This window comes from Pipistrellus hanaki (assembly GCF_964339955.1).
Source record: "Pipistrellus hanaki genome assembly, chromosome: 14".
In the NCBI taxonomy this organism is placed as follows: Eukaryota; Metazoa; Chordata; class Mammalia; order Chiroptera; family Vespertilionidae; genus Pipistrellus; species Pipistrellus hanaki.
Window position 1 is genome coordinate 30,984,932 of NC_140516.1, and position 72,089 is coordinate 31,057,020.

The 72,089-nt window shown below is 41.7% G+C and overlaps 1 protein-coding gene across 1 annotated transcript; it reads left to right on the forward strand.

The window, feature by feature from the left end:
• Positions 1–7,205: 7,205 nt before the first annotated feature.
• Positions 7,206–35,705, forward strand: FAS (Fas cell surface death receptor). The gene is made up of 9 exons (XM_084904352.1): positions 7,206–7,652; positions 23,021–23,180; positions 28,464–28,601; positions 30,084–30,192; positions 31,013–31,071; positions 31,221–31,286; positions 32,971–33,026; positions 34,010–34,037; positions 34,787–35,705. Exons 1-9 carry the CDS (start codon positions 7,623–7,625, stop codon positions 35,122–35,124), a joined length of 984 nt encoding a protein of 327 aa, XP_084760478.1. The 5' UTR covers positions 7,206–7,622; the 3' UTR covers positions 35,125–35,705.
• The last annotated feature ends 36,384 nt before the right edge of the window (positions 35,706–72,089 follow it).

Sequence of the window (72,089 nt, forward strand, 5' to 3'; positions counted from 1 at the left end):
TAATGGGCATAAGATCTACCTCACAGGATTTGTATGAGCATTAAATAAAACCATATTTGTAAAGCCCATAGAATAATACCCAGCTTATATTAAGGGTTCTAAATGTGTTCGGAATTATTATTAAAAGTTCATCTAAAGCTGCATGTATCTTAAGTTAATAGCTTTTAACATTAAAAAAAACAAAACAAACCCAATAGATTTTTTAGATGAGAGATCCCACCGAGTTTAATTTTTTTTTTTTTTTTTTTTTTCAAGGAGAGGAAAGTTAGACATAAAAGGCAGAGTATGTGGCACAGAACTGGAAGCTGCATGGTCCCACGACAGGAATAAAGAAGCAGAGATTCACGGAGGGGGGAATACATGGACATTTATGGTCACATTGTTCTGATTGGCTGAGGGAATCAGCAGGCTTCTGGCCAGTTCTCCTTCAGTTTCACAGAAATAAAATCTCAGTGTGTTTGAAAATGAACAAAGTTGTTTCTTTCTCTCTCTCTCTCTCTCTCTCTCTCTCTCTCTCTCTCTCTCTTTTTTTTTTTTTTCTTGACAGGAAGAATTTATTTATGTAGTCAAGGCAGACTTGTTTCTGCTAAGTGAAAATTAGGCCTAAGTAGTATTGTCAAAAGCTAAATGTGCACTGGATAAAAATGTGTTTATTATTAGTTGATTTAGTGTGTTGATTTTCCTCCATTTCCTACCTACTACTGCAGAAGAGACCTATGAATAAGAATAGAACTGGCCACGATGTTAAAAGTAGAGACGGCTGGTCTATCTGTATGCGATCAAACGGCACTGGTTGGTGGTTTCCCTGAGCTGGTTAAACCTTTGCCAACACAGTGATCTTTCCAGATGTTGACATCTTGTGGGGATTTGTGGGAAATACAGGATTGCATGCTCTTCTTCGGACCTACTGAATCAGAATATACATGCTCATAATATCACCCAGAGATTTATCTGCATATTAAAGTTTGGAAAGCACCGAGTTAGAGTAGAGTAATGGTCACACAATGTTAATGATGGCAATCTTTATCTCAATCCAATTCGCATAGACAAGACTGTTAGAAGGAAGACTGAATATAAACAACCAAGTTTCTTGCTCAGTGCAGCACAGAGCTTCTTTAGCTCACAAAATTGCCATCTTAGTAAATAAGTATGATATTTATCCATCCTAGTAAACAATGTGTTCAACGGAACAACAAAACAATGAGGTTTTGTACTTCCTTAAGGCGCTGATGATTTGATCATACTTGATCATGCAAGTTTTTTTTGAAGGGGAAGCGGATTCAGCCCAGATTTCAGAAATTCATTTCTGTCACCTAACAACTATGTGACTGTGGGTAAGTCACTCCACAAGTCTCATATGTCCAATGAAATGGGAACAGGACCTACTTCATGAGGCAGTTAAGAGGCTTAGGTGAGTTAATAGGTATGAAAGAACTCACAAAGTTCCCCAGCACTATGTAGCATTAGATATTATTATTAACTAGAGGCCCGGGTATCCCTCAGTCCAACCTGCACCCTCTCCAATCTGGGACCCCTCGAGGGATGTCCAACTGCCCATTTAGGCCCGATCCCAATAGGACATCCCTTTCACAATCCAGGACTGCTGGCTCCCAACTGCTCCCTTGCCTGCCTTCCTGATTGCCCTTAACTGCTTCTGCCTGCCAGCTGATCACCCCCTAACCACTCCCCTGTCAGCCTGTGTACCTCTAACTGCCCTCCCCTACAGGCCTGGTCACCCCTACTGCCCTCCCCTGCAGGCCTGTCTCCCCCCACAACTGCTTTCCCCTACAGGCCTGGTCACCCCCAATTGCCCTCCCCTGCAAGTCCAGTTGCCCCAACTTCCTTCCTCTGCTGGCCTGGTCACCCCTAACTGCCCACTCCTGCAGGCTTAGTCACCCCCAACTGCCCTCCCTTGCAGGCCTGTTCCCCCCAACTGCCCTTCTCTGCAGGCCCAGTCGCCCCCAACTTCCCTCCTCTTCCAGCCTGGTCACCCCTAATTGCCCTCTCCTGCAGGCTTGATTGCCCCAACTGCCCTCCTTTGCAGGTCTGGTCCCTCCAACTACCCTCTCCTGCTGTTCATCTTGTGGCAGCCATCTTGTGTCCACATGGGGCCAGCCATTTTTGACCACATGGGGGCAGCTATCTTGTGTGTTGGAGTGATGGTCAACTTGAATATTACTCTTTTATTAGATAGGATGATACTTTTTTTTAAAATATATTTTATTGATTTTCCATAGAAAGGAAGGGAGAGAGATAGAGAGCTAGAAAGTCGATGAGAGAGAAACATCGACCAGCTGCCTGTTGCACACCCCCTACCGGGGATGTGCCCGCAACCAATGTACATGCCCTTGACCGGAATCGAACCTGGGACCTTTCAGTCCGCAGACTGACGCTCTATCCATTGAGCCAAACCGGTTTCGGCTGATACTTTATTTTTGTTTGACCTGACAATTGTAGCTCCTTAAATGATTCCTCACAACATATTTTCATAGTTTAAGTAAAAATAAATTTGAAGATAATTTTATAAAATAGTTTTGATAAACACCATAGATACTTTGGAAATTCCAAGGGGATTTCAAAGCCAGAGCAGGGGAGGGGATTCCTTCATGCCTTTCCTGGGTGTGAAGATTTAAAAAGTTTCAATTCCCCCTAGCTTACTATGATTAGTCAGGCTGAATCATTGTCCTTGCTGCCTAGCTTGAAAATAAGTCAAGACACATGCTTGTGAAGGGCTATGGGGAGCTTTCCGATGGCAAAAATGCTTTTTCCAACCTTGGGTTGAGGGGAGATGGACTACTATTATCTGTTTTCCCCGGGGCTCTTCCAGGACTGTTTATAAGTAGTGTACTTTCATAGTGGATGTTGAACAAACACTTGTCAAACTACAGGAAGTTATGCTATCTGGAGAACATCTAACCACTGGAAAGTGTTCTGAGATGGAATGATCCTCCTTGAAAGGCTGTGGGAGCCAGTGCTGGAAGATTCAAGCAAAGGCTGGTGCCTGGCTGGTGAGGCTGGTAGAACAGAGTCTGGTTTAAAGAGGGAGGTGTTGCCGAAACCGGTTTCCCTCAGTGGATAGAGCCTTGGCCTGCAGACTGAAGGGTCCCGGGTTCGATTCCGGTCAGGGGCATTTGACTTGGTTGCGGGCACATCCCCAGTGGGGGGTGTGCAAGAGGCAGCTGATCGGTGATTCTCTCTCATCGATGTTTCTCGCTCCCTATCCCTCTCTCTTCCTCTCTGTAAAAAAAAAAAATCAATAAAATATATCTTAAAAAATAAAAATAAATAAAAATAAAAAAATAAAGAGGGAGGTGTTGAGCTGGTGGCCCCAAAGGTGATTCCCACCCCAGGAGTGGGTCAGAATGACTTGGATCTCACATCCCTGAAGGGCCTTAAATATAGATCCTTGCCCTGGCTGGTTTAGCTCAGTGTATAGAGTGTTGGCCTATGGACTGAAGGGTCCTAAGTTCGATTCTGGTTGAGGGAACATGCCTGGGTTGCGGACTTGATCCCCAGTCCATCTCCTTTCCTCTCTGAAATCGATATATATATCTATATGCCAGAGGCCTGGTGTGTGTGTCGGGCGGGGGGATGGGGGGAGGGGGAGAAGGGGGTTCTCTCAGCTCAGCCTGCACCCTCTCCAATCTGGGCTATTTCTCTCACGATCCAGGACTCCTGGCTCCCAACTGCTCGCCTGCCTGCCTTTCTTCTTGATTGCCCCTAACTGCTTCTGCCTGTCATCTCATCATCCCCTAACCATTCCCCTGCCAGTCTAATCAATGCCTAACTGCTCCCCTGGCAGCCTGATTGCCCTCAACTGTCCTCCCCTGCTGGCCTGGTCACCCCCAACTGCCCTCCCCTGCAGGCCTGATCATCCCCACTGCCCTTCCCTGCAGGCCAGGGTCCCCCTCTGACTGCCCTCTGCAGGCCTGGTCCCCCAAAACTGCCCTTCCCTGCTGGCCTGATTGCCCACAACTGCCATCCCCTGTGGGCCATCTTGTGGCGACCATTTTGTGCCCACATGGTGGCAGCCATCTTTGACCACATGACATCTTGTTTTGGAGTGATGGTCAGTTCGCATATTATCTCTTTATTATATAGGATTAATTGATAGGCATTAAATTATTCAATTTCTTCCTTACTTGGCTGAGATGGTATCTGGCACCCTCTAGTGATAGAATTTTTTATTTTTTTTTTTGGTCGAAAGAATGTCCCCAGTTATTTTGCTATTTCCTCAGGCCTGGGTAGACAATTATCTTTAATTAACACTGCAATTGTAATAGTTAACTTGTAACAACTACTTTTGGTAACAGGATTTCTATTAGTTGTAAGAATCGGGGTTAAGCAAAAGTTGAGACTGTATGGAGCTGGGTAACAGTGGGAGTCTGGGATTTTATTTCAAGATGACAGCAGGACTCAAGTGGCACTATCTTGCCTCTCAGCACAGTTTCTTCTCAGCCTGGGTCGACTCTGTCCTCAGCACTGGCAGGCCCTCATCACCACCACCTCAGTTCCACACTTCACACAGTCCCACTTCAAATCCAATGGAGCAGGGACCAGGTCCTCCTGTTTCTAGCAAAAGTCATAAAGTTTACTCCCATTGAATGTGGGGTGCTAGTTGCCTTAACCAAGTGGAGTTTTCTGTCCTCCTCCTCCTCCTCCTCCTCCTCCTCCTCCTCCTCCTCCTCCTCCCACTTACATACCACAAAAGCCCTGGGATTGGTGTCAATGCTCCTGTGATGGTTGATCTGACTAGGCCACAAGACCCAAATACTTGGTTCTACTTTGGATGTTTTGGATGTTTTATTTTCCTTTTGGATGGAATTAATAATTAAATAAGAGCTCCCCTGAGAGAGAGAGGGAATTCAGCCAGCAGACTGACTTAAACTCAAACTGCAACTCTTTCCTGGGTCTTCAGCCGGCTAGCCTGCCTTGCAGTTTGGGATTTGCCAGGTTCCACACTCACATAAGCCAGTTTTTGAAAATACATCTGTCTATCTAAGCATAATAGATTCTTCTCTAGCTCTATCTATTCTAAGGCCCTGTTTTTCTGAAACTAACTACTACAAAGAGTTAAAAAGAGGGAAGAGGGCCAATTTTCCCAAAGGCAACTTGGCAGTGCTGTTACCAGGAAGAAGGGGAGAAGATGTAGAAAAAACAGTCACAGATGCTCATCACAGTTGGGAATTAACAGTCAACTTACTGCTGTGGGTGGCAATTTGGTTGACAAACATTTTTTGGACATTAGGTTCATGGAGAGAAGGAATAAACTCGGTGGTGAAAAGATAGTGAAGGTTTTCTCCCCTTAGCTTTTTACATATTTAGGTATGTGTTTCAGTGCTATTCAGAATGACATGTTCAATGGCCAGCATATCTTTACAATAGAAGTGAGCTTTAGCTTATGTGGCATGTTTTGAGTACAATCAGGATGGTTGGGTCCAAAATATCTCGCACATCTGGATTTAAAAATTGTTGGGTTTTTCTTTTTGTTTTTGGCCCTTCAAAGATTGGAGGACTTAGGAATGTATTATTAAAGTAAAAATGACCTTTGCCCTGGCTAGGTGGCTCTGTTGGTTGGAATGTCATCCTGTACACACACACACACACACACACACACACACACACACACATACACACAAAGTGGTGGGTTTTATTCCCAGCCAGGGCACATACCAATTGCATACATTGGTATTTCTCCCCGTCTCCCTTCCTCTCTGAAAAAAAAAATAATAATAATAATAAATAAATAAGTAAAAATGGCCTTTAATGATGTCCAAACTTTTCCCCCCAGAACACCAGCCTCCATGAAGTGATCATTCAATAGGTCCTCTTCAAAGAACTCCAGAAAGAAGACAAGGAAGTTTGGGGGGCGGGGGGGAATTCATATCATAGCCCCCTCTTAGGTATTCCTGATGCATATTAGCATTTTAAGAGCTCTGAGAATTTTTGTTAAGTTAACCCTAAATTTTCTAAAATCATTTCATCATGAAACATTTCCCCCCACAAAGCACTGTTTGAACTTGGGGGAATTAGGTGTGGAAGAGGGGGTGGTTAGAAAGGGGAGGGCCTCAGGAGCAAGAATATCCAAGTTTAATTCCCAGCTCTACTGTTTATCAACTATGCAACTTTGCCAATGTTGATTCAACTCTTCTGGCTACAATTCTTTATTTGTACAGTAAGTTTACTCACCTCACTGGGCTAAAATGATAAATATTAAGTACGAAAGAACCACTTTTGAAAGTTGCTGGTTCATAATTCAGTCTAAAGAGATGTTGATTTTGTCAATTGTCTTCTCTCTTTTCTCTCTTCCCTTCCTTCCTTCTTATACATTTTTTCATTCCAATGAACTTTTTATTTTATAAAAGCTTTGGATTTACAGGAAGGTTGCAGCGATAACACACCACCAGCCCTAGCCCCCTTCCCTTCCTTTTGTGTGTACGGTATTCTGTGCTGGGAACTGTAGGAGCAGGACTGGCACCTCCAGGGTCTCCCTGCAGCTCTCACCAGCCTCCCTGGAAGGCCGGGCAGAGACGAGCACACCAACACCTACAAGACTGGTCATAAGTGCAGCTCAAAACACAAGTCATGTCCTGGCTGGTGTGGCTCAGTGGATAGATTGTGGCCTGCAGACTGAAGGGTCCTGGGTTCCATTTCAGGCAAGGGCACATGCCTGGGTTGTGGGCTCCATCTCCAGTAGGGGGCGTGCAGGAGGCAGCCGATCAATGATTCTCTCTCATCATGGATGTTTCTATCTCTCTCTCTCACCCTTTTTCTCTGAAATCAATCAAAATGTATTTAAAAAAAAAACACACACACACAAACCACAAGTCAGCATACAAATTTCCCCTCCTGTAAAATTCGTGCAAACTACTCAGACAGATCTACTTTTCCAAAATAACTTTGAGAGGTGTTAACTAGAGCATCAAAGAATCACGGTCCCCGCCCCCCCCCCCCTTTTTTTTTTTTTTTTTTTTTTTTTTTTAGAAAATCGACCAGGAAATGAGTAATAAAGGAGGAGAGGGGAAGTTATTGTGAACCTTAAATACAGCCTGAGCTGGGGGATTTGTCAGGGGTAGTAAGCAAGCATTGTTCTCTGCTTGAGAAATAAAAGCTAAGGAGTCCTTCGCCCTTGGCACAATCCCCACAGCACAACGCCTGGATCTTCTCCGCGGATCCCTGTGACTGCACACACGATTCCTACACACACACACACACACACACACACACACACACACACCCGCACAGCTGATCGAGAGCCTGGTGTTCTAATGGGGAATGCCCGTTTGTGCAATCAACTTCGCTCTTGCTCCACGCCCCGCTCGGCGTTCCTCCTCCCCCCGCACCCCCTCCTGGGCAGGGCGCTCTCCCCAGCCAGGAGTTCCCCCGCAGGGCTTCCTCCCCTCCCCTCTCCACCCCCTGGCCCGGGAGGGAGGAGGTGCATTTCCTTTGGTCGCTTCGGGGAGCAGCGCGCACAGGTGCTCCGAGACACACTCAGGAGAGAGAAGCGGGGAGCTGCGAGTCCCGGGAGAGGCCGGGCGGGGCTGTCATCTCTCCCTCCCGGAGCTGAGCCGCGCTGCCGGGGCTCGAGAGGCTCTTAAACTTCGCCGGATCGCTCCCCAGCGATGCCCCGGATCGGGGTCCTCCTGCTCCTGGTGAGTCCTCTCCGCCGGGGTGGGGCGGGCGCTGCAGCGCCCGGGGTGACGGCCGGCCGCGCCCCGGGGCGGCGATCCACAGCGGGCCCCGGGGCTAGGACTTTGGCATCGGATGATCGGGGGACCTCCGGGACCTGGGAGGTCTGGGGACGCTGGAGGGGCAGCTGGGCGGGACAGATGGGGGGAGGGGGGTGTCTTCCGAACAGGTCCTTGCGGATCCCGCCGCAGGACCGCTCCGGGCCGTGGGGTGCGCGCCCGGCCGTGGCGGGACGGGACGCGGGGCTGGACGTGGCATCGCCGTTTCCCGCAAAGTTAGGGACTGAGCCCGGGGCGGCGGCGGCGGCGCCGGAGGCTTTCGGCCGCCCCGCTCCTCTCTCCACCGTGAACTTGGCGCTGCTCGCGTCTAGTTTGCTCTCCTGTCACCGACGCAGAAAAAGAAACTGTTTTTGTTTGCTCCCGGAAATGCCTCTCCTTAATATTGCAAGTCACTGTCTCTGGGTTTTGTGGTTTTTTTTTTTTGTTTGTTTTTTCCCCTTCCTGCTTTTCATTTTCTCCTTGGAAACTTTCTCAGCGGCACTCACTCCCACGCGAGTTTGAACCGGGGCCGGAGGGAGTGTCGGCCCCAGCGCTGCGGTGGCTGCTCCCGCAGCTCCCGCCCTGGCGCCTGCACTCGGCCTAAGAAGCCGCCTCTTTTTGGAGTCCTTTTCTCAGAAATGCCAGCTCCAAAGTGGCAAATAGAAGAATCGTGGCCTCTGAAAGCCACTGGATTCTTATTTTATTCGGCCCCACCCAAGTTCCAGCACTGTTAGGCTTGTTAATAAACACGATCTTATCAGTTCTCTCAGCAGCTATGTAGCCAGGAGGGTGGCCTCCTGTCCATTTTACAGATGCAAAATGGAGTTTGGAAAGTTTTTCACCGGAGCTCACACAGGTGACAAGGCCTGGATTTCATTTCATTCCAAAGCCCAGGGAGTTTGTTGATTGCACCCATTTAAAAAACAACAACAACAGAAGTTGAAAGAAAATCAAACATAATAATGTCTGGACATGGTTATGATTGGGAAGAAAATTCTCCCTGATTGGAAAAATTAATTCTCCTTGGTCCCTTCAGAAATAAGATGCAATATTTGGGGCCTTTAGAAACTTCCTTAGAGAAAATTTAAGAATCAAAATTGAGAAACCATTTATACAATCTCAAATCACATCCTTCTTGCCTGGAGGGTAGTTCAGGAGCATTATTCTGATATGTGTAGGGTGTGTGTGTTGATTCCCTGAAAAGGCATATAAAAATAATCAACCAAGGAATGCATGAATAAGTGGAACAGTGTTTTTCTCTCTCTTTAAAATCTAGTAATAAGTTAAAAAAACAAACAAACAAAAAAAAACCACATCCGCGGAAGCCAGTTTGGCTCAGTGGTGGAGCTGTCAGTCTGCGGAATGAAAGGTCCCAGGTTCGATTCCTCCAGTCAAGGGCATGACATTGGTTGCGGGCACATCCCCGGTAGGAGTGTGCAAGGGGCAGCTGATGTTTCTCTCTCATCGACCTTTCTAGCTCTCTTTCTCCCTTCCTCTCGGTAAGAAATCAATAAAATATTAAAAAACAAACAAACATCCTTTCTCTTCCTTATGATTAAGGACTACATTATTGCAATGTTTGCTTTGGAAATCCCTCCTAGTTCTAGGGACAGCAATACTAGTACATGTAGCAACATTATCAAAGCCGGGAGCTATACTTAACTTTATGCTATGGCATCTTTACAAGAGGTACATATTCAAAGCACAAAGGAAACCTTGCTTCTCTGAAAGAATGCATGCACACACATTCATCTATATGCATACCTTTATTTATATATTCATATTATTATATTATGTATAATATCATAAATTAAATACAGTTTGTTTATTATACTGGGTGCTCCAAAAAATGTATACACACGTTAACAGCTGATAGTTCAATTTTGAAAATGAAATGTATTTTAATAAACATGGCCTTTATAATTATTATAATTATAATTATACACTGCAATTATAATTATTCAAAGTGTAGGTATACATTTTTGGGACACCCTTTATTTATATGATATGTGGCCTAGAAAATTAAGACTTATTAAATATGGTTTATAAATGCAGATGAGTAAAAAGGGAAAAAAATGGCATAACCCTGTCACCTAGGTAACCCTTGTTTACATTCTATAGTCTGTCCTCCATTTCTCCCTTCTAAATTTAGTTACTCAGAGGCCTGCCTTGTACTTACCACTTGCCTAATATCACACCTCCATTCTGAAGTTTCTTTCTTTTTTAATTGAATTTATTGGAGTGACATTGGTTAATAAAATTATGTAGGTTTTACATGTATAATTCTATAATACCTCATCTGTATATTGTATTATGTGTTTACCACTCCAAATTACCATTTATCCACTCTTTACATTCTTCTATATCTCTCTACCCCCTTTTCCCTCTGATAATCATCATACTATTGTCTGTGTCTTTGAGTTTGGTTTTTTTTTTTGGTTTTTTTTTGGTTCTCTTTTGCTTAACATTTTACATTTTTCACCCAAACCCCCAAACCCTTCCCTTCTGACAGCTGTCAATCTGTTCTCTGTCAATCTCTTTCTATTTTGTATGTTAGTTTATTTTGTTCATTAGAATCCACATATGAGTGAAATCCTGTGGTACTTGTCTTCCTCTGGCTAGTTTCTTTCTCCAGGTCTATAAATATTGTCACAACAAATAAGATTTCTTTAAAAAATGTTTTTATTGATTTTAGGGAGAGGAAGGAAGAGGGATAGAGAGATAGAAACATCAATGAGAGAGAGTCTTCAATTGGCTGCTTCCTGCATGCCCCTACTGGGGATTGAGCCCACAACCCTGGCATGTGCCCTAACCTGGAATCAAATTGGTGACCCCTTATTTCATGGATCATCTCTCAATCACTGAGCCACACAGGCCAGACAAGATATCTTTTTTTTTTTTTTTTAAGGTTGAGTAGTTTTTCCATTGTGTAAATACTACAATTTTGTTGTTTTTTCTAATCCACTCATTTACTGATGGGTACTTAGGCTGTTTCCAAATCTTGGCTATTGTATAATAAATAACACTGCAATGAACATAGTAGTGTGCATATACTCTTTTGAATTATTGTTTTAATTTTCTTCAGATATATTCCAGAAGTGGAATCGCTGAGTCATAGGTAGCTCCATTTTTAATTTTTTGCAGTAACTCCATACTGCTTTCCACAGCGGCTGCAGCAGTCTGCATTCCCACCAACATTGTACAAGGGTTCCCTTTTCTCCATATCCTCACCAACATTGTTGTTTGTTGATTTATTGATAGCCATTCTGACAGGTGTGAGGTGATATCTCATTGTGGTTTTAATTTTAATTTCTCTGATGATTAGTGATGTTGAACATTTTTCCCTATGTCTATTTGGGCATCTTTATATGTTCTTTGGAGAAGTGTGTATTTAGATCTTTTGTCCATTTCTTAATTAGGTTGTTTGTTTGTGGGTGTTTTTTTTTTTGTATTGAATTATATAAGTTCTTTATAAATTTTGCATATAACACCTTATTGCATGTATCACTGTTGAATGTCCTCTCAATTAGAGGGTTGTGTTTTCATTTTGTGGATGGTTTCCTTTGCTGTGCAAAATATTTTAGTTTGATATAGTCCCATTTGTTCATTTTTATGCTTTATTGCATATATTGTGTTCTTTATTTCTTACTGTTTTTTTTATGCTTTCTGTGTCATTTTTCATGCTGTTGAATTTCTCACTAGGTTCCTTGAATGTCCTTATAACCACTTTTTTGAACTCTATTTCTGGTAATTGCTTACTTCCACTTCATTTAGCTCTTTTTCTGGAGATTTCCTGTTCTTTTATTTGGAATTTGTTTCTTTGTCTCCCCAGTTTGGCTACCTCATTACGTTCATTTCTATGTATTAGATAGATCTGCTATATTTCTTAGCCTTTGTATCGTGGCCTTATGTGGTAGGTGTCCTGGGGGAGCCAGTGGCACAGTCTCCTTGATCAGCTGGGTTGGATGCTCCAGGAATGTCCCTTGTTGGCTTATGTGGCCCCTCCTGTTGTAAATGAATCTTGATTGTCATTGCCCCATTCATGCATGAGGCCATCCCTCAGGCTGGGTGCCTGTGAGGATTGACCCTGACTGCAGGGTACAAGCTGCTGTGCAGATGCTGACCACAGGAGGCAGATTATACCTCAGCTGGGTCTGGTACCACTTTTGAAGCTAATTGGATCCTGCTCTGATACTTTCTGAAGCTGGCCACTGGATGTGTCTGTTCTAGCGTCTTTTTGGAGGGACTCTGGTGCAGGTCAGTGTCAGACACTACCTGTGACCAGCCCTGGGCTACCTGTTTGGAGACACAAAGTGACCCACAGTTAGTGGCTGCCTCTACTGGGCCTTGGTGTGCATGGGAAGGACTGGACCAAGCCGCACATCAAGTTGCTTCCCACCAGCACCGAACCCAGTGGCAAAAGGCCTAAGGCTCCCCAAGATCTGCCTCTACCTGCCTCCGCCTGCCAGCTGCCAGTTAGGCTCAGTCACAGAACCTCTGGTGGTACTCAAGTTCCATGAGATACATTCTCAGTGAGTGCTGCTCAGCAGATTGATACAGGTTTGAACTTGGGTCTGAGGCCACTCAGCAAATGCCCCAGGGTAGACTAAGCCTAGCTGCCACCTACTGGGTGCTCACACACCTTTGGGTGTGGCAGGGTCTCAGGGAGTCACCAGTACCAAGCCAGCAGTTTATAAACAGGTCCAAAGAGACCAAGATTTGGCCGTGTGAAGGGAGGACTCTGCACCAGTCTGGTATGAGAGGGAAAGATGGCTCTTGTTCTAGAGCCATGCATCTCAGTGTTTCCCAGATTCTGTCAGGAGTTCAATCTCAGCAGGATGGGGACATAAGGAGTCAGGAGGATGGGGCTAGTGGGTCTCCCAATGAGGGAGAGGTATCCCTCAGGCTTCAGGGGTGGGCGGTCGTGGCTCCCACCCCTGAGTCACACAACTCAGTCTTGCCTGGATTCTGCCCAGACCTCGGCAGGGTGGAGCCACTCACAGGAGGCTGGATTTGCCAGGAGCCCCAAGCGTGGTGACAGCAGATTGTCCATGGTGAGGAGGCATTGCCAGTCAAGTTCATGAGAAATTAGGTTGCATGTCCCCCATCCCAAAGCTACACAACATAGTCACCGACATCCCCTAAGTCTGCCTGCACCCCAGCTCAGGCAGCTGACTGCTCAATAAGGCCTAAGTTCCACTGGGTGGGACAACAGGGAGTCCAGGCCGAGGGCGGTTGCATTTCCCCAGGCTAATGCCATCTGCAGGGGAGAGCTCCACCCTAGCAAGATAAGGTCTACGGTGTGGGAGAATGACTCCACACAGGAATCCTGGTGGATGGTCCTTCAGCTCTCTCTTCAGAGTCACAAACCCAGCCTCTCCTCAAGTGACTCTAAAGCACTCCACCTGGTCCCAGGGTGAGTGGCTGTGAGATTTTGTGACCCGTTAGGCGGATACCTGTGTCTTTAGCAGACTTTCTTTTCTCCCTGGTGGGCAGAATCCCCACTGACACTCACAGCGAGATGTTTTGTGGGCACCTGTTCTCAGCTCCAGTTCTCTGAGCTGGGGAGCTTGGTTTGGGGTTGAGACTGTTTGGGGTTGATGCTATTTCTGAGTAAATCTCTTTGGGACACTAGTAATTTCCTTCTAAATAGTTCATATCGTGGAAGTGTCAATATTTTGAAGGAATCTCTCTGAAGGCCACGAGAATTCTTTAGGGCAGCTCTATCACTATAGAACAAAGGTCAGTTGGAGAGAATAACTGTTTTCTAAGAAATGATCAAAAACCTGAATAAGGAAATCCCCCTCTTGAAAACCCCTTGTGAGTTAAATACCTTTTGGCAAATTATCTTGGGTTTCAAAAGTCCCTTAATGAGTCTCATGTTTTCTAATAGGTATTAAAGACTATTTACTTATGATAAAAAATGATAACAAGGACATAATTTCAAATTTGATCGATAAAATGAAAAGCAAGGTAACCCAAATTAGGACAGTGACTCCATCTCTTCTTTCTTTTTAAATAGGTAAATATAGAGACATTGATACAAAAAGTAATTCTTGAAAAAGAAGTCACTCATTATTTCACCACCTAATACAAAGGTTTTTTTAATTTTATTTTATTTACAGCCTCTGGCCTTGCATACACATGTACAAAATTGCATATTTATTCAGCACTTTGTATAGCTCGCCTCTTGTCAGTTTGTGTATTCACCAATCTTTTTCTATTTCTACCTAATTCTCATATCCTAATATTTATTGGATGCATTATAGAGAGGACATTTATTAAATGACCTTATATTACTATAATTTTTATCACATCATTTTATTACTTATAATTTACTCTAAAGGAAACATTTTTTAAATGTACTGGAAAAGATATATATGTATATACACACACACACACACACACACACACACACACACACATATATATACATACATACATATCGTATGTATGTAATATATATAATTACTATTGCCAAAGCCATATATGTCTCTATATGTGTTTGTGTGTATAATTACCTAAAATTATGTTAGAACTATTGTAAGTACCTTACAAAAGGTTTCTGGATCCAGTAACTGTTTTTTCAACATGAGTATAGATTTAGGCCTATTAAAAAATTGGGCCTACACTGTCCCAGTCTGTGTTTTGTTTAGCCCAGTGGTTGGCAGACTCATTAGTCAACAGAGCCAAATATCAATAGTACAACGACTGAAATTTCTTTTGAGAGCCAAATTTTTTAAACTTAAACTTCTTCTAACGCCACTTCTTCAAAATAGACTTGCCCAGGCTGTGGTATTTTGTGGAAGAGCCACACTCAAGGGGCCAAAGAGCTGCATGTGACTCGAGAGCCGCAGTTTGCCAACCACAGGTTAAGCCCATGTAGTATTGACACATATATTATGTATATATTGTACTTTTTATGCTATATGGGTGTGTGCATCCATTCACAAAAGTGAGAAAACAGCATTTAACTACCTCGCAAGTTATAATCATTTCCTGGAAGACCTGGCTTTAAAAAGAAAAAGTGTTTTTGGCTTTTTATGTTGTTGAATTCCCAACACCAATTAAGTACAGTTTCTTTAATTCAGTCTTAAACAAGGACAAATAATTCAACCTACTTGCCTACCTTACTGTTTTTTATTTTTATTTCATTTTATCAGTTGTTTTGTTAAATTTTTTTGAAGTGAGAGCTTGAGCAGTAAAGCCCAAATGAGAAAGTTGATTGTTGTGAAATTGGTGACTTCATCTTCCATAGAAGGAACTGAGCAAGATATCTCCTTTGATCACAGCTCCATTCTTGATTTGAAATGACCTTTTGTGCAACCACACCACTCCCACCTATGGTATTTAGAATCAGCATTCACAGCAATATTTGACAACTAGCGCATGTTCCACTAAGTGGGTATGAGAGTGAATTTAGTATGAAGTTATGCATTTTGTGCAAGGAAATCTTATAAATTTGCAAATATTACAACTGGTGGATGTACTCAGCCCAGCAAAGTGAGCAAGCCTACTGCAGGTTTTGTTAAGCTGTGGGCTGGGATAAACTTGCATATTTACAATAAACTGGGCATTGGATTCATTAACAACAGGTTGTCCTTTCGTTAAAACTTGGAGCATTATAGATTTACTCCCTCTGTATTCTGGGAGGCCATAAAAACATAAGATGTGAGAAAGGTCAATATTGATTTCTGAGGGCAAAGATCTTGGAGGTGGTGGGGGAGGGGAGAGAAAGAGAGATAAAGATAGAAAATGAATTTAGAGCAAGTGGTTAAATTGCTTGCTCAGGCTGAAAATTGAGCTTTGGCTTCTAGCCATCCTCACAAAAGGTTTCTAGATCCTAGTACCGTAGAATGTTTTTTTGTTTTGTTTTTTTGTTTTGTTTTTCATGTAAGTATCTGTATGGATTTGGGCCTAATTTCAGAAGTTGGGCCTACACTGCCCCAGACTATTTTATTTAGACTGCATGGTATTAACACACAGAATATGTATGTATGTGTACGTATATATTTTTAATATTAGTTGCCACCATTTAAATGTTGGAGGATTTTGGTTTCTCTTTGAAAGAAGATGGAGGCCCACATGCCACGTGGCCCTCACTCCTCTGAACCAGATGCGTCCCCTTTAGACAAGCCCTTCCTACTCATTCTTTCCTGCTCCACCTGACTGCTTTCTCTTTCTGTGCTCCCACTGTGGCTCCTCTGGACATGAGGATGCTAGGGCTCTAGTTTAGGATTTTATAGCCCTTCTTTTATCCTTTTCTTCCACCCAAGATGACCTGTTTTATTCAGGCTTATTTTTAGAAGGGTCATGAATTCTCCATAAAAAGTCAAATTCTGATTTGCAAGTGAGAACACTTGCAAATGTTGTTAATCTATAATGCTCTTAAGCCCTCACATGTAAGTGTAACTTACTAACCTTTATTTTACTTCTCTTTTTTAAAAAAAAAATATATTTTTTATTGATTTCAGAGAGGGAGGGAGAAAGAGAGAGAGAGAGAGAGAGAGAGAGAGAGATCAATGATGAGACAGAACCACCTATCGGCTGCCTCCTGCACGCCCCACAGCAGGGACCAAGCCCACAACCCAGGCATATGCCCTGACCTGGAATTAAGCAGTAAGCTTCTGGTTCATAGGTTGACGCTCAACCACTGAGCTACACTGGTCACACAGTTGTTCTCCACTGCGGTGAGTATCAACTGGGGTGCTTGTTGAAGATAATCACAAGGAGAGCCTCATTCTCAGAGATTCTGAATCTTTGGGTCTTTAGAGGGACCTAAGTACTTTTTTTTTTTTAAGCATCACTACTTGCTTCTGATGTCCGTCAGGGTTTTGAGAACTATTTTTTTAATGCTAGCACTAAACTCAAAATCTAATCCCAGTCAGAACTTTCTAGTTCCTCGTTTTATTATATGTATTGCTTGATTGGTCAGGGGTCTAACCTGCCTCAACTATCTCTCTCCTGGTCTTCCCAAAAACTGATCTTAAGGAAGAAAGAAGACATTGTTAGAATAAGATTACCTTGTATTTTTACTTACATTTTTTTTTAAATGAATGGAATCTTCACTTGCTTTTTTCATGTAGAAAATTTGATCTTATCTGTTTTTATGACAGTTTTTCAATAATGTACCTACCTCAAAATGTCATGACTATTTCCTTATTTTTTTTACACAAATATGTTATAGGTGCATGGTATAATTGGAAATAGTGAACTGTTCATGGTATCTTTAGAATTTATTTTTCTGCTAGTGTTAATAAATAACTAAAAGACTAGAAAGCAAGTGAGCAGAATCAACCAGCTGAGCCTCATGTGTTTTTCCATTTGTGCTCCCAGCAGCAGAGGACAACGATATGTCAACCCGCCTAGAGGGGCCTGGAAGGCTGGGCAGAAGCGGTTCAGGTTCCTATCAGCCCTTGATGATACCAGTTCCAAAAGCCATCTGAAATCTCTTGTTTATGTAGCTCAGTGTTAGTGCATGACGAGAACTGCTTGTGCTCAGCTGTGAGGAGTCCCAAGTGCTTATGTACCACGACATCCTTCAGCTTCAAAACCAGAGAATCAAGAGGCTGTATTTATTTCTTAGGGCTGCATTACAAAGAAAGTATCACAGGCCTGTGGCTTACACAGCAGACATTCATTTTCTCATAGTTCTAGAGGCCAGACTCTGCAGTCAAGCTGTTGTCCAGGTTGGGTCCTTCCAAAGGCCATGAGAAAAAGGCCCTGTTGCAAGCCTCTCTCCTTGGCTTATGAATTGTCCTTCTCCCTGTCTTCACACCTTCTTCCCTTTGTGTCTGTGACCCAATGTCATCTTCTTTCTTATGGGGACCCTTGTCCCTATGAGTTAGGACATACTCTACAGACCTCATTTTTAACTTAATTATCTCTTTAAAGACCTTGCCTCTAAATATGGTGATACCTTGGAGTACTGGGGTTAGGGCTTCAATCTAAGAATTTAGAAGTGGGGGAGATGTGATTCAGCCCATAAGAATCCTGACTCTCCCTAGCCAGTTTGGCTCGGTGGATGGAGCGCCAGCCTGTGGACTGGAGGGTCCCGGGTTCGGTTCTGGTCAAGGGCATGTACCTTGGTTGCGAGCACATCCCCAGTAGGAGGTGTGCAGGAGGCAGTTGATTGATGTTTCTCTCTTATCGGTGTTTCTAACTCTATTCCTCTCTGTAAAAAAATCAATAAAATATATTTAAAAAAAGAAGAAGAAGAAAAGAAAAAGAATCCTGACTCTCTTGAGTTAACAGTATGCTGTGGACCAATCCCCATACGAGCTTGGGGCACAGCTTCCTCTATCAAATGAGGGGTTTGAATTGGGTCATCTCTAAAATCCTTTCTGCTCTAAAATGGTCAATAAAGTGAAATACCCAATTTCAGGTTATATGATTAAGATCTTAGGAATTAGTTAGAGACTTAAAAAAAATCACTTTCTCTATCTACCATCCTCACAAGTCACCCATTGCCTTCTGCTACCTCTTATCTGAATTTTGAAAGAGTGTTTGCATGGTAGGTAGAGGGGGACTCTTTTCCCTGGAACCCCGTCATCCATCTACTCTCATCAATCTGTTTGAAGTTCCCCACGAGGAGTTAAATGTCCACTTTCAACTTGAGATATCTAACTTTTAAGTCACGTTATCAACATGTATTTTTAAATGACTAAGAACTTTATTTTATTATCCTGGATAATAACACTAGTTTAAGGAAATATATCCAACTAAAGGTGAGTGGTTATGATGGTTGGATTTAGTAAAATTATAAGACTACTATTGAAACCTAAACAGCAAAAGAAAACTTATATGAAGGATTAAGTGCTAATAATTCAAAGATTTAGAATATTTTCCACCTTCCAAATACTAGGCTGCTAGTATAGATTCACCACTTTTATTATCCAGATTGTCTACTCTTATTGAAAAAGAATAGCACAAATGATAAATGAAAGTTCTTAAGGTTTTAACACAATCCTGCTACCTCTACAGTTGTCCCCTTTTATTTTATTTTTTATTGTACAACTAGCACATGTTCAGTATAGAAAAAAACAGATGAGTTAAGCAAAACACACACACACACACACGCACGCACACAGGCACACAATCACAACAAATCACTCATAATCTTGGCAACTAGAAATAAGCACTCAACATTTTGTAGTGTTAAAATAATTTTCTGCCAAAACCTGTTTGGCTCAGTGGATAGAGTGTCAGCCTGCGGACAGGCTGGGGTCCAGGGTTCGATTCCAGTCAAGGGCATGTACCTTGGTTGCGGGCACATCCCCAGGTCGGGGTGTGCAAGAGCAGCTGGTCGATGTTTCTCTCTCATCAATGTTTCTAACTCTCTATTCCTCTCCCTTCCTCTCTGTAAAAAATAAATAAAATACATTTTAAAAAATAATAATTTTCTGCTGAAACATTTCTTTATTCTTGAAATGTTCCCTACGTTCTCTCTTCTTTCTGTTGTCTTAATCCCTGACCTTCCAGCACTGAACCCTCTGGATGACCACTATATTCTCTAGTGAACACAGCATCTTCCTGCAGGATCTGAGCACAGTGATTGTCGGGAATAAACTCCCTTCTGTGCTTTTGTTAGAAGTAGACAATTTACATATAAACTCTTTGAATGTAGAATCCTTATCTGTTTACTGTTGTGTTCCAAGGTCATCTGTCTGGCACATAGTAGGCACTCAACAAAGTATTTGCTTAATTATTAGTTGATTAATGGAGTAGCTAATATTATTCCTAGCAGAATATACAATTGAGTTTTCTCTGGTTTTCAATCTTTGTTATGGCAGAGATTTAAAATTATTTCAATTCCTCCATTTCCTCCCACTTGTTCAATACTTGCTCTAGTTTATTCACTTTTCAGGGATTGATTTAACCTATTTTTCTCACCTTTTCAAAAGATTTTCTGATTAAAAAAAATTTTGAGCACACAGCTTATTTAGTTCTTTGTGGGTTTCCTGCCTTGTCACAGTCAAAACGCCTCAGCTTCTGCCTGGAACGTTTGGGTTACATCTTTGCATACTGCAATCTTGAGTTGATGAAAAACTCTTTAAAAATACAAGCTGTATGGAGCACTGCTTATATCTCATCATGCAGCAGTCACAACATACTCTTCAAACCCAGCTTTCTTTTTCATTCTTGACATAATTTTTGATGCTGAACTAAATAAGAAACGTTTCCAGAAATTCAACTGTGCGAAGCAGGTGTGAGCAAATATGAGGTGAGGTTGGTGTCTGTTTCACGGCCGGGTATTTTGTCTCTTCAGTGCTCTACTTCAGGCTGCACATCACTCCAGTTCTGAATGTACTTTGCACAGTAGATTTTGATTTCCAATCAAGAACATCAAAGCTAAAACAAAATGAATTAGAAAGTTTATTTTACACAGCTCCAGAAAGCTGAGTATATGCAGTTTTCCAGAAATAGCACTAATGCAACACTCCATAAATATAAAATGTGTTGTGTCCCTGAGCATTTGATCATTTAAACCAAGGATTGTGGGCCTGGTCATAAGATAATCTCATGAATATTAGATAAAATTAGCATACCAGGAAAGATAGTCTCTCTCTCTCTCTCTCTCTCTCTCTCTCTCTCTCTCTCTCTCTCTCTCTCACACACACACACACACACACACACACACACACAATTGGGTATCAACTCTGGATGCTTTCATGTGCTGGCAATATCTGGAATGTTAAATGGTTAGTATATTTAATTCCAGTCTATCACATAGAACAGTGAGGTATTAATGGAATAAGGATCTTGAAAATTTGAATGATTTCATGTGAAAGCCTTTCCATTAAACATTTGGTATGCTTTCAATCGCATTATTATTACTTTCTAGAGTGCCCAATTCAATTGCTATTTATTAGCTTTAAATTCTCTGATCTAGACGAAAGACTGATATTAACAGGATAGCAGGATGACCGGTAGAGAAAGTAAGAAGCAGGGAACTGTCCTCCTGAAAAGATAAATTGATGCTAATAAATTGTTTTACTCAAAGCTGTATGGAGAGATCATAGATTCAAAAGTGTTCTAAAAAGTAAGTCATGTCAATATTAAGGATAAAACATCCCCAAATTATTAATCTATTATATATCACATGCTCATGTGCAAATCTGCTTCTGGAAACTAAACACTCACTTTTTATTACAATCAATGTGTTTAGTCCTAGAACCTGGCTCAAGAAATGTCTGTTGGATTGAAGACTCAGTAGCTTGATAGTAAAGACAGCATATTCAGGCATAATTCCTCTGATCTGTGTCTTAGTTGTTCCCTACCTAGAGTTGTTTTTATATGGAAAATAAGCTGCATCCTGTGGTAATTTCACCTCCTTGTGAGTGGAATGGAAACAACACTGAAATGGGCGTTAGGAGACTTAGACAAGTCCTAGCTCTTTATCTTGTGCTAATAAGTGACCTTGAACAAGTCAGATATTTTCTTGCTATTTTGGTGTTCTTTTCCCTCTTGGAAGACTATATATTCGTGATCCATTTTAAAATACATTTATCTCAGGAGGAGAAGTGGACAGCCACATCTTCATTCTTCCTTCTTTGGAGGTCTCATAGTATCCTGTGACCTGAAGGGGATACAGGCTTTGGTGACCACATGGGGAAGGGCTGAAATGAAAGAGGTAGGATTCGTGTGTAGAACATTTAGTTCTCATGACTCAGAAGATATCAATATTATTGCTATATCATAAAATACAAAAAATATATATGCCACGAAAAATGACCGTGAAAAAAAATCCACAGAACTAATAGTTTAAATTTTTTGATGCCTGGCAAAATAGAATGTACATTTTCCACATAAGATGAGAGATTATTTGAATTCATGTTTAGAGAAACAAAAATAAATAAATACTAGGAAACTCGTGGGGAAAAACAACTGGACATTACCTCTAAGTGTTTCCAAACATTTTTTAAATCCTCACCTGAGAATATATTTCTTGATTTTAGAGAGAGTGAGGAAGTGGGGGAGGAGAAGGGGGAGAAACATCAATGTGAGAAACATTGATTAGTTTGTCTCGCACATGCACCCTGGCTGGGGATCGAAACCTCAACCTTTTTGGTGTATAGGATGATGCTCCAACCACCTGAGCCACCTGGCCAGGGTCTAAACGTTTTTCTAGGAACTCTAATCTATAACAGATAAATTTAACACAATATTACTTAGACGGATGGACTTTTATCTCCAGAAGACAGGAACCAAAAATAGATTAAAAATTGGTTCTCTATTAAGTGAAGTTTCTTTTTTTCTGAACAAAGGTTAAGAAAATTCTGTTAGATTTATTGTATGATTTGATAACCAGAAGGATTCATCGAAACTGTTGATTCTATGACTATGTATAAAAAGGGAAGAAATAGCCCTAGCCAGTGTAGCTCAGTAGATAGAGCATCAGTCTGTGGACTGAAGAGCCTTAGGTTCGATTCTGGTCAAGGGCACATGCCTGGGTTGCAAGCTTGATTTCCAATAGGGGGCGTGCAGGAGGCGACTGATCAATGATTCTCATCATTGATCTTTCTATCTCTCTATCTCTCTGCCTTCCTCTCTGAAATCAATAAAAATACATTTTTCAAAAAGGGGAAACAATAGAACATGCTATATGAGCTAAGTGCCAGGCTTGGGAGAAAGTATCACTTTTTACTTTCATAATAACCCTTTAGCCTTCAAGACAGGAGGTACAGATCCGGACATTGAGGAGCAGTGAGATTATAAAACTTGCCTAACGTCACTCACATGTTGGTGGCAGAGCTGGGATTCAAACAGGAGACATTTTGAAATCTCATGGTTTTTCCACTATGCTGCCCCTCAGTGGATCTTTATAATAATAGTAGCAATAATAATTTACAATAATATTGCTTATTGACCACTTATTTATTATGAGCCAAGAATTGTACAAAGACCTTTAAGTGCCTTCTTTTATTCAATTAACAAACCCATGAAGAAGAGATTGTTTGCACTTTGTAAATAAAAAACACAGAGTCTCAGAGAACTTAAGTGACTTTACTTACACTCACCCGGCCGGTACGTGGGAGCCAGTGTTTGCTTTTGAACCCAGAGCCCATTCAGATGCTGTTTCGAGGGCAGATTGGAGAACCTGACATCTGAACAGTCCTTCAGTGGACCTGCTCCTTTTTTGGAGATGGGTCAACACAACAGGAGGATGGAGCCCCACACTGAATTTGCCTGTGTGCTGTGGCAAATACAGTCATTGGGGGCAGTTTATCCTTGCTTACCAAGTTCTTTGGATCAGAAGTCAGTAAAATTCTCTTCATGCTTTTCTTTTGCAGATACTTGCCATTCGCGCTGAATCGAGTAAAGATAATTCCCCAGTGACTAATACCTACTCTGAGCCGTTGAAACCGAGTAAGAACATTACCAAAAGGGAGTCCGGGTGTCTGGAAGGCCAACAGCTTCAGGGCAGTTTCTGCTGCCTGCCATGTCTTCCTGGTATGTCTCACACACACATGCAGCAATTAGAGTGCGAATTAGGGTGAGGAATAACATCGTGATGATAAAGAAAAGGTTTTTTACAGCATTTGGTTCTCCTGTGTAACTACATTACTAAGAACAAAAAACCAGCTTGGAGATTATTTTCCCAAGATACGTTTAGCCCTAGCCGGTTTGGCTCAGTGGATAGTGTGTCGGCCTGTGGACCAAAGGATCCTGGGTTCGATTCCTGTCAAGGGCATATAACTTGGCTGCAGGCTCCTCCCTGGCCCAGGCCCCGGCTCTCATATAGGAGGCAACCAATTGATGTGTTTCTCTCACATCGATACTTCTCTCTGTCTTTCCCTCTCTCTTCCACTCTCTAAAAATCAATGGAAAAATATCCTTGGGTTATGATCAAAAGAAAAAAAAAACCACACATTTAATTCATCTTTATAACACTTGTTGGATGTAGGTATAAATAAGTATAGTTTACAAATGCTATGTACCTCTGAAATGAGAGGATTTATCTAGTTAGCTGCATTTTTCATTAGCAAAAGAAGACTCATTTGTGGGTATTAAAGCTCATCACTTCAGAACGGATTCGAATATTTCATAATAATTGTGGCACTCTGAAAGCAAGTATTTCAGTACTCCTGCTCAGCTAGAGACACTGAAGCCTGCAAACAGCATTTGCATTTTGCAGCTATATAACTAGCCAAGCTAGAAAAGCAACAGACAAAAACCAACCGTCTTTAAACATCAGTATTTTGAAATACAAACCAGTTTCAGATCGGAAATCCTTCTAACACCAGCAAATTGGAAGCTAAGCAGAATGCAGTTATGCAAGCTGTTTTTCAACATGGAGTAGACTGATGACTGTTTCATACAGATATGAATAAGTTCTTGCTGCTTTGTGAAGTAAGACTGGAAGATAACGGAAAACAACACTTGGTTTTATGTGACAGATTAGCAGAATCCTAAAGGACTGTGTAGGGTTTCATGGTTGGCCTCCCAGAATCCCAGCACTCAAGCTGTTAAACAGGCACGGGTCCAGCTTATAAGACGATTCCTCCAGCTTTCCCTGGCTGCCTCTCCAGGTTTTAATAACCCTACAGACAATCTCCCTTATAACCCAACCCTTCTCCAAATGGGAAAAAATGAATGCCTCTTGACTTTTGATAACTTACTACACACCTCAATTTGTCCTGTGGATTTTAATATTTCAGTTTTATTAGTGATTAAGGTATTACATATGTGTCCTTATCCCCCCATTGCCTTCTCACTTTCCCACCCCCAATCATGCCCTCACCCCTGTCGTCTGTGTCCATAGGTTAGGCTAATATGCATGCATACAAGTCCTTTGGTTGATCTCTTTCCCTAACCCCCCACCCTCCCCTACCTTCCCTCTGAGGTTTGAGTACCTGATCGATGCTTCTCTGTCTCTGGATCCATTTTTGTTCGTCAGTTTATGTTGTTAATTATAATTCATATAAGTATTGCTAAAGCATTATAAGGCCCCAGTGCACATTATAATCCACAAATGAGTGAGATCATATGATATTTATCTTTCTCTGACTCACTTACTTTGCTTAGCATAATGCTCTCCAGCTTCATCTACACTGTTGCAAATGGTAGGAGTTCCCTCCTTTTTATAGCAGCATAGTATTCCATTGTGTAGATGTACCACAGTTTTCTAATCCACCCATCTGCTGACGGGCAGTTGGGCTGTTTCCAAATCTTAGCTGTTGTAAATGTTGCTGCTATGAGCATAGAGGTGCATATATCCTGCTTAAGAGCTAAGAATGCTTATGTACCATTATTTCTTTTTAATTGAAGTATGTGGGTCAAAAACTTGAGGACCTTTTTACCTACTGATACAGAAATCAATCTATAGGAAAATGTCTTAAGAAAATGGTCAAAATAAAGGGAAATGCTCTATGTGTGACATTTCACTATGATACTCAATGATGTGGAACTAAGTAAATTTTGGAGTAGTCCAAAGCTAGAATATTTTGGTCAATCAAAGTCTTGATTTCTGATATATTTATAATATATTTCTCGATATACACAAATTCCCTTAAGAGGTGTTTTTTTTTAAATTCTTTATTGTTGAAAGTGTTTCCTTAAGGAATTTCTAACTAACCTGCTGGCTGAATTAACTGATTCTCTTTGCTCCATCTCTAAAATGTCCTGGATGGCATCCAACACATGCTAAACACTCCACCCACCTCTAGTCCCCCCTGTTGAACTTTAGGCTTTATTAATATTCAAATTGTTTTCAAATCTGTGATATAAATATGATTTCATTAAATGTTATGTAATCAATGGTATATGAATAAAAAGAGAAAATAGACTTTATTTCTGTGAAAATTAGTTTGAATGCTTTGGAGAATTTCAGGAAAAGTGAGCTGCTAAACTGAGTTGTTGATGACTTAGGTGAGGGCAAAATCAATGGAAAAATTATCAAATTATAAAAATATTGAAAACTTCTCATACAGATAATTAGTGTCTATAATTTTATCAGGTTTGATTCTGGTCAAGGGCATTCTGGTTGCAGGTTTGATCCCTGGCCCTGGTTGGGGCACATGCAGGAGGTAACCAATCAGTGTGTCTCTCCCACATCAATATTTCTCCCTCTCTCTGTCTCTCCCTTTCCCTTCCATTTTCTAAAAAAATGTGAATGGAAAAAAGGATTTGGGAGGATTCAAGTGAAGATTAACAAAAAAACAAAAGCAGTATTTTTTTTTAGTGATTTTCTATCATAAAAGTCCTTGCCACATACCATATCTAATAAGAATTTTACAGTGTACTATATCATATACATATATGCACATACATATTACATATGCATACACACACGTATATATGTATACATTGGTATTATAAGAGTGCACCAAAATGATAAAAATGAATATCTCAGGCTAACATATAGGTGCTATTTGTACTTTCCTGCCTTTTCCAAATTTTCTACAAGGAGCATATGTACAATTATACTCAGAAGAAAAATGTATTATGTTCAAGAAAACAGCTATAGTACTCATTTTTATATTTTAATAAATTTACATTGTGTACATTGGAAAAAAAAAAAAGCTGATTTATTCTCTCCCTGTCATGGTGTGGGCACTGTGCTAGGCATATTCTGCAGGGTTGTTCATCAAAGAAGACAATTCATTTAGTAACTGGGATAATATCACTGGCAAGCAAATAATAATTGTACTTTGGCTTGGGTTTCTTTTAAGTATTGCTACAGCATTATAAGGCCCCAGTGCACTGTATTTGAATTCAATTCCAGGTTTCTAGTTGTTTTTTTTTTCTATTGACGGAATAGTGTCCTTGTTTACTAAAATGTCATATGTTTAAATTAATTTATTTATGTAGTAAATACTTTGCTTTGTCAAAAAGAATGCCAACCAGAATTATATGAATTGCTGAAGGGGGTTATTTAGGAAGAGGAAGAAGATAAAAATGAAAATTATGAACAATAGCCAAAACCGGTTTGGTTCAGTGGATAGAGTGTTGGCCTGCGGACTGAAAGGTCCCAGGTTCGATTCCGGTCAAGGGCATGTATCTTGGTTGTGGGCACATCCCCAGTAGGGGGTGTGCAAGAGGCAACTAACTGATCTATGATTCTCTCTCATCGATGTTTCTAACTCTCTATCCCTCTCTCTTCCTCTGTAAAAAATCAATAGAAATATATTTTTTAAAAATTATGAACAACAAATACGTAACTATCAACAAGTGAATCTAAAAACCAAAGGAATTAAAAAATCTGATGAACAATATTAACTGGTGAATATAATAGAATCAGAGGTATGGAAGGGGAGTGGTCTAACGATTCTCGGGGAAAAGGGGAGTGGGGGGGGTGCGGGAAGAGACTGAACATAAACTGTGCACCTATGGATGAGGACAATGGGGAGTGGGGAAAGGGCAGAGGGTGGAATGGGAACCCGGTGGAGGGGAGCAATGGAGGGAGAAAAAAAGAGGAACATTGTAATAATCTGAACAATAAAGATTTATTTAAAAAAAAAAAAAAAAGAATGCTACGAGGCTGTTGAGAAAGTCATATGCTTAGGAAAGACAGCATCAGTTATGTTTGCTATACATGCGCCCATCATTTCCATAGCTAGTTTTAGATTAGACTTTTCTATTCTTCGTACTTATACCATTAATAATTGGAGTCACTAGGCATGCTTTCTCTTACATTCCCCTTTATATTTTCTGACACTTCCTTTTTCATTCTCTCTCTTTTTTCCCCCCCTCATCTAGTTTCCCAGTAGCCCTTATCACCACTTGATGCCCTAGATTTATAGGTGTGCTGCCTGTCTTACCCTGAGAATGTGAAGTCTTAGAGTCCAAGGCTTTGCTTATTTCCTTTGCTTATTTCCAGCTCCTAAGTAGTTCCTGGAACACCATAGCCTTTAATAAGCACTTGCTAAATAAATGTATTTTCTAGGAAAAGGCATTGTTGTGTAATACTTACTAATAGCAAGATGATGACTTGTTTTATTTTTAAAGTCAATGAAAGCGAATGGGAATATCATTTGAAATTGTGTGCACTAAGATAACAAATCTGATGATAAATTTTATTCTATTATAAATATGCTCCTACCTGCCCACCATAACATACTCTGACCCTTAATGGCAAAGGAGCAGAAAGAAAAGGGAGAAAAGAGGGACCGTAAGCATTTACTAGGCATGCCCTGTGCACTTCTGGTAGCAATGCAAGGTTATTATCGCCATCGTATGCATGAAGAAATGTAGGCTCAGAGAGATGAAGCATCTTGTTAAAGCTCATGGGGCTACTAAAGATTTCATCAAAGTCTTTAGAAACTTCAAATGTGCTTTTCCTTACATGTACTTGTATCAGCATCTATGGACTTTGGAACATGAAATGAGAAACCAGAAAAAAAGTGAATGCTTTAGCACCTAAAGTTTAGGTCATCTCAGTGGCCAGCAGCAGCCATCTCAAGGCAACCTCTCCCTTCCCCCACCAAAAAGTTAATAAGGCTTTTTTTCTTCTTTTTTTTCCTGGTGCATTTGGTCATTCCAGCTTCTACCCTGCCCCTCTGTTTCCTGTCACATGTTACTATTGTTAATCATCTTTCATCACTCTTTCAGCTTTTGTCTTGGGAGACTTTCTGTCTCTTGACGTGATTTTAACAATAATCATCACCTCTATTGTCTTTATAGATCATTAGCCAAAGTTCCCTGTTTCAGCAGTGCTTTGCTGTCATACCTGCACACTCCCCGTGCTGTTGCATTCAAATACATGCTCCATTTTTCTTCCTCTTGTTTTGGCAGGTGAACGGAAAAAGGATGACTGCAAAGCTCATGGGGACAAACTAGTCTGTGAGCCCTGCCAGGAAGGGAAGGAGTACACAGACAAGGAACATTTTTCTTCTACATGCAGAAGATGCGGGATTTGTGATGGAGAACATGGTATGAGTCTTAAAAAGCCATTGAAAGTGACTAATTGTAGAATGCTCCATGTAAAATCGTTCATAATAGATCTGTAATTGGGGTTTGGGACCCACTCTGGTGCTATGTTGGTATACAGGAAGAGGTAGGATGGGGCTGACTGGCGTAAAGCAGGACCAGCGACTGAACTGGGCTAGCCTCTTCTGAGCCAAGTCTGGGCAATCTCCCAGATGAGGGAACAGACTAAATATGAACCCTACGAACAGGATTCATTAGCTCCAGGTAAAAGTGCAGAAACTTCTTCCTGTCTTGATTTATGCGTGTGCAATGGCTCTTGTTCATGGCCAGAGAGTGCTCAGAACCCTTCAAATCCAAGGACAAAAGATCCTGAGAGGTGAGTGGAATGCTTCACTTCCTTTCAGGATATAGTTTGTTCTGATAATTCCAATTGGACCCCCGGATTTTCATGACTATCCCAATCTATTTTGAGGGCCCAGGTTAAAATATAACATATATACTCCCAGTTTTGCTTGACATTAAGAAATCTCTGGACATAAGTTTTTCTTGTCTCCATTAAAGCTCTAAAGTAGGGGTGTCGAACTCAATCAGAGAAGGGGCCAAAATCTAAAATCCAGCCTAAATCGCGGGCCGAATGGTTTACTGAACAGTCATAAACTGACAATGTCATAAACTGACAGTGGAGTGCAGTGATGACAGCGCGGTGCGGGCCACATTGCAAGGCCTGGCGGGCTGGATTTGGCCCGCGGATTTAGACACATGTGCTCTAAAGCAATGTTTCTCAACCCTGGCTGTACATTAGAATCACACAGGGAGCTATGAGAAATGCCCATGTGTAGGTCCACCTTAGACCAACTAAATCAGAATCTCTAAAAAGATTTGAGTTTGGTCTGCTTGCCCAGATGGGGTGAGGCTTAACAATTTGCATTTCTAACAAGTTACCAGGTGATCCTAATGCTGTTGGTCCACAAGCCACACTTTGCATAGCCAGGCTTTAGACTAGAGCTGTGTTTCCCAAAGTGTGGTACGCGTACCCCCAGGGGCACGGGACGAGTTTGGTGGGGGTACCCTTTGCACCGGAGTTTGGTGGGGATATGCACTGCACCGTGCTTAGCTGCGCCTAATTCTACATTCTCATGAGTACGAGGGGTACTCAGCGTTACGAAAATTATAGAAGGAGTACACATATGTCAAAAGTTTGGGAAACACAGGACTAGAAGAACGGGGGAGATATTTAAGCAAAGGTAGGGTTTTCTTGGCTGCTGGGTTGTCTACCCATTTAAAACTCTGCTAAATGATTTCAACCATTTCAACCTGCGGTTGCTTGTTTTGTATGTAAACACTAGTTGTATTTCTAAAGTCATGATGGTGTGAGTGCTCATATAAGCAGCGGATCTTAAAAATCCATGCCGCTCCTGCCTATCATTTCCATAGCCAGCATATAACTAGCTGCTATAACTAATTATCTGAAAATTGGATTTCTAGGCTTTGAAGTGGAAAAAAACTGTACCAAGACCCAGAATGCCAAGTGCAGATGTAAACCAAACTATTTTTGTAAGGCTCCACCATGCGAACACTGTGACCCTTGCCGCACGTAAGTTTTGGTCTTTTTCTGATTAATACACTATATCTACCTTGAGAGACATTGTCTTTCTAGAGGGAAGCAACACTGGGTTCTAGTCTTGCTTTGCCTCTGAACAACTGGATAACCATTTGTTCACTCAGACACCCAAGCTCCAAACTTGTATTGAATCTCCTGAGGGCTGGCCACTTCTGGCCACTTAAGCTAACAAGATGAGCAAGAAGCATTTCTGACATCGAAGCTCTCAGGCTAGAGGCAAGGACATTATAAAAAAAAAAAAGGCGTGGTTATTGAATCAACACCATGTGGCAAGCATCAGACACGTGACAGTGTATTATGAGTTATTTAGAACTTTTCAACTTTGCTGGAGGAGATGCAGTGAAGATATGACACAAGGCCCAGTGGAGTAAGTTCCCTCGGGAGCATCATGAGCGGTGGCTATTGTCTGGCCATTTTTATTGTTCTATGGGACTGCTTTGAAATTGCTTTATGTAGTTTATCATTGTCTCCTAATATTTTAAGAGCACAGCTTATGACCAGTTTTAAGTTTATGTCAGGCTCTATTTCATTCTTCTTCTTTTCTGCCAATACTTGACTACCTTCTTTTAACTCTTGGTATTTTAAAACATAGTCATTCTTTGTTCACCCATACATCCAAATTATGCTACAGATTTTTACCAGCTCTACCGTGCTAATCTAGAAATAGTTGAGGGACTATGATTGCCAGAGATGCAAAAAGGACTACAATGACCCGGGATGTATAGTGTGTCATTGAGAATGATCAAGGAATTAGCCCACCAGGCTTTTTATATTTTCTCTATTTTTTTTTTAGGTGTAAACATGGAATCATTGAGGATTGCACAGCAACCAGTGACACCATATGTAAAGAAGGTTATTACTTTTTTTAATGAGTAGACTCTCCTTCTATTCCCACAGTAAAATATGAAGAAAAGCCAATCCCTTCTGATTCTTTGAGAGTACTTGTTTAATCTTAAAGACTGCTCATTTTCATATAAAATGTCCAATGTTCCAATCTACAGGATCCACATCTCACTCATACTGGGCGTTGCTCCTGCTCCTGGTTCCAGTTGCACTAATATTTTGGGGTAAGTTCTTACTTTGTTCAAATTGCACATTGAAATAACTTGGAAAGGACTTGTTCAAAGAACTCCCCTCCGTCTCCGACCTATAAGAAAGCTTGCCACCAGGTAGGTAGTTAGCCCTGGTATATTTTTAATTCCTGCCACCAAATGCAAATGCACTCGTGAATGCTGAAAGAATAGATTATATTTATCCCTCAGCTACAGTTTTTGAGCAACCATTTTGGAGCACTGAGTGGCTATTCCCATCCTCACAGTGTTTTCATCCTGGCAGCAGCCAAGTTTGCCAAGATTCAGAAGTAATCTTTCATCGTCCATTGAGATTGTCCTGCATTAAGATAACACGAGAAGCAAGGGCCTTGCTGGGAAAGGCATTCAGGGAACACTTGCTAAATTCATCCCTCTCTGTGCCTCCTCACCCTTGCTCAAACTCCATGATTTTATTATTTATTCACCATAATTTAAAATATTGTGCTATACATTTTATGCAAGGGTTACCTAGTAAATCAGCAGATAAGCCAAATAAGCCCAAATTGAGGGTAATCTTAATTACACCAGAAAAATCCCTTTTAATCATTCCGAAAACACAGGGCGATGCAACTTTCAATCACTCTGAAGCATGCAATTGGAATAGGCTCTGTTTCTTCAGTTTAGCTTAAGATAGCGGTTGCTCAGCTAAAAATACATGCAGTGTTCTATGTTTAACTGCCATAACCATGCTTGCAGACTTACACATTCCTTTCTCCCATCCCATACTGACTTCAAGGCATATATTCATTGAGTGTGTATGCTTGAGTTACTTGTGAGTGCACGAACTTGGATTTCTGGGCATTAAATGTCACTCCATGGCAAGCAAATGTCAGCTTTCCATATCCTGCACTTCTATGCCCTGCTGTAGCCATGACATGTAGCTCCAGGTTGATGAGAGGAAATTTTGATGTCATTCAGTGAGTCAAAAGCCAGCTTTAGGCTAGGCCAGTGGTTAGCAAACTGTGGTTCGAAAGCCACATGCAGCTCTTTGGTCCCTTGAATGTGGCTCTTCCACAAAAATACCACTGCCTGGGTGAGTCTATTTTGAAGACGTGGCATTAGAAGAAGTTTAACTTTTAAAAATGTGGCTCTCAAAAGAAATTTCAATCGTTGTACTGTTGATATTTGGCCCTGTTGACTAACGAGTTTGCCGACCACTGGGCTAGGCCACTGTGAGGTAATTGGACTTCTCAATTAAGGTGTAGCACATTGCTCACAAGCGTGCCTCAGTGGTTGAGCCTCAACCTATAAACCAGGAGGTCATGTTTCAATTCCTGGTCAGGGCACATGCCTGAGTTGTGGACTCAATCTGCAATGAGGGGATGCAGGAGGCAGCTGATCAATGATTCTCTCTCTCATCACTGATGTTTCTCTCTCTCTCTCTCTCTCTCTCTCTCTCTCTCTCTCTCTCTCTCTCTCAATCTCTTTCTCTCTATCTTCCTCCATCTCTTCCTCCCCTGTTCCTCTCTGAAATTAATTTTAAAAGATGTGGCATATTTCTGGTGGAGTGAGGTTGTCCAAAATCAGGACAGTACTGTCTTTTAGGGTCACTTTACGTTTCAATGAATTTCGGCTTCTTTCTCACACTCCTCTAGTGTGACAGTAGTGTTTTCGCCAAGGTTGAGACCTGAGTCTGATAGAAATTTCTTTCATCTTTTAGGGGTGAAAAAATGGCGCCGGAATCATAAACATCCTGAACCTACACCTCCAGATACTGTAAGTGTTGAAACACGCATCAGCTTTCTTAAAATCATAGAGAAAGTAGTAACTCAACTTTTTATTCGCTACTTTTTTAAAACAAGAATTTATTGTGTCTGTGTGTGCATGGGTTAGAAGGCATCAGAAAGTAATTAAGATCTGAGGCCCAGTTTATAAGTAAGCTCCATACAACATAAGCGTTAACACAGGACTTAAGTGGGGGGCTGCTCAAGGTGAGTTGGAAAAAGGATGTGGCCAAGCAGTATGTCCCACGTTGGCATTATTCTTGCAGAGAAACTACAGAAATGCTGAAACCAGTTTAGCTCAGTGGATAGAGCCTCAGCCTGCAGACTTAAGGGTCCCAGGTTCGATTCCGGTCAAGGGCATGTACCTTGGTTGTGGGCACATCCCCAGTAGGAGGTGTACAGGAAGCAGCTGATCGATGTTTCTAACTCTCTATCTCTCTCCCTTCCTCTCTGTAAAAAAATCAATAAAAAATATATACTTTATTTTAAAAAGAAACTACAGAAACATCCTTTGCCAGAGCATGGATTCGGTATCCGAGCCCGAACAGACATAGCTCTTACAGCCCCTATAAGGGCACAGTTCAACTTTCTCCAGCCACTTGTTACCATAGCTCTCACCATATTTCTTTTCCAACATGGAATCAAAGCATTTCAAATAGCAAAAGTTACACAGGGAAGATAAACCAGTTCACTTCATGAATAATGCTTTTTCTCATGTGGGGCTGGGGCTCAGTGAGAGTTGGGTTTTTTTAAAATCAATATAGCACAACATAATTTCAAGTTAAATAAAAATTTGAATGATGAAAGAATCCTTCTTAATCACTTCATCTAGCTAATTTTATATATCAAGCAACTGACTGTATTTCTTTCAGTATTAAGGAAAAATTTAAAGATTATATTTAGACTATTCTAAGTATATTTTTCTCTTTTTCTCTTTCTGTCCATGTTTTGTTTTTGATTTGATTTCCTCTCCAGGAAAATCCCCCAGTGTTTATTACTTCAGGTAAGGCTTTTATCATTTTATTTCATAGATCTGGCTTCCATAGGAGTAGCAGGCCAATTTTAGAGTAAGATAATGCTGCTAATTTCAGTGACATATTGTGGGACCTCACTATTCTTTGAACTTACAGTTCTTCCCATTCATTACTCAGGTTTTTCAGGCAGTTTATTTAAATTTATTACTAATATTCCTAATTAAAAATAAGTGAGGTAGCAATAAAACACTATATTCTGAGGCCTTGGAAAATTTTCCCATAGGAACATTTAGATGTATTATAGAACTTCTGCCTAAATTGACTTAGAGATTAATCTGAATTGTAGATTCGTTATTATTGGTGTGTCCCAGCTCTGGAACAACAAATTATTATTCTACTCAGTTCTCTTTTTTGAGCTGTGGTTCAGAGATATGATGATCATGAATCCTTTGTCTATATCTTAGGTTTGTAGATCATTGAACATCAGACCCATAAGGGATGTTAGGGATGTTCTTTTCTAATCTGTTGATAGATGAGAAAAGAAGACATAGAGATGTTATGTATCTTGTTCAGGTCATAGAGCGAGTTACTGGGGATATAGGAGGTCTTGGGATTAGAAGGCAAGGTTATTGCTGTTTTTGCATTTCCCTATCAGCTCTTTAGATCTCTAGGACTAACCTGTATTCTTAAGTGCTATAAGAGAAGAAGTAAATGCTTTCCAGTCATGGCAATTTTGTTTACCAGAACCAATTTTCAGAGACTATTCTCTTTTTTTCAGACATTGACTTGACTGACTACATTAGCATTATTGCTGATATAATGACAATAAATGAAGTTAAAGATTTTGTTCGAAAGAATGGTCTCAAAGAAGCCAAAATAGATGAAATCAAGAATGACAATCTCCAAAATACAGCTGAACAGAAAGTCCAGCTGCTCCGTAATTGGTATCAAGTTCACGGGAAGAAGGATGCATATGACACTTTGATTACAGGTCTTAAAAAAAGCAAACTTTGTAGGAGCGCAGAAAAAATTCAAGATATAATCCGAAAGGACATTGCTAGTAAACGTGAAAATACTAACGTCACAAATGAAAATGAAAGCCAAAAGTTTCTCTAAAGTGAAAAACAACTCAGTTTTGAGTATAGACAATACATAGAAAAATTAGTGTTTGAATAAGCTAAGTGAAGGCTGTAAATATTGCTTAACTTTGTACTGGGAATATTTTTCTTTTTACATTTAATATATTTGCAGAGCTATATATTTATGTGTTTTAAGGACCTCATGATTCTGTCTTCCTTCAAGAATATTTAAAATCTAGACAGGCCTGGTTAAGAATAAATGCAATGGCATGGTAGGTATACACATAGGTGTATTTGCAAAGACAAAACATTGGGGTCATGCTCTAATATCTAATGTATAATTCTATAGATGTGAATATAATTACTGTATGAGAACACAAAGGTCTACCTACAGGCTGAACCCATCCATGAATCAACAGAAGCTATGACCTCTTGATGCAGTGTCACAATTCCTAGAAAAAGTAGCTTTGCCTTTAACTTACCTCCCCAGTTCCAGGATGATTCTAGAGATTTTACAATACTTGTCAACTTTGTTTGAAACTCTGAGCATATTCAGGGAAAGCTTGTGTATACCTCTGAATGCAGAATTTAAATAACGTTTTACTTCAAAGATGTTTACATAGATTATTGGCATGTCATTGTGAAGCATTTCAATTTTGAATTCACATAGAAAGTGCCAACTCGGTTATGCTTGAAATTTTATATTTGTATGCCAGCACACTGGATCAAAATAATCCACCACTTTCTCAGGTGCCAAAACATTTCCATCAGGAAGTATTCCTAGAGCATCCTCTTCGTTTTTTTTTTTTCCTTGATGTGTGTCTTCATAGCCTCTACACTCCCAAACCTGGAAGCACTATCTATGAAACACGATGAGCCATTGTAAGTTGTGCTGCTCTTAGAAAGCTCTAGCCTGGTTTGGAGAGATTCACTGCTCTTAGAAGAGGTAGCTCTGTGCTACCTCTCATGGGCCGCCAAAGCTGATGAGGTAGTTTCTTATCTTGCCCTGTATGACTCCCCATATATTCTCTTGCTACAAATGCAGCTTACACCCCGGTTTTAGGACTTGTTATTTCCTGCATCATCTTATTGGGTCGGCAACTAAGTAATTGCGGGTTTCACACATATATGGCTTCAGTTGAATTTTTAGGTTTGCAGACGTAGTACAAATGTAAAACACATTTTGTTATTTGATAGTTGGCTATTCAGCTGTTAATAGATAAACAAGCCCCTTCGCCCCAATGCCACTTCCTTAATTCTACATTTAGACACTTAAGAAAATGTAAGTGAATTTTAACAAATTGTATTTATATTTGTATAGATGTAAACGGAAGATAGTTATAAACTGAAATAGATATCTCAAAATATCTAAGTAGCTTCCACTGAAGGAAAATCTCCTCCCCCCACCACTTATGTTTGGAAATGTAAAGTGTAAGTAAGAATGTTTCATGAAAATCATTTTTTGGTATTTCTCATTATCCTTTTTTTTGTTGAGACCTTGCCTTTTTTGTTTGTTTTTTTCATTTCTCTAACTACAGCTAACTGTAACCTGTTCAGGAGTCTTCAATACTGTCTTTGATTTCTCGGGGAGTATTTACCTTTTAAATTCCTTTTGGTAGTTAAATATTTTCTTCATAGGCCATAACTTCCCCCAAAAAAAACCTTACCCAAACCCACATTATTATTTATTATGTGAGGATTTATTATGATAGAATTATAAGTAAGGCACTGGAAATGTGGATCAGAAAGTAAATAGTTCAAAAGGTAGGTTTTATTCATAAGAAAGCTCAATAGGGATTTTGAAATATTCTTTCCTGAAAACTTCCCATGTGGTTACTTGGTGACCACCAGACTATCTCTCTTTTTAAAAATTTAATTTTAGTAATATATTTTATTTAACCCATTATTCCCAAAGTATTATCGTTTCAACATGTAATCAGTATAAAACCATTAATGAGGTAGTTTGCATTCTTCTTCTTTTTTTTTTTATATACTAAAGTCTTCAAGTCTTCAACATCTGGATTGTATTTATTTATACTCACAAGCACATCTCAGTTTGGACTGGCTGCATTTCAAAGGTTCAATAGCTTCATGTGGTAGGTGGCCAGCACATTAGATGGTTCAGATCTCTATCTTTGTCAGGACAGGTTTGGCAGCCTTGACTCTGTGCTGGCTGGTCAGGCCTGCTGTTTCCTAGGTCTGTCCAATGAGGTCTCTTCACCCTGGTTGGTGGGAAAGTCAGTATCTCTCACCGACATAGAATTATAGCCCTACAGTCCTTTGCCTAACTCTAGTGACCTCCCTGCGCATGGTATTCAGTCAAAGGCTCCAGGGAACCCCTGTACAGATTCCTGGAGCTCTCGCTCTACATAGCTTCCTTCTTTTTAGCTCTTTGGTTTATGCAATGTCTGGCAGCCTCTGTCTCCTGAACTCAGACCTCTGTGCCTCCACTCAACAAGGTGGCGATGCTTTGCTTAGGGTCCCCTCCTGGGCCAGGGTCTGGGAAGTGCCTCTAGGCAGAAAGTCTGAGTGATCATTGGGCTCACCTCATTAGTTTTTCTTCTCTGAAGAGTCACAGTCTGTGCTACCTGCTGTCCTGTTTGCTAGCGCTAGACAGCACGGAGCAAGTCTGGCACTGGTTATTCTTCATGGTCAGAAGCAGAAGTCCTGCTCTGCAAGGTGAAGTTGAGTTAGAGAACATGATGTGCTCACTCTGTGAGTCCCAGTGAAGAAGTTGGGGTTCCTTTGGCAGGAGAAGAGAAGTTGGGAAGGTTCTTAGACTCGGTGATATGGCTCCATCCCTCATTGTTTCACCTGAGTGAGACCACTCTCATGTCCACAATCATAGCCATGTTCCCGAGTTTGAGGTTCTTAACTGGCTTTCTGTCTTTTCACTCTTGCCCCTCCAATCCATACTCCAAACAGCAGCCTCCATGATCTTTCCAAATGGCAAACTTCATTGTGTTGCTTCTCTACTTAAAATCCTCTGTGGTTTCCCACTGATCTTAGAATAGTCTACACTTGGTTTAAGAGGCCCTACAAGCCATGGGCTTTCTAGCATCTTCTCTCAACACCTTCCCCTCCCATTCTAGAGCCATGTCAAATTACTCTTTTTCCTCAACACTGCTATCCTGTTCGTCCTTGCCTCTGAGTTTTTTCTTTCTTGCTTCTTCCCCCATTTTGTCTTGTTACTTCCAATTTATCAGGTCTCAGCTTTAATGCCATTTCCAATGGAATGCCACCCTAATGTCTGAACCAAGGACCTCTAATGTGTTCACATATTTTGCCATTTTGTATATAGTTGTTTGTCTCTTCCTTGCTAGGCCATAAGCCACCTGAGGACAGAAGTCATGATTCACAGAATCGGTGCATTACAGAATCGATGCACAGAATCAATATTGCTTGAATGAGCCAGTTAATTAAGGAACAAGTGTATGCACTAGTCTTTTGTGTTGGCTGCCCTTTGGTCAGAAAGTTAATAGTGAGTAACTGATTATATGGGGAGCTTCATCTTTTTCATGAACAATGATCATGTCATTAAATTTATCACATATATCCAAGGCCTTTCATGATGTTTCCTCTCTCTCTGCAGTATCGCAGCCTCTTTTCCCACTGCCTCCTTGATGCCCCACACTCCTTGTTTCTCACACCATTATTCTGAGTCCAAAGCTTGTCCTTGACTACTTGCATCCTGTACTCCCTGACCCCAAATTCCACTAAATTCCACTGGCTCCCCCAAGAAGTCATTACCAACTCTCTGAAAGCCTCGAGTCTCTTCTGAAGTTATTTGCGACTGTCTTCAGGATCTCCCCTGGAATCATTTCAGTAAGCACTCTGTATGATTTTATTGTGTGTGTGTGTGTGTATGTGTGTGTGTGTGTGTGTGTGTAGTCCGATTATATACTAATATACTGTAAGGTCCTTCAAGTGATTAAAAGGGCTGGCTCCAATAATAGTACATTTGGAGATTTGGGACCTTGCTACCTTATAGAAATCACCTAACCTCCTTAGGCCTCAGTTTCTTCACTTATAGAAGAAGGATACATGCTGCTATGTAGAGCTGCTCTGGGGTTAAAGGTGATATCCACCTATAGCACATGGGGAAGTGTTGAATATAGCTTTCCTATCATTACACTAACCTCCAGTATCCCATGGGCTCATGAGGGATAGTGGTATAACATCCATGAAGATGGATGCTTGAAAAGACCAGACAAAGAGCTGATGATGTTTGGATATACATCAGCTTTTACATAAAGCTCTGGCTACTTGCTTTGGAAATAAACAAACTGATTTTTTTTAACAGAAACTTTGCAGGCCAGAAGGGAGTGGCAAATAATATTCAAAGTGATAAAAAGCAAGGACCTACAACCAAGGTTATTCTACCCAGCAAAGCTTCATAAAGAATTGAAGGTTAGATAAAGGGCTTCACAGATAAGAAAAAAACTACAGGCGTTCATTACCACCAAATCAGTATTACAGGAATTGTTAAAGAGTCTTCAAGAAAAGAAAGAAAAGGAAGAGGAGGAGGAGGAGGAGGAGGAGGAGGAGGAGGAGGGGGAGGAGGGAGGCAATATGAACAATAAAATAAAAATAAATACATATCAACAATTGAATCTATCAAAATAACGAACACAGGATCTAATGAACAAAGTAAACTAAATTAAAAAATGAACAAAAAAAATCATCTGAAAAATTAAATTAAAAAATGAACAAAGAAAATCATCGTTTGGCTCAGTGGATCAGCCTGCCAACTGAAGGGTCCCAGGTTCAATTCCAGCCAAGGGCATGTACCTTGGTTACAGGTACATCCCCGTGGGGGGGAGGGGGGGTGGCGGGGGGGCGGGGTGTGTGTGCAGGAGGCGGCTGGTTGATGTTTCTCTCTCATTGATGTTTCTAGCTCTCTATCCCTCTCCCTCTCTGTAAAAAAAATCAATAAAATATATTTAAAACAATAATAAAAAACAGACTGATGAATCTCAGAGGGAAGTAGGGAGGGGAGTGGGAAGAGATTAACCAAAGAGTTTGCATGCATATATGCATTACCCATGGACACAGACAATGGGGCAGGCAGGATCTGGGTGGAGGAAGGCAATGGAGGGAGAAGGGGAGGGACATCTATAATACTTTCAATAATAAAGATATAAAAGGAAACATGGTAAAGTGGCACTATGATGCATTAAGTGTACATTTAATAATAATTTTGTAAAAATAACCCCTCCCAAAGAAATAAACATGATTCTGCAGTAGAATGCAGTGAAATGGCCACGAGAGGGCAGTCAAACTCTATGACAGATGACATGGTACCAAGTAAAAGGTTAAGACTGCTCTCATTTCATGCTTTTTCCTTCATTCTCCTCTCAGTGATGATGCTGTGGTAAAAGGAATGAGATTGTTTCCACACTAGTCAATGCCAGCCAAACAGGGGTCCTCAAACTTTTTAAAGTGGGGGCCATATCACGGTCCCTCAGAGAGCTGGAGGGCCGAACTATATGAACTACTAATTCCTACTGTAACACCTCGGCTGCGCTCACTGCCCAAAAAACCTGGTGGGCCGGATCAGACTCCTCTGCGGGCCGCATGTGGCCCGCGGGCTGTAGTTTGAAGACCCCTGCAAGATAACAAGAACATTTTGAAGAAGGACCATCAGTTCTAGCCACTAAAGTGAGAGTGTTTCTTTTCTGGGTGGCAACCTCTCACCTCCTGTCACAAACCCCGCTGTCTGAAATATACAGCTCAGACGAGGGATTGCAAGGATTTAAATTTGTCCTCTAAACCTGGCACCCAAAGCCCCCTGTACATCTCATTGGAAAGTCTCCCCAACGATTCTAACAAATGGTCCAGCCACCAGACTTAGTGATTGCCTCTGCTCTGCACCTTTTCTTGGGTTACTTTTGACCTGGAATTCTCTCCCTGTCAATAAAAGTCAAATGCCAACCTCTTTCCAGGCTTAGCTGAAGGCCACCTTTTGTTCTAATTATGAAGCCTTCTCTAGTACCTCAGGCCAAAGACCTTCCTTACTCTAGCATTTGTGGAGTGTACCGGGCACCCATTTGTGTGCACCCAATACCCATTTGTGTATCAGGGCTCATGTGCCCCCTCCACTTGTGTACTGTGGATTAGAGAGGAGTGTGTTTGTGTGAACTAGCACAGTGCCTGGTTCACACAAACATGGAACCTGTTACTGTGTCATAATGATCACTCTCATTGCATTTAGTTACATATGAAGCTTATTACCCTAAAAGCAGAGGGTAGGAGGTATGCTGGACTCTTCTTGCAGGTGTAAGCATTCGTGAAAAGTTTGCTACACGAATGACCACAAAAACTAGTGAGCTAGTCAATTCCTAACTCATTCCTAAAACAACTTGGGGGCATATGACTCCCTGTGTTTTTGTGATTGTGATTCTCAAGCACAACCCAGCAAACACATTCATTCTTTTCCCTCCCTCACTATGAAGCCAATGCACAGTCATTCAGAAAGTTCAAACAATACAGAAAGGTTTAAAGAATAAAGTGTCAATTAAAGCAGTCTCACAGAACAGAGGTAACCACACTCATTAATTTCTAGGTATACACACACACACACACACACACACACAGTTAAATAAAAGTGATCACACCAAATATGCTTATAACCTGCTTTTTACTCAACAATGAATCACAGGTGCTTGAATAAACAAACATGGATAATTCCTTTTTAATATTCCTTTACAACATAATATCCTATTTGGATAGTTAGTATTCCACTATTCTGAGCTATCATGCTTTATTAAAATACAAACGTAATCATCTATTTTGCTAAAATATAAATGTTACATAGGAATGCGAAGACATTTAACCACTGTGGCCATTGACACTTCAGTTTTTCCTGTACTTGTTTAACCTTAAACTGAAGACTTGTGGGGGGGAGTTCAAGGAAGCAATGGCCCGGAACCTGGGCACTGCTAGGGTGCAGGCCCAGGGAAGCATGGTGCCTAGAGGTGGCTGAGGAATGGGGTGAGTGTGGACTAGGACTAAAGGAGAACAGGTTTCTAAGTAGACATATTCAGGTCAACCTGCCTGACGTTTCGGGCCTCTCTCACTCTCACTATCAACTGCCAATACAAGACTTAGCCAAGTTCAAATCTGCCAAACTTGGAGCTGCTCCTAGCATGAGATTGTTTCCCTATTACTCAAGGCGGGTCAATCAGTCAATGAGGAAGTCACGAGGAGGAAAAGAACATAGAGAGAAAGGCACTAACTTGATTGAGTACGTGCTATGAGTCATGCTCTACACTTATGAGAAACAGCATTTGACAGAATTCCACTTCTATTCCTTGTGAAATTTTCACCTGGCGAGGATGTCTGGGAAAAACCCATGACTAAAATAACACTTGACGGGGAATGTTTAAACGTAGGTTATCTGGGGACTCCTTCCAATGGTCCTGTTACCCCCATTTTACAGATGAAGGAGATCAGGGTTGATAAGGTTGGTAACCTCATGCTTAGTCACACAAGCAATAAGAACCAGAACATTCTAAGAAATTACCGGGCTGTTGTCAAAGCAGAATTGCCATCTCTCGAGATCTTGCGAGGACTCTAAAATGGTGTCTAACCTCTCCTGACTTTGAAATTTGGATTTAGTAAACAGAGTTCAGCAGCAACTTTGAGATATTTGGCAGCAGTCACACAAAGATGGTTTGGGAGATATGATTTGAGGAGATTTAGGGTGAGATTGTTGGACCAGGACTAACCTCACTTACATGTTCGTTCATTCATTTGTTCATTCAATCAATGCTAATTGCTCATCTACTCGGTGCCAGGCACTGTGGTAGGCCCTGGCCTATGAACACTTACCTCCTGGAGGCTTCAATCTAGGTGCAGATATCAATGGGATAGTGACATAAGCAAGTGCTAAATTACAACTTTGACAGATGCCATTAGAAGGAAAAGTTAAAGGGATAGCAGAATAGGAGGTTTTGACCTAGTGTGTGTGAGGTCAGAAAAATGACTGATGATTTGAAATCTGAAGGAAGGAATAGCGTGCTAAAGGCTCCAGTGACAGAAGTGAGCAAGAGGAAGTGAGCAAGTAGGACATGGGGACCAAGAAAGGCCTGGAGCCAAGAGAGCAGCAGAGGGGTTCAGACCAATGTTCCCCTATGCAGCCGCTGGGGGAGTTTGCCTTATGAGACAGGGCATGCACATGTGTGGGTTTCTAAAACTGAGGGCTGAGCTGTAACTGACAATTTGCATGGATGCCTGGGGTGGCTTAAGCAGATTTGTGGTTATCTGCAAGGCTGATTGGGTCTTATCTACCTGACCAGATAACACTAGCCATCTGGGGACTGTCTAGAATCTAGACATCTAGACTCTAGATGGTTCTGTGGTCTGTATAATGTAGCTGGCCCTGTGCAAACTAGCCCCTTATGGTGACTTCCATAGGAGTTTGCAAAGGTCATGATGCTGGAGTTCAAGAAAGGAAAAGAGAAAGGGGTGAGGGTTCTACTCCCCAAGCCGAGATCACACTTTGGTTTCATCAGGAATATTTTGTGACCATAGAAAACAAAAACTTTTAAAATTAAAGTTAAAAGATAAACATTAAGGATCTAGAGATCTAGAATAGATTGGTGCCAGAAAGTATTTCAGCAGGGTCCTTGGATCTGCTGGCTATTTTATGGCACTAATGATCTTGTGGTTGGGTCCCTGACCTGCATGAGTAAACAAACGGCAACTCAGAAAAAATCTCAGCTACAAAACCGAAGTCCAAAGCTAAAGGACCAGTCATCTGCATCAGTGGAGACTGAGGATGACTCAAGACAAATCCATTCATGAAAGACACCAAAGTGAGGCAAGAAGAAAGGAGACCTTGTTCAGGAACAAGGCTACACTGCTTTCAGGTGGCCACAAGGCGGCAGTGTTTCTCCTGCTTGTGTTAAACTTGTCCCCTTGGCACTGTATCCCTGTCAGATATATTCGGATTTCTATTCTCCTTCTCCTTTCTCCTTTCTCCTTTCTCCTTTCTCCTTTCTCCTTTCTCCTTTCTCCTTTCTCCTTTCTCCTTTCTTTCTCCTTTTTCTTTCTCCTCCTCCTCCTCCTTCCCCTCCTCCTCCTCCTCCTCTTCCTCCTTCTCCTCCTCCTCCTCCCCCCTTCCTTTCTCTCCTCCCCTTCCCTCCTCCTTCTTCTCCCTCCTCCTTCTCCTCCCTTCTTCCTCCTCTTCCTCCCTTCTCCTCCTCTTTCCCCTTCTTCTTCTTCTTCCTCTTAGCAGAGGAGCAGCACAGTGGGGGGTAGTTCAAGGATTGGATCTAGAATCATGAAAATACTGGTTCAAATTCTAGCTCCGCTGCCATTTTGAACTGTATGGCCTTGGGTTTCACATCTCTTAAGTTTTGGTTTCCCTGTAAACAATGAAGACAAATGTCACCTGCACCTTCTTGTAATTGTGAAGAACAAGAAAAAATATCAGTGCCAGTGTATTATAATAGATTATAATGCATGATGACATTGGTCCTTAACACCTACCATGTGCAAGACTCGCCTGAGGACATTTTTAAAATGCATGCCCCCAGGTCCCGCTCCTTAAGATGTTTCAGTAAGTCTAGCACCATGCCTTGGACTCCACATGTTACTCAGCGCTCCTGATAACTGTCTTGCTGAAGGCCCTTGGATCACAGTTTAAGAGCAAATGCATTTCACTGGAAGGAGATAGGTTAAAGCACAGAAGTGTTTCTTAGCTTATATTGGAATTTATCATATTCTCTTTTGAATAAAAATGTTACAAATTTTCCACAACTCTTTTTTTTTTATTTAGAGAGAGAACAAAAGGGGTGGAGGGAGAAGCAGGGAGAGCGAGAGAAAGAGAGAGAGAGAGAGACATCCAATGTGAGAAAGACACAATGATTGATTGTCTCCTGCACTCACTCTTTGGAGCTGGGAAATGAATCTACAACCTAGGTATGTGCCCTTGACCGGGAATCAAACCTACCACCTTTCGGTGCACTGACTGATGCTCTGCCACTCAGCCACACTGGCCAGAGCTCCACTACTCAATTAATTAGGAGGACAGACAGCTATATTCTGGTCACCCTCTTCATTCACAGCAATCACTTGGAATTATTTCTTGGGTGACAGCCAGAGCTGGGACACTCTGCAGAGCATTTCCAGACATTTCACCTCAGTTATGGGTATGTTTGGGCAATAGGACTTGGCAGACTTAACAGAATTGTTCTGAGGTTTGCCTTTGTTCCTCAATGAGCTCATTTTTGCTACCAAATAAGCGACCTTGTGCCTTCTGGCAATGCCTGAGTCACGGGCTTCGGCCTGCTACGACAGGTGGCTATGCAGGGTTAGCTAGTAAAGTGTATGAACTCTTTACTTGCTCTCCCAGGCCTGCAGGGGAGGGCAGTTAGGGGTGACTGGGATGGCAGGAGAGGGCAGTTATGAGTGACCTGGCAGGGTTAGCAAGTAAAGTGTATGAACCTTCAGGAGCTCTCCATCACTATGGCATTCTCAGATGTGGGAGTTCAGCTCTCGTCTCAGGTAACAGCACACAGTGCTGTCAGCAAAGCTTTCAGAAACAGCTGCAGAAACTTGCTTCACTTGGGCTGTGTTCAAACGTCACACCAATAGAGAAAGGAGGGTTTTTTAATGGAATTGCAGGATTATTAGTCTTTCAGCAAACATTTATTGAACAACTGCTATTTTTTGAGCCAGGCACCCCATCTAGGTTTATTTTACTGAAATGTTAATCATCCAAAAACTGCCCTTCATGAAACTGAGAGTCTAGCATCAGAAGACAGACAATAAATTATAAATGGACTTAATTGCTCTTTGGAAGGTCTACATTGGTTGAATTAGCTGAACTCTGAGTCAGTAAGTGAAGGGGGGGGGGGGGGAGAGAGGCTCCACACAGTGCTTTCTACACCCACCCTGCCGAGTCCTTCCTGTGCAGACCACATCTGCCTGTGGGCTTTCTCTCCTCTCTGCCAGCCCTGACTGTTCCAGGGATGGAGCTATGCATCACACCTTACTCATCCTTTCACATAGGACTTTCTTAAGCACTTGGAAAGTCCCTTTCTCCTCTTGCTCTCTGTGTGGTTTAAATGGACACGTGACTTACACAAAGTGCACAATTCTGTGGTTTAATAGACTTACAACACTGTGCAATCAGCACCTCTATCTAGTTCCAAACATTTTCATCACTCCCAAAGTCAACCAGGTTTTAATTAGCGGTCACTTCTCACTCTCCTCTCACTCCAGCCCCAGGAAACCACCCACCTGCTGTCTGTCGCTATGGGTTTAACTATCTTATATAATAAAGAGGTAATATGCAAATTGACCATCACTCCAACACACAAGATGGCCAACCTCATGTAGTCAAAGATGGCCACTCCCATGTGGATACAAGATGGCCACCACAAGATGGGGAAGGTAGTTAGGGGTGACTGGGCTGGCAGAGGAGGACAATTGGGGGGGACCCAGGCTGGCAGAGAAGGGCAGTTGGGGAGGATCAGGCCTGCAGGGGAGAGCAGTTGTGGGGCACCCAGGCCTGCAAGGGAAGGAAGTTGGGGAGGGGGGGGGGACCAGGCCTGCAGGGGAGGGCAGTTAGGGGTGACTGGGCTGGCAGGGGAGGGCAGTTAGGGGTGACCAGGCCATCAAAGGAGGGCAGTTAGGGGAGACCTGGCCAGCAGGGAGGTCAGTTAGGAGTGACCAGGCTGGCAGGGGAGGGCAGTTAGGGGCAATCGGGCCAGCAGGGGAGTAGTCAGGCATCAATCAGGCTGGCAAGGGAGTGGTTAGGGGGTGATCAGGCTGTCAGGCAGAAGCGGTTAGGGGCAATCAGGCAGGCAGGCAGGTGAGTGGTTGGGAGCCAGCAGTCCTGGATTGTGAGAGGGATTTCAGAATGGAGAGGGTGCAGGCTGGGCTAAGGGACACCCCCTGTGCACGAATTTTGTGCACTGGGCCTCTAGTTTTAGATATCTCATCTAAATGAAACCACATAACATGTGATTTTCTATGCCTGGCTTCTTTCATGAAAGTGCATTTCTTAGTACTAAGAACCTTTAAGTGACGCTGCAGATTTTAATTACTGCACAGGCAGAAAAGGAAGTGTCATCAAAGGCTTTTCCTATTTCTTCAGCTCCAGCGGTTGATACAAGGAACTCTCTGTCTCACATTTTGCTGAACTGTCAACATTTTGCAGAGTGACCTCACCACTTTCCATTCCCAGCAGCAACAAGGGCAAGTTCCAATTTCTGCACATTCTCCCCAACACTTGTTACTATCTGTCTTTTTTATTATATAGTCATCCTATGTGGATGTGTCATGATAGCTCATGGTGGTTTTGATTTGCATCTTCCCAATGACTGATGATGTTGGACATCTTTTTATGTGCTTATGGGCCATATGTCTATTCAAATCCAGTGCTCATATTTTAAATGACTTATATGTATTTTTTATTATTGAACTGGGGAGAGGGGAGAGATGTGAAGGGATTAGTTAAGCTCCACAAAAATGATCTGCTGCCTGGACGTCTCCATGGGAGACTGGTTGTGAACATTCCATGTCCCATGTGTGGAGCTCAAACTAAGGTCTACTAATAGGTTTTACAGTCAGACTCTCAAAATGGATGGGATCTGACCTGAGGTCTCCCGCAGGCAGCTTTCAGAGACCCTGCCTTTCCAGGGGTCTATCAGATCATGGGGCCTCCTCACCCCACACCACCCCCATATCGTTCTTCACACTCTGCCTTCCCTCCAGCATACCCCAAAGCCACCACCTCGGCTGCCACAATTTCCACCACAATTTCCACCATCTTCGCATCGCCCTTGGGGAGGGAGCTGTCGCATCCTGCTGTCTCCCTGCTTCCTCTTCCCCCTCAGTCTGCTCCTGACACAGAAACCAAGGTGTCTGTCCCCACTGCATCAGCCCAGTGGGTCCTCACCTACAGCCCCAGCGCCTCCCCCTGCCCTCAGGGGATGCCAGGCTCTCATAGGCCCTCAATCCCTGGAGGATGTGACCCCTAATCCAGCCTTGACCCCCTTTCACTCAGCTTCTTGCTTGTCCCGCTGTCCCTCTGTGGGCTGTCCCCTTTGCCCAATGCCCTTCTCCAGGCTTCCACCTGGCTCTCCTCAATCCGTCCACTTTCCCTCAGTGAGCCCCATGTGACTTCATTCCCATGTTTTCATGGTGCCCATGCCCTTTAATGGCTGGACCTCATGTTTGTCCCAGGCTGCTTCTTCCCCACACCCCCATCCTCTCCTGGCAGAATGTATGCTCAAGGCAGCTGGTTCCTTGCTGCTGTGTGAGCACCCAGCACCACCTGGGGCACGCCTGGGACACCGTGAGTGCTCAGTTGGTGATACGGGTTGAGTAAGATGCTCAGGCAGCGGCGCTAGGTGTAAAGGCAATTGGAAGGCAGACTCACTAGTTGCCAAGGGCCGGTGAGCTCTCTGCATAGCGTTCAGGGTATTCCATGGGAGCCGGTATCCCTTCTCCAGCAAGAAGGCAGGACAAAGAGAATGAAAAAGGAACAGTGTATATTTTCCCTCAACTACTTAAAAGCTGATGATCTCATTCCATTCTTAAAGCTCTGAATAGATCAACCCTATGAGACAGGTTCCATGGAGAGTACACAGAGCCATCTCCCACCACAAGGATAGTGCTTAGTAACTGCCACCTTTTAGTGCTGTGATTCATGCACTGGTGAGGGGCATGGCCTGTGGGGCTCATCCTGCTGTGGAAGCTCCGTTCATCCCAGTCAGTGGAGCAACACTCCCACTGTGGAAGTGCACTGACTACCAAGGGGCAGCTCATGTTTTGAGCATCTGCCCTCTGGTGCTCAGTGCACGTCATGGCGACTGGTTGATGGGTTATTCTGGTCGTTCTGCCATTTGGCAGCTGGGCTTTTATTATATAGGATATATCTATTCCATCCTATAAAATAAAAGGCTAATATGCAAACAGACAGAATGGCAGAACAACCGAACAACTGGTTGCTATGACATGCACTAACCACCAAGGGAGGCACACAGAACATGGTGGGCACGGGCAGCAGGCAGCAGAGCATGGAACATGGAAGGTGTCAGTCATGGTGGGATGGTGGAGCAGGTAAGTGGGGATGCCAGACCAAGGCAGGGCATGGTCGCTGTCATTGGGGTGAGCCTCTGGGAGTTACTGAAAATTCTTTGCTCCCGTGCACCGCGATTCTGCCAGGTGCTCCCACCTTCTGCCAGCACAAACCCACAGCTGGCACTGGAGCCACCATTTGCACCTACTGCTGACACCCGGCTCTGGCCCTGATCACTTGGTGCTGTCAGAGGGTGTGAGTAGTGGCTGCTGGCCCCTATCACCTCTGAGGGCTTCTCCATCCCCCCCTTCTCATGAAGGATGATTGGGCAGCAGCCACTGCTCACACCCACTGATGGCACTGGCCCAACTAGCACCTGGTGTTGGTGTTGGCCCAAATCACTCCATGCCATCAGCAGGTGCAAGTGGGGCTGGCACCATCAGCACATGGGAATGGTGGCAGTGGGAACCAGGCTGCTGGCAGATAGGATACTGGGGGCCATGGCGGGAGGGGCTGAGTGGGAGCATGGGGGATGGGCTGAGACCCACCTCTGTGTCCACCACAGCCTCATAGTCCACAGTTCTTTCAAGGTGCACAAATTCGTGCACTGGACCTCTAGTAGTAATATAATACCACATTATAGAATATGACACAATAAAACATCCATGTATGCCGAAGCCGGTTTGGCTCAGTGGTAGAGTGTCGGTCTGCGGACTGAAGCATCCCAGGTTCGATTCCGGTCAAGGGCATGTACATTGGTTGGGGGCACATCTCCGGTGGGGGGTGTGCAAGAAGCAGCTGGTCGGTGTTTCTCTCTCATTGACATTTCTAGCTCTCTATCTCCCTTCTTCTCTGAAAAAATCAATAAAATATATTTTTAAAAAATTCATGTACTCACTGTACAAATATCAAATATTATCAGTTTGTCATATGTGTTTCAGATATTTTAATAAAAGAAAACATGTTAAATATACACCCAGAACAAACACACTACAAAAATATTCACACTGAAAAATTGCATTCTAAGAATTTTTCACTGTACATTGAGTCAAGTAGGAAACTAAGAAGCACAGCCTTAGGAAAAGAAAACTAAAATAATTAGAATTCAAATTTTCATAATTTCCTATTCCTCAGAAATAGGAAATTATGAAAAATACGTACTCTTAAGAGGAAGGGAAAATATCATGAGCTTTCTCTTATAGTTTCAGGAAGTAATTTACTTCAAAAAAATATGGAAAGACTAAACCACACCTCTATGTTTCCTGGAAAAATACAATCATACATACGCACGTGCTAATTTGCCCGTGTTTTTTTCTTCATGGAATTTCCAAAATCACTGAGAGGCCAAATTTACATTGCTTCTGATTTCTTTGGCTCTTATTATCTAAACAACCATCACTTTATTATTTATTAACATATGTTTTTTAATATTGTTGAATATTCTATTACATAACTCCTTAATGCTATTAAGTCTTATCACTAATCTACATTAATATTAAAGAGAAACATGCAAATTGACCATCCCTCTGCTACATCCAGCTAATCAGGAGTGAGTATGCAAATCAACCCAACAAAGATGGTAGCAGCCATGGAGCTGGAGCAAGCAGGAGGCTTGGATTTTCCCAGGTGACAGAGAAAGCCAAGCTTCTCGCCCACCCTGGCAGCAGCCGAAGAAGTGGCTGGGGGCCTGGGTTGCCGGGAGTGACCCAGGCTTCTAGCCTGCCCTGGCGTCTGCTCAAAGAGGGGCTGGGAGCCTGGGTAACCAGGGGGCATAGCCAACCTGAAAACAGCCCTCAGTCCCTTACCCAGGCTGGCCTCAGACCCCTATCCAAGCTGGCCACACCCCCATGGAGTAAAAGTCCCCCTTTAGGGAACATGGCCAGTCTGCAAACAGCCATCAGCCCCTCACCCAGGCTGCCCCATGCCCCAAGGGAACCCCACCCTGATCCAGGACACCCTTCAGAGCAAACCAGCCAGTCCCCACCCATGCACCAGGCCTCTATCTATACTAATAAAAGGATAATATGCTAATTAGACTGGGAGACCTTCCGGATGTTCTTCTAGACAAAGCCATGGTGATGGCATTGGGCCTAAATAGGAGCTGGACATCCCTTGAGGGGTCCCAGATTGAAGAGAGTGCAGGCTGGGCTGAGGAACACACACACCCATGCACAAATTTTGTACACTGCGCCTCTAGTACCTATATATGTAATAATAAAAGCCTAAGTGACCATTATGGCAGAATGACCAGTCACTATGATGCACAGACATCCCCAGAGGGGTCCCATACTATGAGAGGGCGCAGGCTGGGCTGAGGCACACCCCTGTCCCCCACAGTGCATGAAATTTGTGCACCAGGCCTCTAGTCTTACATAATAATAGGCAAACATGTAAATTGACCATGCCTCTGCTACACCCACCAGCCAATCAGGAGTGATATGCAAATTGACCCAATAAAGATGGCAATTAATTTGTATACACAGGAGCTGAGTGACCAGAGGCTGGCAGGATGCTTGCATCATTGCCATGGCAACAACACAGGCATTCTGTTCCACCCTCAGTCTCTCAGGACCTCGGGAATGTGTGGGAAAGTGGGGCCAGAGCAGAAAAAGGTGGCTCCAAGGCTGGGCCAGAGTGGAAAGGTGGTGCCAACAGCCAGGGAAAGGAAGGCCCATTCTAGCACGAATCTTCCTGCATCAGGCTTCTAGTATAAAATAAAATGCCTATTTTAGGACCTATTGGCATATGCCTGCCTTTTTGTCTTTCCCAGATGTAGTGTTTTCTTCATTTGGATTCTCATGACATCTTTGTCTTTGCCTTTGAAGAAAAATAACCCAATTCATCTATTCCTTCTCTCCCTGTACCTCATTTATTTCTCTTGTGGCACTTAATGTGATGCATACTTTTTGGTGTGTCCACCACTTTATTGTTAGTATCCTTCTCTGGACATCCAAGCCCAAGGTGTTCCATTCATCTCTCTGGCCCACGTGCACCCACATTGAGCCTGGCAATCCATTTGGACCTTCTTCTGAGGATTATCACATTCGAGCTGCCTCAATGTAGGCCGTGCTCCTGAGCCACTTGTGCTGGTCAGCTCAGGACAACAGGAAACAATCTCAGCTCCCACTCTATCCTAACGGTGAGATAAGGAGAATGTACTACCAGGGGTACTTTCCTCTGAGGGGTGTTGGAGGAAGACTGGCGGGAATAGGTGGGAAATTCCTCCCAGGGGCTGGCAAGTGCATTGGCTCCTCGGGAGATCTATTAACTCCTTCAGGACAAAAGGACTAATTTTATAAGAACCTTCTTAAGTAGGAGTTTTCTAATATTTGAGTGCATAAAAATCACAGAATGGGCTTGTGTAAAATGCAGACTTCGCAGGCCCCACCTGCGAGGAGACTGATTTGTCATGGGTAGTGCCCAGGAATCTGCATTTAACAGTCACGATTCTCCTCCTCCCCATTATGCTGATGCAGGTGATCCTCTGGCCCTAATTCAGGAAGGATTAATAGGCTACAAGAATTATTTTCTCTAAATTGGTAGCACGGTCCTTGGCAGAGTCGTGTCAGTCCAAAGCCACATATAGCATTGATTGAGCTGGTAGGATGATACCTTTACTGCTTGGACAACACAAATTCTAGTAGAACCAGAAGCAATAAATAGGTATAGTCATTAAAATTATCAGCAATAAAAGAGCATAGTTGGACCTGGAGAGTACTATGCTGAGCAAAATAAGGCAGTCAGAGAAAGAGAAGTATCACATGATCTCACTCATATGTGGAATCTAATGAACCAAATAAACTGATGATCAAAAATAGACTCAGAGTCTCACTCATATGTGGGATATAATAATCAACATAAACCAATGAATAAAAATGGATCCAGAGGCAAGGTGGAACTGAGCAGACCATCCAACCTCAGGGAGAAGGCAGGGGAGTCAGTGGGGGTGGTTAGAGATAAACCAAAGGACTTATATGCATGATATTAGCATGACCAATGGACACAGACACTAGGGTGGTGGGGGCTTGCTCTAGGGGGTGGGAGTGGTGGTGGTGGTGGGGTTAATTGGGGGGGGGGAATCATGTAATACTTTAAACAATAAATAAATAAATAAATAAATAAATAAATAAATAAATAAGCTCGGTGCTTCACATAATAATAATTTTTTTTAAAAAATAGACCCAAAATCATAGAAGTATGAACAGACTGTTGAACCTCAGAGGGAAGGCAGGAGAGGGTGGGTGGAAAGAGATCAACCTATGAACCTGTATGCATACTGGTATACCAGTATGCATAACCTGTGGACACAGACAAGGCAGTGGTGAGGGCTTGGGGAGGGGGGAAACAGGAGCAGGCTGAAAGAGGTTAATGGGAGGGGAGGAGGACCTATGCAGTATTTTCAACAATAAAGGTTTTAGAAAATAAAAGATAAATAAATTCTCAGCAATTTAAAAGATGAACTCATCTTCCTTTTCTTGGGGTTGTGCTTCTGTCCATTGAGCACACAGTGAGGGCAGTACTGTCGATGCCTAAACAACACACTCGTATTGACTAGAACTCTGCTTCATCTGGGTGCAGTTTTTTTTTGAAAAATAAATTAAAAAAAAAAAAGATTAACTCAAGACTCCCAAATTCTGTCCAAGTCTAGATAACACACTTTTAGAGTGTTACCGGAGAGGTCCAGAAGAAGAAGATCAAGATGGCGATGGGATTAAAAACCATGGCAGGTGTGGAGTGGCTGAAAGTCGTGAAGGCTCTGCAGGCCATGGGAAAGGGGCTGTCTTCGCACAGCTGCAGCCAGCTGTCATCATCTGGGTGGGTGGACGGGAATTCATTCTTGTGGGTCCAGAAGACACAACATACTACGTAGTACTCATCCCCGCAGAATTGGATCCTGATCCATGTCCCAATGATTTGTCTCACAAACATCTCCGTGACCACAATGACATGGATGATAGCATAATAAATAAATGTAAATGATGATAAAAAATTTGGTTAAATCTTTGAGGCTGAGCACAATACTTTACTCTGTAGTAATTCCAAATTGTCCTGTGCTTTTCTTGTTCTATTTCCAGTTCTTCACTCATTCACTCAGTTTCCACTCTCAGGTATCGTTCCTCTTACTTCTGTACCTGGTATTTGAGTTATTCTTAAAATTAGGCAACTCCTCTAGGAAGTCCTCCTTGATTTTATGTCTTGTGAGTGAGGCGCTAACTGTCCTTCTGTTCCTGCCTGTCTTTTCAATGATGTGTATACAGAGAGCAGCCTTGGAAATAGATATAATGCCTGCCTCTGAAGGACATGCCAAGTTTGTTTTCTTGGTAGTATAAAGGATTCAGGTTCCCAAACCTCACAGGCCTCAGCTGTGAAGCAAGTCCACTGTTCATGCTGCCTCCAACAGGGTCCCTTCAAGTAAACCTGTGAAAATTCCTGGGTATCAGGAACTGATGTAAACATGAACTCATATTCATGTCATGAGTAATAGAATTCTTTGTCATTGATCCAGGATTATGGTATCTTCTGCCAGTTTCCATTAAGCTATGTTAGACAAAATTATAGCTTACAAGGAAGGTAAAATTTCAGATCCTCAGTTCTTGATAAATGGTCTCCCTGATGACTTATTTTATCATGGAATTTTTCATCTTTCACATTGAAATTACCAGCTTATACTCTGATAGCCTCAAGAGAAATTGGTGACTGTTTCTGACTCATCTTTACTTTCCCAATATCTAGCACATAATATAAGAATTTACTTAAGGGTATTTGAACTTTCAAAAGCCTGTATATATAAGGCTATTTTAAAAAATCCAGGAATAACTAAGATGATATTGCAGAAGAAAAACAAACCTAAAGGTCTTATACTACTGAATTCCAAGACTTCTTGTAGAGCAGTTACGCACTTTCAGTATGATGCCCTAACTGGTTTGGCTCAGTGGATAGAGGGATTCTGCAGATTGAGGGATCCCAGGTTCAATTTCGGTCAGTGCCATGTGCCTTGGTTACAGGCTCATCCCCGGTAGGGTGTGTGCAGGAGGCAGCTGATCGATGTTTCTCTCACATCGATGTTTCTAACTCTCTATCCCTCTCCTTTCCTCTCTGTAAAAAATCAATAAAATATAAGAACTTTCAGTATGAAACTAGAAATGGACTAATAGAACAGAAAGGAAAGCTCATAAACAGACCCACTTATATGTGGTCACTTGATTACTGCAGTACAGTAGGGAAAAGGAAAAGAAAATGAGAATGGGAATGGGGAAGGGAAAGGGAAAGAATGGTTTTATTAAATCATGCTGGGGCCAAAACCGGTTTGGCTCAGTGGATAGAGCGTTAGCCTGAGGACTGAAAGGTCCCTGGCTCGATTCCGGTCAAGGGCATGTACCTCAGTTGAGGGCACATCCCCAGTAGGGGGTGTGCAAGAGGCGGCTGATCCGATCATTCTCTCTCATCAATGTTTCTAACTCTCTATCCCTCTCTTCCTCTCTGTAAAAAATCAATAAAATATATTTAAAAAATCATGCTGGGTCAAGTGAATAGCCATATAAAAATTAATTTTTACCCCTACTTCTCACAAGATTAATCACAGGTGGACAGATAGTATTATAAATAAAATAAAAATTATTTATTAAAATACAGAATTGCTTTATCACCTTGAAATAGACAAAGATTATATAAATAAAATAAACTAAAAAGTACTATCCATAAAGAAAAACAAAGATATAGTAGACTACATTATAATTAAGAATGTCAGTTCATGAGAAGATATTAAGGCAGTGAAAAGACAAGCTACTGAATGTAAGGACATATTTGCAAAACAGATAGCTCAAAAGGGTGTACTAGTATAAGCAATACATATTTATAAAAATGAATGGGAAATAGATAATGCAATAGAAAAAAGAGAGTAATATACATGAAAAGGAGATATTCAAATGTCCAATCAACATAGGGAAAGATACTCAACTTCATAGGTGTTATGGAAATGCCAATTACAAACAATTATACACACACACACACACACACACACACACACACACACACATATATATATATATATATATATATATATATATATATATATATATATAAAATTTCAGAGATGAAGGGAGGAGAGAGAGATAGAAACATTAGTGATGAGAGAGAGTCATATATATCTCTCTCTATATATATAGATATAAAAACTTAGGCAACCTGCCAACCAGCCAACTGGCTGACCATCTGGTAACTATAACACACAATGACCACCAGGAGCAGATGCTCAACACACAAGCATGGAAGCATGAAACAAACAGATGAATCTCAGAGGGGAGGGTGGAGAAGGGAGGGTGGAAGAGATTAACCAAAGATCTTATATGCAAAAATCTAGAGGCTCGGTGCATAGATTTGTGCACTGGTGGGGTCCCTTGGCCTGCCCTGTGGGGATCAGTCAAAAACCAACAGTCTGACATCCTGGGAGGGGGTCCTGGATTGTGAGAGGGTTCAGGCTAGGTGAGGGACCCCACTGGTGCACAAATCTGGGCACCAAACTCTAGTCTAGGGGTGTCGAACTCAATCAGAGAAGGGGCCAAAATCTAAAATCCAGCCTAAATCGCGGGCCGAATGGTTTACTGAACAGTCATAAACTGACAATGTCATAAACTGACAGAGGAGTGCAGTGATGACACGTGGTGTGGGCCACATTGCAAGGCCTGGCGGGCTGGATTTGGCCCGCGGGCCTTGTGTTTGACACAGGTGCTCTAGTCTTACCTAATAAAAGAGAAACATGCAAATTAACCATCACTCCACTATGCCCACAGCCAATCAGAGTGGGTATGCAAATTAACCCAACAAAGATGAAGGATAATTTGCATATGCAGGCCACAGCGGTGTGAAGCCTGCTATGAGGGGAAGGGGAGCGGCGGAGGGAGTTACTGGAGTGGTGCTTCCTTCAGAAGTCAGGATGTGCTGATTCCCTGGCAGGTGGGGAGCAGGGACTTACAGGCTCCTGGGCAGCTGGGAATGAAACCAGGGGAAGGAAGGCCTATTCTTGTATGAATATCATGCAACGAGCCTCTAGTATTTATATATTGATAAAAATGCAATATTATGACTTCACTCTTAAGAATACATGACTGTCATTTTGTTGTTGTTATTGTTTATATCTGTTTTACCCAGTAGCAGGATAGATTTTCATTGAAATATTCATGCTGTTTTGTCATGTTGTGAAGAAGGATGGGTAAGGATCAGAACCAAGAAAATCAACCGGCCCACACTGGCATCAAGCATGTAGGATTATACACATTAGATAACTATGTGAATGGACCCATTACAAATAGCTGTGAATTACATTATTATGCACACTGTCATTATTTAGGTGGCTGAATTTTCTATTCTGATGATCTATGTACAGGATAAATTTCTTTCTTTTTTTTAACCAAAAAATAATGAAGATTGCATGGTCAATGTCATAAACATGAACCAACCCAAGGGGCCAACATATACCAAATACATTTTCAAACCCAAGCTAAGCCAAAATGTAAAACGTGAAAAAATGGTGTTCCCAGGTAAAACAGAAATACTGAGTGGATTATAGGGAGCTAACTGCAACAATAGAATTTAAGAGTAAGTCAAATGTCCCCTACATCAGCCATGATTAGTGTAAGGCAATAATTATACCAGTGATGTGGAAATACCAAGATATTATCTGAATGAAGCAATAATTATATCAGAAATGATTTAAGTCAGAAAGCATGTCATTAACATATTGAACAAATGATCACTGTTGAAGCTCAGTGATACTTGGAGTGTCTAGTCTCCATGTATCTTTGGAAACTGATAAGCATATACGTCAATAAAAATTATGTTAATTTCTTTAAAAGTGTTACTAAAATAAAGAAAGTGTGAAAAAACCTAAATCACATTTTTAATTCTCTAAAAGAGTAAAGGTTTAAGTGACAAGTTGTATGAAAAAAAAAAAAGTGAATAATTCTGCAATGAATATAACTGGACTTTACCACAATGGAATTCATAGTCATTAAAAAATTTGCAGTGAAACAAAGTAAACCTCATTGCCACACACACACACACACACACACACATACACACACACACACACACACACACGCAAACTTGGCCTCCAGCTTCTATGTGTGTTGAAGTCTTGAAACCTAGACAGGACACAGGTTCCAAACATGTTTTCCTCTTTGAGTTTCCTGAACTATGACTTAGCCCTTCCAGTAAATTATTGGTTTGTTCCCTCTTGGAACTCCAATCCTCACCTTCCTGCCTGACCCCAGCTTGGCTCAGCCCCATGTGTGATCCCAGGTCCCCACCCATGGACTGGCTTCATGTCCAGTCTATAGTTCCATCTTCTCAAGTTTTGCCTTTACATTAGCAGTCTCTAACTAGCTTACAATCTGAATTGATGATTTCATATATATATATATATATATATATATATATATATATATATATATATATATATATAAAGCCCAGTGACCATTATGGCAGAACAACCAGTGCAGGATCTGCCCCCTGGTGGTCAGTGAGCTCCCACAGCGGAAGCGCCGCTCAGCCAGAAAGCAGGGCTCATGGCTGGTGAATGCAGTGGGGTGGTGTGAGCCTCTCCTGCCTCCACAGCACTGCTAAGAAGCAGCAAGCCAAACAGTAAGGAGCAAGCAGGCAAAGGGTAAGGAGCAGCAAGCCAAGCAGGTAGGCAGGCAGTTAGGAGCAAGGGTCCCAGATTGTGAGAGGGATCCAGGATTGCAAAAGGGCACAGGCTAAACTGAGGGACCTCACCCCTTACCCCCAACCTCCCACATGAGTTTCATGCATTAGGCCTCTAGTTATTCAAATACATCCTGGTAGGAAAAACAAAACTGTTAAGGAAGCTTTATTTTGCAGACAACAATAGTTCTCTCTCTCTCTCTCCCTCTCTCTCTCTCTCTCTCTCTCTCTCTCTCTCTCTCTCTCTCTCTCTCTCTCTCCTTTCTGGCTTTTATAAAACTTCTATAAACAAAAGGCATAGAATCTCCTTAACAGGAAAAAAAAAAAAGGCAAGAGTTGTGAACTCAAATGCCTCAACAGACCAGGTAGATGAAATGATTAAATTTTTGTAAAATACATTTTCCTATAAAAAGAAGAGAATGTGCTTTCCCCCCCATTTTTCTAAAATTATACAGCTCTCAGTCTAAAGTTGAAGGTGTGTTCACTATACATATGAAGAGTAACAGTGCAAATAAAATCATTAAGGGCAACTCCTCTTAGAGCAGACATGCACTGTAGTCAAGTGTAGGGCTCATGCCTTGCCTACAATAGGTGGGTGACACTCTGTCCCACCTGCGTGGAGCTGTGGAGAAATAGAGTCCTAGTACCTAGCAAGAGATAGGCTATATTTTTAGGTAAAATCATTTGCCTGGTAAATTTTAATTAGAAAACTTAAAAGACTATGGAAGTCAAATAAAAAGATTTGGAGCTGGATTTAGCCAATGGGTCATTGTAACCTCTCTCATGAGCTAGTTATATATTCATTAAATTCATCCCTTCATTAAAGAAATTCCAGAGGGACACTTGTTTTGAGAATTCCTAGAGATCCTTGTGCTGCATATACTTTATGGACCAAGCCTGGAAGAGTCAATGTCAACCACTTTTTATCAGATTCAGAGACAGAACCAGGTTTAGGTAAGTAAGCCAATTCATTCATTTATTCATTTACTCAATAAACATTTATTGAGCAGCTGCTTTTCAGATATATTTCAATTTTAATCACTTAATTATTCAAATAGACAGCCAAATGTAAGCAAACACTCAACGTAAGAAAGCTTTTGGTTGAATGACAGGTCTGGACTTAAGATTCAGGAACCATGACCCTCTATGGGAAAACTCTTTGGCAGCAGCTTTTATGGTGGCTACACAGAGGTCAGTTGTGGGGTCTAGAAGGAAATTAAAAGCCTCTGAAAACTGACCTTTCAAACCAGTCTTGTCATTGCTCAATTCACATATAAGGTAGAGGAGCAAACGATAGAGGAAGGGCTCCCTAGACACAAATAGTTAAATAAATTAATTCATGCAGAATGATATGTGGAAGTAGAAATTAGAAGTTAGACCAAGGTCCTAATAGCTAAGGAAGCATCCAAGAGCAAAATTTGATGTGTAGTCCATCCCACTTTTCAGTTTATTTTTGTTTTAAAGGGAAAGGCACAGAGGCTTAAATCTTGTGATCCCAATAGCCTTTTATTTTGGAGAGTTGAGGTCACTAGCTCTTTTTTTTTTTTTTTTTTTTTTGCTTTATTTTTCTTTCTCTGGGGTCTACTTTTTCCTTACATCTACAGGCCAATTTTAAATAAATATTTTTCCTCTCACAATGTCACCCAAAAACCCAAACATTAATTTTTTTTGATGACAGCAATTACCCTTTTATGTAACATCAGTTCTCCTATTCAGGGGCTTCCCAGAGAAAATGTTGAAGTTGCCAACTCAGTCCATATCGAGTGTAAGGCCAAAGTGAATCCTTTCCTGGAACCAAAGTACGTCTTTCTGAACTTTGTTTACAAAATTCAATTTCTTCTCTTTTTGGTTCCAGCAGAGCTTGTGGCAAAGACATATGAACACATTCTTTAGCAACGCCAAGGTCAAGATTGTAGCCCCAAAGGGCCCTGTGGTTTGTTCCTTCTTATCAACATTTGTGCAGATGAAAAAAGGGATTGCTAAATTTCCCTGTATTAAGGTAGTCAAAATGATGTCTGATTAAAAAAAAAAAAATCTTGGACTGGATTTTGTTTGCCTTGCCCTTATCCTCATAAAAAGAAATGTAAACGCTTCGCAGACTTGCCCAATCTTCCTGTAACCTTCCCAGGCCCATAGTCCTTTCTCCATACCTACTTCTAGCCTAACATCTGCTGATAAATTTATGGGCATAGGATGGTGCCTTAGTGAGCATAGCTCAGAGCTCACTGCCTCCTAGATTCTCTCAGCAGTGACATCTTCTAGAAGATGTTTTCTGAGGGTCACTAGTGTGATGGAAAATTTGGCCTGGCTGCAGTGGGTCAGTGGTTGAGCATCAACTTATGAAACAAGAGGTCAAGGTCACAGTTCGATTCCCAGTCAGGATATATGCCTGGGTTGTGGACTCCACCCCTCCCCTCATCCTGTAGGAGGTAGCCAATCAACAATTCTTTCTCATCATTGATGTTTCTTTCTCTCTCTCACTCTCCCTATATATCTGAAATCAATAGATATATATATTTTAATTATAAAAAAATTAAAAAATTCCTGAAGTCTAGCTGGACAAGTTCATCTCAATAGCATCAATATCCTTATACGTCTAAAGGAGATAAATAGCCATATCATGTAGTTGCAATAAAAATTAAATTATATGAGGAATATGAGATATCCAAAATGGTATTTTGTGGGGGGGAAAAAGGTTTTGAATAAATGAAGATTAAATTTGAATTCCTAAGAGAACTGGCTTCTTGAATATTGATCACAGTGTTGCATTTATTCACAAAACTTAAAGAAAATAGGAAATCTGAAAAATATTTATCAATATGTCTGTTTCCTTGGTTTTAAAAAGCCTGAATGCTCTGGAAGTTTACTCAACAGGATCACAGAACTCCAACAAACACCTCCCTCCCAACCCCCAAAAAGAAACACAAAGTTTTGAAATTCCAAACCCAACTATCCAGAATATTAACATAAAGGTCAAACCAGAACAATTTTTCTAGTTTAAAATCCTGTTATTTTTTTTAAATCCAAACACTTGATAAATCTAAATAATAGATTGAATGTGTTTTAAATATTCACTTTGGTCTATTTGGTTCTATTTGATTAAAAGAATCTGGCCGAGCTTTTATTTTTGTCTCAGAATCAAAGGTCATTCTCTGTAGATCAAACCCACCTACTCTCTGTCTATCCTACTCACTGAGACTTTGCAGCAAAAATGGCATACATTGCCCTAACCGGTTTGGCTCAGTGGATAGAGCATCTGCCTGTGGACTGAAGGGTCCTGGGTTCGATTCTGGTCAGGGGCACATGCCTGGGTTGCGGGCCCAATTTCCAATTGGGGGTGTGCAGGAGGCAGCAATCAATGATTCTCTCTTATCATTGAATTTTTTTTCTCTCTCCCTCTTCCTCTCTGAAATCAAAAAAAATGTACTTTTTTAAAAAAACTGCACGCATGTACTTTTTAAGAAAAAATGTATTGACATATAGCATATCTATAGTAAAGTGTATACATCATAAGTGTGCAGCTCAAATAAAGTTTACAATCTGATCATACCCATGTAACAAGCACCCAAATAAAATGAAATTTAAAACACACACACACACACACACACACACACACACACACAGAATACCAGCATCTCAGAATTCCTTAGGTACCCCAATCCCAACTTGGGGTAACCTGATAACATAGAGGAGTGAATTTCACCAGTTTTTACGTGTTTAAATGACTCATACAGTTGGTACCCTTTTTTTGGTCTGGCTTCTAGCTCAACCAGTATGTTTCTGAGACTGATTTATGTTTTTGTTTATCTTTGTAGGTCAATGTAGCATATTATTGCGTGACTATATCACAGTTTGTTCACCTAATGTGCCGTTGGCTACTTGGGGCTCTTTCAACTTTTTGACTTTACAAGTAATGTTGCAATAAGCATTCTAGTTCTTGTCTTTTGGTAAGCATATGTATATATTTCTGTTGATTATAGACCTAGAAATGGCATTAAAATTTTTTTAAATAAGCCTATCTGTGGCTTTAGTGGATGATGCCTAACAGTTATATTAAATGACTATGCCAAAATGTATGCCTACGCACAGTGTATGAGAATTCTGACTGATCCAGATCTGCGCAGACACTTGATATTGTTGGTCTTTCTCATATGAGACATTCTCTGAGTTTATAGTGTTATTACATGGAAAATGTGTGTATTTTGAAACCATTTTATTTGTATAAAGAAAATAGGTATGGCATTCTGGCCTTAAAGAAATATCTAGTAATAATTAATGTCGTTTTTAAACATTCGTTTAAAATCTTGCTTGGCGTTGACTTGTATTGACATAACCTTCAAACACGTGGTATCTACAGAACGTGTGAAGTGCAATTAACAAGTTTTGCTTGAAAAAGTTTGTGTTTGGTTTGGTTTTTGTTGCAGAACTAGGGCTAAGAAGATGGCGGATGAAGAGCATATTCGGCACTGCATGCTTTACGAGTTCCAATTAGGAAGAAAAGCAAGTGAGGCTGCAAAAAACATCTGTAGTGCTCTTGGTCAAGATGCAGTTAGCGCCAGAAAATGCCAGCGTTGGTTTGAGAAATTTCGCGAGGGAAATTTTTCGTTATATGACAAGAGTGGTCGAGGCCGTGTGTCCAATTTTGATCAAGAAGCTCTTCAAGCTCTTTTGGTGCAAAATCCTCAAATTACCCAACAAGAGCTTGCGACAACTTTAAATTGTTCACAAAAAACAATTTCCAATCAATTGCGTGCACTTGGCAAAGTCCAAAAGTTTGGAAAATGGGTTCCTCATGAGTTGACCGACAACAACCATAATCAAAGAGTCACAATTTGCAGTTCGCTCCTCTCTTGTCAAAACCGTTTGCCGTTTTTAGAGCAAATTGTTACCGGAGATGAAGAATGGGTGCTGTATGTTAATTTGAAAAGGCTGCCTCAATGGTTGGACAAAAATGAGGCTCCGCAGCCCACGCCAAAACCTGACTTGCATGCGAAAAAAGTGATGTTGTGTGTTTGGTGGAATTTTAAAGGAATTCTTCATTATGAACTTTTACCATCTACCCAAACCATTACAAGTGCAGTGTATAGTGCCCAATTGGAAAGGTTAGCCCAAGCTTTAAGAGAAAAAGAACCCGCGCTGATTAATCGGAAGAGCGTAATTCTTCACCACGATAACGCACGACCGCATACTGCAAGAATCACTGCTGAAAAACTGCGCCAGTTGGAATGGGAAGTTCTCCCTCAACCTGCATATTCTCCTGATATTGCCCCTTCTGATTACCAATTTTTTCATTCTTTGCAAAACTTTCTTCTTGGAAAAAAATTTAATAATGAAGAATGCCTCAAAAATGCATTGACCAAATTTTTTGCATCAAAATCACAAGAATTTTATAACAGAGGGATTAAAATGCTTCCTGAGCATTGGGCACAAGTAGTAGAAAACAACGGCAACTATATTGTTGATTAAATTTTGTTGTATTGTTTAAATAAATTCGATTTTAAAAAAAAGTATTAGAAAACGTCATTAATTATTACTAGACCTAATATTGTTAACCGAAGAACTTGTATGTGTATACCGTATTTTCCGGAGTATAAGACGGCCCCCTAATTTTACAGTTAAAACAGGTTTAGGCCTATATTCGCTGTATAAGACTACAACCAACTTCCGAGGCAACACCAGTTCTTTTTTTAATAGACCGCCTCTCTGACTCTGGCCAATCTGAGCAGGCTTTTTTCGTTTCAAAAGTCGTCTTATATGCCAGAAAATAACCCATGGACACGGGCAGGGTGGCAGCAGTAGGTTACAAGGGGTGAAAGTGGGGGGGGGGGGATATATGTAATACTTTTAACAATAAATATTTTTTTATTTTTTTAAATATATTTTATTGATTTTTTACAGAGAGGAAGAGAGAGGTATAGAGAGTTAGAAACATCGATGAGAGAGAATCATTGATCAGCTGCCTCTTGTACACCCCCTACTGGGGATGCGCCTGCAACCAAGATACATGCCCCTGACAGGATTGAACCTGGGACCTTTCAGTCCACAGAACGATGCTCTATCCATTGAGCCAAACCGGTTTCGGCAATAAATATTTTTTAAAATAAAAAAAGAAATATTATTATAGAAGTAATTTGTAGGAGTAGTAGGTGAGCTTTCTACATATTCTTCACAAAATACAGACACACAGCTTAGAATTTTCAAGACCAAGTCTCCAATGAATTGAAGCCACAAATGAGCTGGTTAGCTTTCCACAAAATAAAACTTCTTCCTGTCCAGAGTGGTACACCCAATGTTTGCTAGCAACCTTGTAAATAGAGGTTGGTCATTCCCAAGGCCTCGGGAATAAAGTGTTTGGGTGGATCACCACAAAGCCATTAGGGAGATCAGAAAAACTCATTTTCTTTTTGTTTTCCAATAATAGCTCTATAAAATTCATCATTCTATACTTGATATAAAAATTCCTCTTCCTACATTGGGGTACTAGTTAAGCATAGAATCTGGAACCAGATTGCTAGGATCTGACTCCGGGGTTTACTAGCTATCTGACCTTGACCACGTTTCTTAGCCTCTCTGTGACTCAGTGTCCTCAGACATAAAATGTGGAAATAATAATATCTACTAAAAGTGTTGTCATGAAGATTAAATGTGAGTTCTATAAAGTGCTTAGAATAGTTCCCAGCACATGGTAGGAATTGTATAAATACAGGTCATTACTTCATAGTACTATGTCATGAAATTATGCTCTTTTCCCAAAGATAGCCTTCCAATAGTCCCTAAAGTATGGCATCATCTGTGGACAGACTCCTTCCAGAGAAGTCCATGAGCAAAGGATGAGAAGTCACTAGCCTCAGACTAACTCAGAAGTCAAGGGTTACTGAGACTAGCACACCGATCGGTATGACTTCCCAAATCTCTGGCATCTCTGAGATTTCCTAACTCTGGGACGAAGCCAGAAAGTGAATCTTAGAATAAGGAATGTGGCTTAGTATCTGGGCTTGCTGACTTTTAAATCCTGGAGCTTCTTGCTTATTTCATGAACAAAATAGACCACCTGACCAAATAAAGACCTACCCTAGGGAAACTTATCCAGAAGTTAACCAAGAAATAAAAGGCTAATCTTGCTAAGCAATTATATCTATTATTGTTGAAAATTATAGAAATCCAAACTCAAAAATGTCCAATGATAAGAGGACATTTAGTATTTGTAAATAATCATGCTTCAGGTATATTTTGATCAGGTATACTTCTCTGAAATTGTTGTTGCAATACCCTGCTCCATGCCTCGAGATGGCTGCCTGCAGAATCATGGCTGCCTGCTTTCTTGTTCATATTCAATGAGAGAGAGAGCATCTCTTCCTACAATCATTTAGCTAGAGTCCTAGGCAGCACCACAACTGAACCCACAGGATTAACTCTGAGGGAGGAGCTTTGGTGGAAAGGGTAGAGATGATCTGAATAATCTACTCCAACCAGGGCACACTCCGGCACTTGGCATCGGTAAACCACCAAAATCTCCCTGCTGCTATGTTTCTGAAGGCGTGGAATGAATATTAGGGTGGCAGGAACAAAAACAATGTTCCCATGATCAGAGGTGGTCACAGCATTGATTTAGATGTGGGAAATGGAGCAGGGGAAAGTAAGATGGAATCACATTACAAAAGAGCAAGGAAATGTCATAGAGAAACAAAGTAAAGAGAAAGGTAAGCATCTAATAAAGATCATACCTGAGGCCAGTTTGTTATGCTTTTGCTTATATATTTTTAAAAATTGAATTTATAGTGGCAACATAGGTTCACAAAACCATACAGGTTTCAAGTGTACAATTCAACAAAACATCATCTGCACACTGTATCAGACCCCCATTTCCCAAAGTAAAGTCTCTTTTTGTCCCATTTATCCCCACTTTGTCCACCTCCACTTACCCCACCCCTTTTCCTCTGACTATCACCATACTGTTATCTATGTCTATGTGATATATATATATATATATAAAGATTCCTACAAGCAGCTACTGCAACCCGCACTTTCCTTCTGGCAGCCACCTTGCTTTCTGCTTTTCCTCCTTCTTCCTTTTAAGCTATCTTCAGTCTTCACTCCTCCCTTCATCAGCATATGCAAATTAACTGCCATATTTGTTGGGTTAATTTGCATACTCGCTCTGATTGGCTGTGAGTGTAGTGAAGGTACAGTCAATTAGCATTTTTCTCTTTTATTAGTGTGTGTGTGTGTGTGTGTGTGTGTGTATATATATATATATATATATATATATATATATATATATATATATATAGGGGGCCCAGTGCATGAAATTCATGCACTGGGGGTGAGGGGGTTCCTCAGCCCAACCTGCTCCCCTCACATAATGGGAGCTCTCAGGGGATGTCCTACTGATGGCTTAGGCTAGCTCCCCATGGGGAGCGGGTCTAAGCCACAGTTTGGCCTCCCTCTGTGGGAGGCAATCGGGCTGATCAGGGGAAGGTACCAGCCCCATCACCCCACTGCTGCAGCCACTGCCAATCACCACAGCCACCAAGGTGTTTTTATCAACACGGACTCCAGTCCCTTCACCAAGAAAAAAATGACAACTTTCTTTAGGCATTTTCAAGATTAGAGAATGTGGAAGAGAAAGGGAAAGACAGAGAGAAACATTGAAATGAGAAGAACACTTTGATTGGTTGTCTCCTGCATGAGCCCTGATCTAGGCCCCGGCCAAGGAGGAGCCTACAACCTACATACATGCCCTTGATCAGAATTGAACTCAAACCCTGCTGTCAGCAGGCCGAGGCATTATCCACTGAGTCAAACCAGCTAGGGCAGGATATGACATTTCTTAGCCCTCCAGCAGGGAACCTTCATTTTTTTCTCCAGAAGTGTGTTGGGAAAACCCTAGATCACCTTTTTGGATTCTTATTATCCAAGTTACTAAGAATATTACCGGTGGCATACAGGGAGCTTAGCCAATGTGCAGTCAGAAAAGGTGTTTCCTCTATAGTTCACACCAGTTGCGGGCCGAAGCTTTAGGCCTGGGCAGGGGCCCTCCAGCTTCCTCTGATTGCCGGCTCCGCTCCTGCCCTGGCCTGCCCAGACTGAAAGCCTCTGGCAGAGGCTTGTCTGACCAGGCCAAAAGCCACTGCCCCTTGCCGAGGCTTTCGGCCTTGGGCAGGGCACCCCAGCTCCCTGCGATCAATCGTAGGCTCCGCTCCTGCCCCCTCATTCTGATTGCAGGCTTGGCCCTGCCCAGGAGCCCCCTGGCTCAGGCCCTTCCCAGGCTGGGCCCACGCGGCCTTACCTCACAGTGACCTAGGTGCCAGGATGTTCCTGGGACACAGGTGCTGGGCACCTATGTATGCAAATTAACCGCCATCTTTTTAAGGCTAATTTGCATACTCACTTTAATTGGCTATGGGTGTAGCAAAGGTATGGTAAATTTACTTGTTTATCTATTATTAGGTAAGATATATATTACAATATATATTATATATTATAGTGTTAAGTATTCACTATATATTATGCAGTGTAATAAGCACTTTACAGAAGCCATCTAATTAAAGTAATGCTAATAATAACCATATAAGGTAAGTACTACTGTTATTTCTATTTTGTAGCTCAGAAGCAATTAATAAAAGAATAGTCTAAAAAGCACAATAAGTTTTTTAGTTTGAAAAGATACCGCCTAAGATTTTATATGACGTTGGCTTATGAAAACCACGAAAGGAATGCATAATGTAAAGAGGATCTATTTCACTGAATAAATGTTCAGGGCGATTTCGACACCCACTAGAACTTCAAAGAACTCGCCATGGGCAATGCTAGTACCAAAAAGTCTGATGAAAGAATATGAATAATTCAGTTAAAATGAGCAACATAGAAATATCACTCAAGTCCTTGTCAAGGAGGAAAGTTAAACATCTTTTAAAGATATAATAATCTATAATAACAAAAGCATAACATGCAAATTGACTGAAGAACTGAACAGCAGAATGACTGTCCAGAAGACCTAGATGACCATGTCAAGCCAGCCAAGGAGGATGCAATGAGATTGGTTAGGGGGTGGGGTGGGTGGGTGGGGCCGTCAGTGCCCCATGATCACCCCACAGAGAGAGGCCCAGGCCATCACCAGTGATGTTGTGACAGGTGTGCGAGGCAGGCCCAGGCCAGTAAGCGATCACACCCCTATGCCTGTTGCCAGCAGAGGAAGGTGACCAGTGGTGGAGGAGAGGGGCAGCACCCCACAGATGACACGCAGTGGCAGCAGCGGGGGGTGGGGGCGGGGCCAGCCGCTGGCAGCCCTGGGAAGAAAAGCCAAGGAAAGCCCCCGATAGGCACTGATCTCCAGCCAAGCCTCGGGACCCTACCCAAGGGGTCTCAGATTGCAAGAGGGCACGGGCCGGGCTGAGGGACAACCCTCCCTCCCGAACACGAATTTCATGCATGGGGTCTCTAGTTATTAATAATTTAGAACAAATAGGACAAATAAAACAAAAGACAACTTGTCACGGCAACTACGTAGTATATATAAGAAATCTATTATACTCAAGGGATAAAAAACAAGAAAGAATAAATGAATGTATAATAAATCAGTTTAAAAGTATAAATATGTTTTTAAAATCACCCTTAGTGAATTGGAAAATCTGGGAGACATTCCTTATTCCAATATTTGGTCTGTATTTAGGCCTGGGTGAATCAGAGCCTTGGACCATTGTGGCACATCTTTTAATTAGTTCCAGTTTAATCATTTAGAAGCAAAATGAACCTTGTCCCCTCACCTGTAAAATAGTGGCTATAATACCTGCTGCACTGATCTGTGAGGCTTAACCATGAATATTACAAAGGGTTAAAGCAACACTTTTTTTTCCCCCCCAGTTTTGTAGGTGAGGAAACAATTGATGGTCTGTGTGGCTTGGCTGTGCTTGACACTGGATAGAAATAACGTAGTAAAGTCTTTTTTGAATATAAGCCTCAGAAGAGACAAGTCATTTGCACAAGGAAAAACTCCTTCAAACGGTCAGAGAATGTAGCTTCAGCACCTGCCTGAGACCGTGAAATGCTCTTCTTCAGCCAGATGGTCTCCAGATGACAGAAAGCCGATGAACTAGCTCAAGCCCATTTGCAGTCTAACAAAGACGGGCCTGTTTCTCATCAGACATTGTTGTTCATCGGAGTTTCTTTTGGCCGACTCATTAGGTTGGATGAACAAAATTTAGAGACAATGGGGTCTGAGGAATGACTGACAAGGGAGGTTTATCTGCTGGCTTTCTCCTTTAAGACATTTGCTGGATTTTGAAGTTGCTTCTAGAAGTAGTTAGGAAGTGGAAGCGAAAACCTTCAAAAGCCAGGGAGGTATTTGGGCAGTTTCCACATTCTGACAAAGCAGCAAGAATGAGGGATCCAGCAGTGGGAATGGTCCCGGGGCTTTCAGTTAGAATGGTGGAAGGCCCCAGTGTGGGGACTGAGCCTCCTCCTATTTGGCATTTAATCTCAGGGGTGAAGAGGTAGCCATAGTTTCCTGATTGTGTAGGGTCTTAGTCCTAGTGGCCAGGAAAGATGGTTAATTTTTATTTAGTATTGGTTTGGGGGGTATCACATAGTGGATTAGCAATCCTATTTACTTAGTGTTCTCAACATTTCTAATAACTCAACTGGCACCATGCATTGCTATTGCAATATTATTAGCTATGTTTCCTATGCTTTACTTACTTCCCTATGACTATTTTTTTAAAATATATTTTTTATTAATTTTACACAGAGAGGAATTGAGAGGGATAGAGAGTTAGAAACGTCAATGAGAGAGAAACATCGACCAGCTGCCTCTTTCACACCCCCTACTGGGGATGTGCCTGCAACCAAGGTACATGCCCTTGACCGGAATCGAACCCAGGACCTTTCAGTCCGCAGGCCGACGCTCTATCCACTGAGCCAAACCAGTCTCAGCCCTATGACTATTTTTTAACCACCCATTTGTGCTTCTCAGTCCCTTCACCTTTTTCGCCCAGTGCTCCCAAACCCCTCCCACTCTGGCAACCATCGGTTCTCTCTGTAACTATGAGTCTGTTTCAATTTTGTTTATTCGTTTATTTTGTTCTTTAGATTCCACATATGAGTGAAATCACACGGTACTAGTGTTTCTCTGCCTGGTTTTTATTTCACTTAGCATAAAACTTTCCAAGTCCATCATGCTGAAGCAAAAGGTAAGATTTCATTCTTTTTTTTTTATGCCTGAGTAACGCCCCATTGCATAGCTGTATCACAGCTTTTTATCCACTTGTCTATTTATGGGCATTTAGGTTGCTTCCATATCTTAGCAATGGTAAATAACACTACCGTGACCATAAGAGTGCTTATATTATTTTCAAGCTTGTATTTTCAAGTTTGAGTTACTTTGGATAAATCCCCAGAAGTAGAATCACTGGATGATAAGGCAGAGACATTTTTAATTTTTTGAGGGAATTCCATTTTACTTATCAATTCGGCTACATTATGGTGCCCAATTGATTGGCCAAATACTAGTCTAGGTGTTGCTGTAAAAGTATTTTATAGATGCGATTAACATTTAAAATCAGTTGACTTTAAGTAAAGATTGTCCTCAATAATGGTGATGGGCTTTATCTAATAAGTTGAAGACTTTAAGAGTAAAAAGTGAGGTTTCCTGGAGAAGGAATTCTGCCTCAAGACTGGAGCATAAGAATTTTACCTGAGTTCCAGACTGCTGGCCTGATCTATGAATTTCAGCTCTTTCCTGAGTTTCTGTCTGATGCCAATCATACAGATTTCAGAGTTGCCAGTCCCCCCAAGTTCACAAGCCAGTTCTGTTTCTCAGGAATTCTGACTGAAATACCTAGTCATCAGTCCTAACATGGCCCCCACACAAAGCATATCCCTTCAAACACACCTGCATTCTTAGGGTGCACAAATAGTAGGGCCTCATTTTGGGAAACTCCACATATCACTTGTAATTTGTAAACTCACTAATGGTAACTTTGCTGAATGCGACGGAAAATACCACCATTTCTGTATGAGGCTGTTTCAGGCTGTGATTAAACAGGTTAGCACGGTATTTTTAAAGTTGAGTAACTTAACTGACTCATTTATTACAGCAATTTAAAGGACCAGCTGGAGACAATATCTAACATCGCTGCTTAAACAGCTGCACTGAGGCAATGGTTATTTTCAGACCAGATTGCTTACATTTTAATCTTCGTTATAAACCATTTTTAAGGTCTCCATTTGTAATAAAGACAGCATCCATTTTATTTAGTGCCACAGCC

What these genes read in the sequence shown, in the direction of transcription:
- FAS (XM_084904352.1), top strand. Translation starts at nt 7,623, where the DNA reads ATGCCCCGGATCGGGGTCCTCCTGCTCCTG. An exon ending in AGTTGCACTAATATTTTGGG is followed by an intron (nt 31,287 to 32,970) that starts GTAAGTTCTTAC and finishes TTCATCTTTTAG; the next exon opens with GGGTGAAAAAATGGCGCCGG. An exon ending in CCCAGTGTTTATTACTTCAG is followed by an intron (nt 34,038 to 34,786) that starts GTAAGGCTTTTA and finishes TCTTTTTTTCAG; the next exon opens with ACATTGACTTGACTGACTAC.